Genomic DNA, 70,323 nt, shown 5'->3' on the forward strand with positions numbered 1-70,323 from the left:
GTTGTTTCAAATGCATTTAGATCATGGTGGAAAGAATTTTGTGGCTCCTTCCATATCAGAAGAAAGATGGAGAGTTATTTTGCTAAGCCACTTTTAAAGCCATGTAGTGTTGTTAGTGTACCACCAAAACAACTTTTAGCTCCAGTGGGTCAGTTTTACTGACATATACAGACATGATACCACAATACAATCAGATTAAAATAAAACTGGTGTGACAGTTTTTAATTAGGGAGAATTTCTCGGGTGAGAATGGGACATGCTCTGCCAAACAGAATTATTATAGTTTTATACAGTGTCTGAAGTTTCCACACATATTTTTATTTTCACTTCAAGTTTAGTGTAAGTCTCCAGGGTGGTTTACCAGTTTCAGTTTAGGTATTATTATTAGAAAATGTGCGTATTACTTTCAGACTTCATTTGAATTCGACTGTCTGTCTATATATCTATATTGTAGTGGTTACATTCTGCACAATAGTACAGTAATATAATGCAACAAGCCCATGACTCTCACTTCAATTCAGTTTTATTTATATAATAAAACTACCCCCTTTGAACATGACTTTGTGACAATGGGAAGGAAAAACACCCTTTTACCAGGATGAAACCTCAGACAGAACCAGGCTCTGAGAAGGGCGGCCATCTGCCATGATAATGTCAATGACAGAGGCATAACTGTCTTTTTAAGCATATTACCCCAAACCCTACGACATAAAAAGAAAGAAAGAAATTTCCCATATATGTTTTTATTATTATTATTATTATTATTATTGTGGAGGTAAGCATCAACGACACAGAGCTCTCAGTTCACACTCCTTCTTTATTTGTCTCCAACATCAACTGCACATATCGCGCCACAAAACAGAAGAACACACTTCCTCAACACTGGGTGTGAGTGGAGCCCTCTAGTGGTCCACCACACATGCCCCCCCCGAACACCCAGCAGAACTAGTCCAGGACCCGGGGCCTAAGCAAACGGCCGGAACGGCTGAACCGGGGGGGTGGGGAACTGACAGAGGGCAACCCAGCCCGGAAGCGAGGCTGGCACTGGCGGTCAGAAAAAGCTGCAGACGACTCGGACTCCGGTGATTGTGGATCACTCCTGGGGGAAAAAACAGAATCCATCAGCCCGGTGGCAGGTGGGCGGCCGCGACGAGGGGCCTGGGCCGGGACCACCTGATCCTCTTGCATAACATGTGCAGGCTTAAGTCTGTCAACAGAGACCACCTCCTGCCGACCGCCAAAGTCCAAAATGAAATGTTTGTTGCCTGGTTTAAGAACCCTGTACGGCCCGTCATATGGTGGACGCAGCGGAGTCCTATGGGCATCGTGCCTGACGAAAACGAAACGAGCAGAGTCCAACGAACTCGGAACAAAAGTGTCAGGCAGGCAGTGGTGCACGGGACCAGGAACAGGAAACGAGCCTTTCGGGGGGCGAAAAGGCAACAAAGAGGGATCAAAACATGGGGGAGGGCTCTCAGGCAAGAATTCCCCGGGGACCCGGAGGGGCTGGCCGAGGACCAGTTCAGCCGGGGAAACCCCGAGGTCTTCTTTAACCGCGCTACGCAATCCCAGCAAAACCCACGGAAGACGGTCGACCCAGTCGCCACCTGTTAAGGAAGCCCGGAGCGCGGCCTTAAGAGACCGGTGAAACCGTTCGCACATCCCGTTAGCTTGCGGGTGGTATGCTGTGGTGCGGTGGACTTTGACCCCCAGGCCGTCAGCCATAGCAGACCAAAGCTCAGAAACAAACTGTGGGCCCCTGTCTGAGGTAATGTCAGCAGGGGGACCGAAACGGGAAACCCACGTCGACAAAAACGCTCTGGCCACCGTCGCCGCTGTCGTGGACGCCAGTGGCACCACCTCCGGCCACCTGGTTGTGCGGTCCACCACAGTCAAAAGGTGCGTGAAACCCTGTGACTGTGGCAAGGGACCAACCAGGTCCACATGAACGTGATCGAAACGCCGACCGGGGATACGGAAAGGTTCGAGGGGTGCCTGCGTGTGCCGGTGGATTTTTGAGCGTTGGCATGGGACACAAACCGCCGCCCATTCTTTCACCGTCTTGCGAAGGCCCGGCCAAACGAACCTGGCACTGACCAGCTTGACCGAGGCCCGGACGCCGGGATGAGAGAGGGCATGCACCGAGTCAAAAACACGACGACGCCACGAAAGGGGAACCACCGGGCGGGGGCGGCCGGTAGAAACGTCGCAAAGAAGGCGCGGACCGCCGTCCCACACCGGGGTGTCCTCCAGCACGAGGCCCGTTTTCATTGACTGAAGCGCCAGGATGTCCGGGTCAGCATACTGCTCGGCGGCCATGGCAGCGTAGTCGACGCCGACATACACTGGAGAAACCAACACACGTGACAGACAGTCAGCGACGTGATTGGACTTACCAGCCACGTGCTGAATGTCTGTGGTAAACTCCGAAATGGCCGCCAACTGGCGCTGCTGGCGTGCGCTCCATGGGTCAGAGACCTTGGACATCGCAAACGTCAAAGGTTTGTGGTCAACGTACGCAGTAAAGTTGCGACCCTCGAGGAAAAAACGAAAATGCCGTGCCGCGAGGTGCAGGGCTAGCAACTCCCTGTCAAAAACACTGTACTTGCGTTCGGCATCCCGGAGCGTACGACTGAAAAAGGCGAGCGGTTGCCAGAGACCTGAAACCCGCTGTTCCAACACCCCACCCACTGCCACGTCGGACGCGTCGGTGGTCAACGCGATCTCCGCCGACGGGAGCGGGTGTGCCAGCAGGGCGGCGTCAGCCAGCGCAGACTTGGCTGCGGAAAACGCATGGATGCGTTCCGGCAGCCAGTCAACCGGATCTTTGGCTGTTTTACCTTTTAAGGCAGCATAGAGTGGCTGTAGCAGGTGGGCAGCTCTGGGGAGAAAGCGGTTGTAAAAATTTATCATCCCCAAGAACTCCTGCAATGCTTTAACCGACGTGGGGCGTGGAAAAGCTGAAACGGCCTGGACTCTGTCGGGCAACGGAACCACACCTTCAGCGGAAATGCGGTGCCCGAGGAAATCCAGAACAGGCAACCCAAACTGGCACTTGGAAGGGTTGATGATCAGGCCGTGCGCTGCCAAACGCTGGAAAACCTGGCGCAGATGGGACTCGTGCTGGCTCGCTGAGCAGCTGGCCACCAATATATCGTCCAGATAAACAAAAACGAACGGCAGCCCACGCAAAACTGAGTCCATCAGCCGCTGAAAGGTCTGGGCGGCACCTTTCAGGCCAAACGGCATGCGCAAAAACTCGAACAAGCCGAAGGGGGTAATGACAGCGGTCTTAGGGACGTCTTCGGCGCGCACGGGAACCTGGTGATACCCCCGCACCAAGTCAATTTTAGAGAAAATCGACGTTCCGGCGAGGTTGGCAGAAAAATCCTGAATGTGGGGGATGGGGTAACGGTCATTCTCCGTGGCATTATTTAAACGGCGGAAATCTCCGCACGGCCGCCACCGACCGTCTGATTTGGGCACCATGTGAAGCGGAGAGGCCCATGCACTGTTCGAACGCTGTACAATGCCAAGGCGCTCCATGGCTGCAAACTCTTCCCGAGCGACGGACAGTTTCGCGGGGTCGAGGCGGCGCGCGCGCGCGAACACCGGAGGCCCGACCGTGGGAATATAATGCTCAACCCCATGCTTCGTTACCGCGCCAGAGAAATCAGGGACAGACTGCGATGGAAACTCTGAAAGCAAACGCTGAAAAGCATCCCCGGAGGTCACTACATTAGCCCGAATTAGGGGTTCGGCGGCCCGTGTAAAACATGGCAGCGAAGAAAACGAAAGAGCATCAATTAAACATCTGTTAGCAACATCGACAAGCAGTCCGTGAGCGCACAGAAAATCAGCACCTAAAATAGGTACAGAGCTAGCGGCAACAACAAAGTTCCACTGGAAATCCCGGCCATGAAAACAAACAGTCACCAACCTTTCCCCAAACGTTTTGATGGGAGAGCCATTAGCTGCCATGAGCTGCGGCCCACAGTTCGCTGCTAGTCCGTCGGCAGCGGTAGGGGGAAGGAGGCTCTTCTGGGAGCCGGAGTCCACGAGAAAACGTCTCCCGGAGCGCGAGTCCTCTATGAAGAGCAGCCTCTCTGTATTGCCAGCGGTCGCGGCTGCTACGGCGCGCTGGCGGGTCCGTTTCCCTGGGCCGTGAAAGCGCAAGGCGGCAGGCAGCGACGCGCTCTGTCGCCAAATCGCTGATGGTAGAAACAGATGTTCTTGCCGCCGTGCCGGCGTGTAGCAATCCCTGCCGTCAGCAAGGGGGCGGATGCTCCGGGGGAGGCAGGTGGTGGCGTGGAAGGCGTCGCCGGCGAGTCCGTAGCCACGGCGTGAACGTTGAAAGTGCGGCTAGCCAGGAGAATGCGATCCGCTTCTTCAGCCAGGGAGCGATAATCCTTCGCAGGCAGAAGCGGGGAGTTTGCGAGGACGGCTCTCACGGCGGCCGGTAGCTGGCGGAGGAAGAGGTGGGCGAAGAGGAATCCCCCGTCATCCGGCCCGAGCAACGACAGCATGTTCTCCATGAGCTCGAGCGCGGTACCGCCACCCAAGCCTGACAGGTTGAGGAGCTTTTCGGCTCGTTCAGCGTCGGAGAGGGCATAGCGCCGAAGAAGCAGCTCTTTAAGGGCGGCGTATTTCCCTTGGGCGGGTGGGTCCCGGAGGAGCGGCATCGCGCGGCGGGTGGCCAGCGGGTCGAGTGAGGCCACCACATGGTGATACTTCGTGTCGTCAGCCGAGATGCCGCGAAGGGCGAACTGAGCCTCCACGTGCACGAACCATGACGGGGGGTCATGGAGCCAAAAGTCCGGCAGTTTCAGCGCCACAGCGAACGTAGCTGCAACAGGAGGCGGAGGTCCGGCGGCCGCCGATGCCTCCAAAGCGGAGTCTGCGTTATCTGCGGCCCGTTGCATGCTCGAGTCAGGGGTCACCAATGTGGAGGTAAGCATCAACGACACAGAGCTCTCAGTTCACACTCCTTCTTTATTTGTCTCCAACATCAACTGCACATATCGCGCCACAAAACAGAAGAACACACTTCCTCAACACTGGGTGTGAGTGGAGCCCTCTAGTGGTCCACCACATTATTTTATTTATTATTATCAGCAAACGCCATCATTTTGGATAGTCAACTATTTAAACCCTAAGAAAGACTAGTTTAAAAAGCCTCCTCCCTTATATGACCAAAACTCTTAAAGCCAAAAATATAACATAAAATATATTTTCTTCATGTGTGAAAAATCGATTTGAAGTAATTTTTTGAATACATAGCTTATTAATGTGTGAGATATCCGTGCTTTTATTTCGGAACTCCCACTGAAGCGGGACTTCCGGTCAGGGTGTATCTTTCTCGTTGATTCGTCCCATTCTTCATGTGCTGGAGCCTATCAGAGCTAAGAGGCGGGGCATCAGCCTGCCGCAACGTTTGTGGTTTAACTTCCACAAACAACGATTCTTTCTACCAGACTTCATCACACGTCCTCAATGAGCTACGCGACATTTTATCTGTAAATATTAAATGCTCTTAAAACATACATTGACGCTTTTATTCTGAAACATTTGGCCGAAGGGTTCCAGGTAGGAGTTAAAGTCCAGCTGAAGCTCGTGAATACGGAGAGCGTGGACGGCGCTTCACTGACAGTTTAATCCTGAAGCTCCACGACGTGAACGGAGTGAAGTTCGGAGAACAAAAGCTGAAGAGCGGCCTGCTGGCTCCCATTTATATCGACCTGAGGGCGCTCGTGTCCCACCCCGCGCTCATGAACCAGGTAACCACGTGCTGCCTTCATGACTGCACAACATACTGACTTCAGAACAGCTTAAAGCGACACCTCATTCACTGTCTGAAGGCAAACGTGTCTGTGTAGGCACCTGTGTAATATTAATACTCACGCGGTGTGTTTTACAGTAATTTAGCAGACTTAATGGTGGAGTTTCAGTGAACTCCTCCTTTCACAGAAAATATTGTAAGACAGTTAAAACAAGACTGGACCTGTCAGCAGCTAATCACTCACTCAAGCCTCAATAATCTTTATATGAATCAGCAGCTTTCTGCAGCAGCACGGCTCCTCTTCAGGTCACTCAGGATAAGATCAGGATGAGCAGTTCAAACCATTCAGCCTTAAACAGCTGATCATTCAAATGTATCAGCTTTTAATGAACATTTTATTAAAAGTTCATCAGCAGCAGCACATCACTCTAAACTGTGCTCATTTTTCTCTTCTCTCCTTTATCTTATTTTTTCTTCCAGGTTGTGAGTCTCATCTACGAGCGAGTGCAAGAAGAGGGGCTGAAGGTCCAGAATCTAACGTTACAGCAAAGCTAATAATACGATGGTTACGCTGCACTGATGTCAGCAAGAGCAGCAGCACACAAGAATGACCTCTGACATGTTTTTATTCAAGGTGACGGATGCAGTGGTCCTAATGGACAGAGAGCAAGGTGGTGTGGAGATGTTGGCTTCAAAGGGAATCAAGCTCCATCCCATCATCTCCATATCTCAGCTGCTCCGTGTGCTGCAGGCAGCCGAACGCATCGACGCCCAAACCGCCCAGAGTGTCCACAAGTTCATCCAGGACAACAACACTTTCAGGTACAACTTTACAGAGTTTCCCCCCCAGTGGGGCTCAAGTGTTTACTTGTGTTGCTTCACAATCCAGGAACAAAAAGTCAGTAAAGTCACTCTGTCACCTTCACTCTCTCTCAGCCCCAAGAATGGCAGCGACTCTCCTGCCAGTAAGAAGCTGGAGCTCAGTTATTCAGACAGAGCCGAGTTACCAAGTATGTAGTCTTACAACTTTAATTATCTAAAGTTATTTAAAGTCCAAGCAGAGACTGGTGGTGTTTTCTTTGGGTTCTCATTTTCTGTTCCTTCTTCATTTGTTCCTTCTTGTATCTGCAGACTTTCACCCTCTAGCATCAAAGCTGCTGAAGATTATGGAGGAGAAGCAGTCCAACCTTTGTGTGTCTGCTGATGTAACCAACAGCGAGGAGCTGCTGCAGCTGGCCGAGTCGCTCGGTCCAAAGATCTGCATGCTGAAGACTCATGTAGACATCCTGGAGGTACAGCAGGATCAACTCAAACCTTCAGTCTGTACATGTAACAGACAAGCTGATGGTTTTTTCCATATGTGTTACAGGACTACACATCAGCCTTCATTCAGAAAGTGCAAGCCTTAGCAGAGAAACACGACTTCCTCATCTTTGAAGATCGCAAGTTTGCTGACATCAGGAACACAGTCAAGCATCAGTATGAGGGTGAGACCATTTCACACTTTCTTTTGGTCGTGTAAATTCAAGATGACATAAAATCGTGTTGTTTATATCCAAAGTATTTGAACGCTGTGATCTTCTGTCTTTTCTCCAGGTGGTTTGTACCAGATTTCCTCCTGGTCCCACATAGTAAACGCCCACGCAGTGCCGGGGCCGGGAGTGGTGAAAGGTCTGAGCGCTGTAGGAAAGCCTCTGGGCCGAGGCTGTTTGCTCATAGGTCAGATGAGCTCCCAGGATCACTGGCTGCTGGTGAATACACAAAGGCTGCGGTGAGCACATCTGTGTGGGACTTGTTCTCAGTTTGTTTACATGTGCTTTGTGTTTCAGCTTACAGCTGTTTTGTGTTGCAGAGGAGCACTCGGACTTTGTGATGGGGTTTATCTGTGGCTCCAAGCTCACAGAGAGGCCAGAGTTCATCCACATGACCCCCGGGGTGCAGATGCAGGCTGGAGGTAAATCTGACTGCTTTTGTTGAACTTTTTCCACTTTTATACATAAATTCACACTAGAAGAACTACAAAGTGAGGTGTGCACAGTGTTGATATGAAACCCCCCGAGTGAAGACACATGGATACACAGTGCATGCTTTCAGTGATACATCCTTTGTTGTTGTAACTCGTGGAGCCCCATCCTACACAGTCTGTACAGCTGAAGGTGAAGCCTGCACCGTCTGATCAGGAGATTCAGAGATTTGTGTGAAGTCGTTCTGTTTTTGTAAAGTTCAGGTCAAACTGCACCTCAGACAACCTTGAAGTCTGCCATGACTCATTTCTAACACAGGGTGGTGCTGTAGTACATCAAACTAGTGCTGCCCCTGCTATTGCTAATCTCCCAAAGTCTGCAGCAGTCTCCCCTAGGGGTGGGTTTTGATAATCGATTTATCGATTCTGGCTTGGATAACGTGATATCGATTCATTAAAATCCTGAATCGAGTTTTAAATATAAATTTATTTTGCCCGACACGCCAGAATCTCAGGTGAAACCTCACAAAATTTCAACAACCATCAAACAGCTAAAACAGTAAATGAGAGCAGGTACATGGATTCTGCACAAAGACATAAACACAAAGCGCGGAACCACCGACGGATCAGAATCAGTGAGATGTCGCCTTTCTCACCCGACAACACGGATACGGTTGGTGCTGAAAGCCGACAGCTCGCTGATTCTGATGTTTCGGCGGGTCCTCGCTTTGTGTTCACGCCCTTTTTGCGCTGATCCTAAAGCTGTAGCTGCCATTAAATAGGCTACTAAAACAAATTTAAACTTTTTAAAGTTATACAAAATTCATTTTGTATAACTTTTGAAATCATTTTAACAAAAATGATTTCCCACTCTGAAGAACAGATGTGACTGTTCTCCTCAGTGGTAAAGCAGCTGTCTCCTGTGTGTCTCTGTCTCAGGTGATCATCACAGAATCTGGAAGCCAACCAGACTCCCACCCTATTCAGTGGAACGCCCACTCGTCTGCACACATCACCCAGTACATCCTTAAATGGAGAGTATAAAGTTTTTTTTAGATTTGTTTTCTCTTCCTCCATTATTGAGCAAAACTTAATTTCTTTTTTTCATTTATAATAATTTCCCTCATTGAGCTTCTGGCCGATTTTAAACACTGAAAACAAGGAAAGAATTAAAACATGAACATCTAACTGAAGCTCTAAAGTGCAGATTAAGGCTCGTGCAGTACCTGGGGTGGAGGCCATGGTGCTCGTGGATCCTGAGCAGCCCTGAAAGACAAATCACAAAACACGCCAGTGAACTTACAGAAGAATTGCTTCATTTTAGTCTACGCCCATAAAAGCCGGATTTGATTTCCTAGCAGGCAGCACTTGTTTCTTTTTTAAAGAAGAAAAAAGTGGGAACACAAATCGCCTTTTAACGTGTCACTGTTGTTAGCAACATGTTATCATGCAGCTTGTCTGTAAGGATGTCACATGATTGCCACATTCTTGGTTCTGATGAAATATAAGATACAGTTGTTGAGACCAGGCTAGTTTGAAGTTATTAATGTGATGACAGCTAGACTTTGTTTTTGGTTCATGAAGCTGTCCCACACAGAAATCACACCTTAGGTCATGTGACCCACATAACCCATGCATTGAGTCACACGTCAGCTCAACTGATGGGACTCTTAACGACCTGCATAGAAACCATGTGGGTCAACGATCCATCACCCATGAGAGGTGAAATGTCTTCATGAACCAAAAACCCTGGTTTCCTTCAACAAGCTTGCAGTTTAATATATTTTTCTTTATTTCCCAATTACACTGAATTTAGAAAGTCAACCAGACAAGCACAGGTTAGCAGATTGCACAGCACAGAAGAGCTAGCTCATCAGGCTGAGACTCTGTTTACACCTACAGGCCAGTGGCAACTCTTTCAGTGACGATGTGCACATCCTGGTTTGAGTGGGGAGCCGTTATGTGAAAAGGTGATGACATCTCTCAACGATTGCTCATCATCTGGGGCAATCGTGCCTTTCGTCTTTAATCGGAAGGTTGCCGGTTCGAGCCCCGGCTCTGACAGTCTCGGCCGTTGTGTCCTTGGGCAAGACACTTCACCCGTTGCCTACTGGTGGTGGTCAGAAGGCCCGGTGGCACCAGTGTCCGGCACCCTCGCATCTGTCAGTGCGCCCCAGGGTGGCTGTGGCTACAATGTAGCTGCCATCACCAGTGTGTGAATGTGTGTGTGAATGGGTGGATGACTGAACGTAGTGTAAAGCGCTTTGGGGTCCATAGGGACTAAGTAAAGTGCTATACAAATACAGGCCATCTCATAGTGATGTGATTGGTACTCATGGTACCAGTTTGCATACTGACGATCCTGAAACTGAACTGGTGGCTCATTGTTAGTCAGTGGTGCTGGTTTCAGTTGTTATGCAGCTGTTCTGCACTGTTAAGGTTGTGGTCAGCTGATAGTGAAGAAGTCACCTGGATAAGCAGTGAAACATTTCTCCCATTAAAGATCCTGTGACCAGATGAACAAAACCAACTTTCTGGAATTTTCTAACATGGATTAGTGAAAAACACTTAAGACATAACTTTTCCTCAGGTTTGATTAATAAACATCAGGACAACATACATCACAGAGCTGCAGCTTTTGGCTTTACAATATTTGCATTAATCAATTAATCTTTGTTTCTGCAATCTGAAACAATCTGAAACCTAAACATGTTAAAGATTACAATTATAATTTTAATGCTGGACATTTTTATTTGAAAAATAATGAACTTATTATATAATAATCTATCACTCGATTAATCAAGTAGTTGGGGTAGTTTTAAAAGAACCCACACCAGAATACGTCAGTTTTGTAATGGTCACATGAGATGAGTGAATGTTACCTGTGGCGATGGAGCAGGGGAGGCCATGGAACAGACTGAGTTGATCTTTATTATGGGGATGTGGTCCTGCTCTTCTTTACACTGGGTGTGCAGTCTGTCAGCAACAACAGGGCCAAGAGGGTTCAGCTTTTTCACTGATGTGTGCAGTCCAGGGTCTGGAAGTAAGAAGGACAAAGGTCAACTTACTTTTTAAGTACGACTAGTGGAACATGTCAGCTCCTAACAGGGTTTCATGAGTTGTGCATTTTATTAGCTCACAGCCATGTTCTTATCCATATTTAATTATTTCAGAGGGAGACACATTTCAGACCTTCATCCACAGCTTTCCTCTTCAGTCTTCTGTTTGATGCAGTAGTATTCTCTTTATCGAGCTCACTCTCAGAAGCACCTGCAAAGTTATAATATTTAAGGTGATTACAAAAACAGATATAGATATGCTTCTTTGCTGCAAAAGAAAAGAAATGTCTTGGTACTAAACAAAGTAAGACTGGCTTACGACCACCTCGAGACTCATTTTTAAATAAAACACATCTTAAAACCACTTCCTGTGTGGCTGCAGCTCAAGTTGGACCAAGTTGTTTACTAACTGGAAAGTTGGTATTTATTATTATTTCTCTCTGACTTCAAGTCTATTCAGTGTTAAAGGGTCAGTTTACCGAAGCACAATTTCTCCATAGATTTTAAGGTTTTAGTTGAAATACTAACTAATATGTTTTGTTGATATAAGATTTTGAGAAATATTTTAAGGGACAAAAAACCCCAAACATTTGCTTTTGGCTGTCCGTGGTGTTCCTGCTTGGTTATCACTCATTGTAACTGACCACTGAAAGCATTGTGTAACCTTTTCATCTAATTCATACTGAAGATAATGATGATTAAATGATCTGCTCACTCATCAACATGTGTTCTTGATCCAAACGATGCTCCTTGATTTTATGCCGCTCTGACTCGTAAGTGTTTGATGCCTCGATGGTTACTGATAAGTCAGAATTTGTCAAATTGCCGTCCACCTTGTTCTTCTCATCACAGTTGTCAGATATTGTAAGTCTGTCTGAATCTGCTCCTGGTTCCTGCAGAGAGTCGATAGTCCTCTGATTCATAATGGAGTCCACTTCTTCGTAGAACTTCATGAGGCATCTCGGGTCAGCTTCGTCAGTCTTGCCCCTTTGAAGGCACCTGTAGAGATACTTGAGGTTCCTGTACTTAGTGTGGCACTGTTTCCAGTCACGGTCGATGCCTTGCTGCAGTAACCTGCTCGAGATCTGGACAAAGATGTCCCTCTTTCTGGTTGAGCTCTCCAGCTTCCTGCGTATACGCTCATCGGACCAGACTTGGATCAGGGCTCGCACCTCTTGGTCGCTCCAGTTTCGACCAGCGTCCGACACTGTGACCACTTGGTCAGAGCTGGAGTCTGTGTGTGCTCGATGGGCATCTGGAATAAAAGAACAGATATGGAAGGAAAAGTTTACGTATGCAGCTAAACTCCACAGGTGGCAGATTTTCTTTTCTTTGTTGGCAAACCTGAACTTCTCTCTCTCTTTATTTCCATTTCTCCGTCCATGTTGCAATCGTCACTGTTGTCATCTTAAATAAGAAAAAATAAGAAAATTATGTTCATGGAGTCTTGAACCTAAAACAACTGCTTGCAAACTTGATGCTTACCATCATCCATGTCGATGACCACCTCACTCTCAGAGCCTGTTATCTGCCCCGTGTGGCCTGCTGGTGTTTGTAGCCTCCCTGCTTCTAGTCTCTTCTGCATCTCCATGCTCCCATTTTCCAGTCCTTTGTCCAGTAAAACAGCTTCCACTTCATCAAAAAACTTCATGTACTTCCCCAGGCTTCCTGCACTGCTGCCTCCTGCAGCGTGTGCACTTTTAGCAATCTTATAGTCATATTTCAAATTCTTGTATTTTGTACGGCATTGTCTCCAGTCGCGTATCACCCCATATTTTCTTTGCATCTGCTGAGCCATCTCTTGGAATATGGATTTGTTGCGCAGCGTGCTTTTCAAACGTTCCCGAACGTTGCGGTCGGCCCAGACGCACAGCAGCGCTCTTACTTCATCATCTGTCCAGTGGCGGATTCCCTCTTCAGCCACATTCGTAGAGTCAGAAACAGCTGAATGAAACTGAATCTTTATTCCTGTGCAAACATGAAGACATTGTCATTTTTGGCTAAATGGTGATTAAAAAAAATACACATATGTGGACATCACATTTTAGGTTATTTAGACCAAAATACTCAATTTTGCTCTACAAGGGCCTGATATCCACCTCCCAGGACATTATACTGCTGCTGTTCTCCTCATATGTGGCTCTCATTTTTCTTAGAAACAAAAATCAGGTAAAAAAATTATAATTCTGATATTTCTTTGTTTTTACATTCAACAGGTTCCAATCAGCCCAAATATCACAGAGAAATTACAAATGCATGCCATGGAAGAGTTCAGGTCTTAGGAGGTTCATGTAAGTGTCTGAGTTTTTAGCACAAGCAAGCTTTATCCTTGGATGCTAGTTTTAGTTTTTTCCCAAAGTGAACAAAGACATGTTGTCGTCATTAGTACAGTTGGTGTTGAACACATTTACCTTGCTGGACTGGGTAGATTCTTCTTTGATTATCCACACCTTCTTCCTCCCGTGGCCTTTCCAGCGGCCTTTCTTCCACTCCTGGGCTGTAGTTCACTGACGTGCCTGCATCAGGCTTCTTGCTCTGAAGTTCCATGCTTCTGTATTAGCTGAGACTCCTTCCAGCTGCGCACAACACTGAGCCTCCTCAGACGCTCTGAAATCACCTCAAATGTGCTTCTGCTCTCTACTACGTGCTGTTGTCCACTCTGGTCCCACACTGAGAGTAGAGCCAGCACCTCAGCCTCCCCCACTGCCTCTCCACGGAGCCTTCACCCTCCCCCACCTCACTATCACCTCCTCTTTGTCTCTCTGCTCCTCTCTCCAAGTTTGAGCCGGAAACGCTTTCCCGCCCAGCCTGTCTGCTGCATGGTTCCCTAGGAAACCAGGCAGTTAAGCCTGAAAGCAACGCCTTCATGCTGAAAAGCTGCCTCACCAGTGGCTTAAGCTGTGTGCTGAGGGGCGGGACTAAGTGTAATCTGAGAAGCAGCTTGGTAATGACTGAAACTGCAGCAAGACGACTCTCCATATATGGCAGCCTCACAGCAGGGAAGCAAATCTGCTTTTTTCTTTTGGGGTGACTTTTGTTTCTGCTCCATTTGGCCCTCGTTAAACCAGTTTTGATTTGCCTCAAGGGAACCGTTACTGACTCAGGTTTCATGCAGAGAAGAAACGGAAATCATTCATGCAAAAACACATTTCCCACTAATACATGACAATTTACACTGCTGTTTTTTAAGAGTTGTCAGACACATAATATCCTGTTGAGGCCAAAATTATTAGCCCCCCAGGAATTATGGAACAATTTCCTAAACTTCTTCCCAATTTTATGCAGTATTGATGAAACTTGATATAATCAGAGTCACCGGTGCTATTTAGTAGCTTCTGGTACATTTTGTAATATAAAATACATTTGTAGGCTTGCTTTGTAATGTAGTAAAAAGCTACATGTGAATGTTTGCTTTCAAAACACACCTACAGTAATGAATCACCTTTAAATAACACCTCAATTTAAGTCAATTGGCTTCCTAACAACATCCAATCAGCATAAAAAGACTCAAAGAAACAGGGCACTTGAACACATGACGACTGTTACTCGCCAAAGACAAAGGAAATCAGAATAATAAGTGGAAAGGCTACACTGCCATTTCCAAGCAATTCACAGTTTGCTGTGGAAAATACTTTATTGAAGAGCAATAATTACACCCTGGAAAAGGAAAAGTTCAAAGAAATCACGAAAAACCCCAAATTATCATGAGATTCATGAATACGAGTATATAAATATTTTATTGCATCAAGTCAGATAAGAAAGCTCCATGACACGACTTCCTGTCCACGTGTCTGTGCTGTGAGCCACCGTGAACAAACTGTTTACATGTTTTGATTCCACTTTTTGCTTTTTCTGCTATGATCCAAAAGCTCTGTGTCTTAAAGAAACACACAGAAATACTTAAAGGCTTCAATCATCTGTCCCTTTATTATTTATTTAATCTATATTTAACCAGGAAGATCCCACTGAGATTAAAACATTTTTCAAGGGAGACCTGCAGCAAGTATCTATAGAAATGATGAAAACGTTTTTGCCTCTCAATCAGTTTTAGTAACTCTGGGATTCTCAAATTTGTCCTCGCAGAGTAAAACCAGTCTCCATCTTCCACTATCATCTATTTGCTGTTTTTTTTGTTTCTGTTATCTGTGGGATTAACAACATAACCAGCAGCTGCTCATCTTTTACTGCAAACAGCTCTACAATAAAGCAGGTCACCAGTAGAGAAAGAACTTGACCTCATGGCCAAGTCCAATAACTAAAAGTATTAATTTGCTCACAGATTTTGTTTTTCAAGAGAAAAAAGCAAAGTTAAGTAAAACAAAACACAGACACACTCACATTCTGGTAACTGAGAAATGCACGTACCCATCTGACCCATCAGAGCACGGACACTGGACATATGGGACGTCCTGTGGAGTCTGAAACAGGATGTTGGCAGCAGATCAGTGAATCAGGCTTGTTCTGCTGAGTCTTGGAGCTGCATAGTGTGATTGGCATATGCAGGGTTAGAGGTCTTGATTTTGTTGTTGTTGTTGTTGTTGTATTCCTCAAGCCTTTTCAGACCAGCTGATGGAGTGTCTGAATTGGTCTGGATGGGTGCAGCATGTCAATCTAAGCCTCACCTAATTCAGGGTCAGTGGGTCAAATGTTAAACATAAGATAACTGACTCCATTCATGTCAAATTTATGCTCCATTTTAATATTTTAACCCTTTGATAATGTTTATAGTTTATATCCAGTCAGAGACATTTTTTCACCTGCTGAATTTGTCAGTTTTCTCACCTACAAAAACATTAAGAACAAATAATGAGGCTTTGTTAAATATGGAAGCTGCTTTCTACAACTGGACATAACTGTGGCACAGAAATACTCAGATTACAGCCCTACTGTCAGTGTTTGTGTTTACTTGCATTACTTGTATTGTGTACTGTTTACACAGACTTCTATTTGTGGACTGTAAATCAGTCAATGTTAGGACCTTGGTTAGAAACCTTTGGTTATGTTTAACCCACAACAAAATAAAAGTCATTTAGTGTGCTCCATGAAGTGAGTGCACTGTTACATAAAACGTTATATTTTAGTCTGAGAGCTGTAAATGATAAAGGTGAAGATTCATTATTTTGTGTAATGCCTTCTTATTGATGGACACACAGCTTTGTCTGTGTCTGTATCTTGTGATATCTGGTGATTGTAGACAGAAACACTTCAGGCTCAGCAGTGTTTCTATCTGAAATGCCGTCTCAAGAGTCACATGTCTCTGCTGACTGCAGGTATTTTCAACACCTGGCTGTGGTGGCCTGAGGCAGAGGAGACACTGTGAGAGAGAAAATAGAGACAATAAGGTCAAAAAGACAAAGAAGGAGGCCCTCTGCTGTTGACTCTCCTGCATCTGTCTCAGAGGGGAATCTAGTCAGAGGTGTTAATGCTGTGTTCATACATGTGCCTGCATCCTGTTGTCTCCTGCTGTTTGGGTTACAGACACAGGAAGCTGGAGAAAATCCCACAGTCAGCAAACAATGGACCAGAGTGTGATGTGCTGAGTAACAGTGAGTGGGTTTCTGCTTGAATGATGCACACATTACTAAAACTTCCACAAACAGGCCACTGAACAGACCATCTGTGGTAGGATGATAGAGTGTTGCCATGGTAATGCACAGGGGAGTGGTCAGACAAAGCACTAAAGGTGGACTTCTCCCTGAAAAGATGCATATATGCATTCACACAAAGACTCAGCCTCTCATGACAAAAACACAGACAATAAATCTCCTCCTGTCCTTTACAACAACAACAACATGAAATAATCAGTGAGTTATATTGTTGTTCCACATTGAACAGTATAAGGATGTACCTCAGCATAAATCAGTTCTTATCAAGAAAAGTAAAAGTAACCATTACATTAGAATACAGTAGAACAGAAGCATGTAAAACATCTGAACATGGATGAGTTACTATGTAAATAAAATGCTGCATTACAAAAGTTTGTCTTTGTACAACTTTGTTCAGTCAGAAAGACTTACAGCAGAGCTTGTTGTCTAAGGAGCTTGGACAAAGGTCAAAGGTCACTCTTTGGAGGATGCCCATGTTCACATTTTGGACAGAGAGGACAGATGGTTTGAAAGAGGAGTGAAAGAAGCCATTTACGTCCACTGTGAGCGACCATCTTTGAACAGAGGCGGTGGTTGACGACACCAACTGTCTGCCATCTATAATCCAGTTTTGAGATCCCTTCCCAGACGCCTTAACGCCCACTCACATCCTGGGCCATCTGACCTCAGGAAATCACATGATTGGGTGGGGCCAGGTTTAACAATGAGCTCAACCGAAACCCTGGCTGATTGGGACCCACACCCTTTAGTTTCATTCTCCAAATGTTCTGTAATGTTTCCTGATCTCTGAAGCCACCTTTTGTTGCCATATCTGTTGTTTCAAATGCATTTAGATCATGGTGGAAAGAATTTTGTGGCTCCTTCCATATCAGAAGAAAGATGGAGAGTTATTTTGCTAAGCCACTTTTAAAGCCATGTAGTGTTGTTAGTGTACCACCAAAACAACTTTTAGCTCCAGTGGGTCAGTTTTACTGACATATACAGACATGATACCACAATACAATCAGATTAAAATAAAACTGGTGTGACAGTTTTTAATTAGGGAGAATTTCTCGGGTGAGAATGGGACATGCTCTGCCAAACAGAATTATTATAGTTTTATACAGTGTCTGAAGTTTCCACACATATTTTTATTTTCACTTCAAGTTTAGTGTAAGTCTCCAGGGTGGTTTACCAGTTTCAGTTTAGGTATTATTATTAGAAAATGTGCGTATTACTTTCAGACTTCATTTGAATTCGACTGTCTGTCTATATATCTATATTGTAGTGGTTACATTCTGCACAATAGTACAGTAATATAATGCAACAAGCCCATGACTCTCACTTCAATTCAGTTTTATTTATATAATAAAACTACCCCCTTTGAACATGACTTTGTGACAATGGGAAGGAAAAACACCCTTTTACCAGGATGAAACCTCAGACAGAACCAGGCTCTGAGAAGGGCGGCCATCTGCCATGATAATGTCAATGACAGAGGCATAACTGTCTTTTTAAGCATATTACCCCAAACCCTACGACATAAAAAGAAAGAAAGAAATTTCCCATATATGTTTTTATTATTATTATTATTATTATTATTGTGGAGGTAAGCATCAACGACACAGAGCTCTCAGTTCACACTCCTTCTTTATTTGTCTCCAACATCAACTGCACATATCGCGCCACAAAACAGAAGAACACACTTCCTCAACACTGGGTGTGAGTGGAGCCCTCTAGTGGTCCACCACACATGCCCCCCCCGAACACCCAGCAGAACTAGTCCAGGACCCGGGGCCTAAGCAAACGGCCGGAACGGCTGAACCGGGGGGGTGGGGAACTGACAGAGGGCAACCCAGCCCGGAAGCGAGGCTGGCACTGGCGGTCAGAAAAAGCTGCAGACGACTCGGACTCCGGTGATTGTGGATCACTCCTGGGGGAAAAAACAGAATCCATCAGCCCGGTGGCAGGTGGGCGGCCGCGACGAGGGGCCTGGGCCGGGACCACCTGATCCTCTTGCATAACATGTGCAGGCTTAAGTCTGTCAACAGAGACCACCTCCTGCCGACCGCCAAAGTCCAAAATGAAATGTTTGTTGCCTGGTTTAAGAACCCTGTACGGCCCGTCATATGGTGGACGCAGCGGAGTCCTATGGGCATCGTGCCTGACGAAAACGAAACGAGCAGAGTCCAACGAACTCGGAACAAAAGTGTCAGGCAGGCAGTGGTGCACGGGACCAGGAACAGGAAACGAGCCTTTCGGGGGGCGAAAAGGCAACAAAGAGGGATCAAAACATGGGGGAGGGCTCTCAGGCAAGAATTCCCCGGGGACCCGGAGGGGCTGGCCGAGGACCAGTTCAGCCGGGGAAACCCCGAGGTCTTCTTTAACCGCGCTACGCAATCCCAGCAAAACCCACGGAAGACGGTCGACCCAGTCGCCACCTGTTAAGGAAGCCCGGAGCGCGGCCTTAAGAGACCGGTGAAACCGTTCGCACATCCCGTTAGCTTGCGGGTGGTATGCTGTGGTGCGGTGGACTTTGACCCCCAGGCCGTCAGCCATAGCAGACCAAAGCTCAGAAACAAACTGTGGGCCCCTGTCTGAGGTAATGTCAGCAGGGGGACCGAAACGGGAAACCCACGTCGACAAAAACGCTCTGGCCACCGTCGCCGCTGTCGTGGACGCCAGTGGCACCACCTCCGGCCACCTGGTTGTGCGGTCCACCACAGTCAAAAGGTGCGTGAAACCCTGTGACTGTGGCAAGGGACCAACCAGGTCCACATGAACGTGATCGAAACGCCGACCGGGGATACGGAAAGGTTCGAGGGGTGCCTGCGTGTGCCGGTGGATTTTTGAGCGTTGGCATGGGACACAAACCGCCGCCCATTCTTTCACCGTCTTGCGAAGGCCCGGCCAAACGAACCTGGCACTGACCAGCTTGACCGAGGCCCGGACGCCGGGATGAGAGAGGGCATGCACCGAGTCAAAAACACGACGACGCCACGAAAGGGGAACCACCGGGCGGGGGCGGCCGGTAGAAACGTCGCAAAGAAGGCGCGGACCGCCGTCCCACACCGGGGTGTCCTCCAGCACGAGGCCCGTTTTCATTGACTGAAGCGCCAGGATGTCCGGGTCAGCATACTGCTCGGCGGCCATGGCAGCGTAGTCGACGCCGACATACACTGGAGAAACCAACACACGTGACAGACAGTCAGCGACGTGATTGGACTTACCAGCCACGTGCTGAATGTCTGTGGTAAACTCCGAAATGGCCGCCAACTGGCGCTGCTGGCGTGCGCTCCATGGGTCAGAGACCTTGGACATCGCAAACGTCAAAGGTTTGTGGTCAACGTACGCAGTAAAGTTGCGACCCTCGAGGAAAAAACGAAAATGCCGTGCCGCGAGGTGCAGGGCTAGCAACTCCCTGTCAAAAACACTGTACTTGCGTTCGGCATCCCGGAGCGTACGACTGAAAAAGGCGAGCGGTTGCCAGAGACCTGAAACCCGCTGTTCCAACACCCCACCCACTGCCACGTCGGACGCGTCGGTGGTCAACGCGATCTCCGCCGACGGGAGCGGGTGTGCCAGCAGGGCGGCGTCAGCCAGCGCAGACTTGGCTGCGGAAAACGCATGGATGCGTTCCGGCAGCCAGTCAACCGGATCTTTGGCTGTTTTACCTTTTAAGGCAGCATAGAGTGGCTGTAGCAGGTGGGCAGCTCTGGGGAGAAAGCGGTTGTAAAAATTTATCATCCCCAAGAACTCCTGCAATGCTTTAACCGACGTGGGGCGTGGAAAAGCTGAAACGGCCTGGACTCTGTCGGGCAACGGAACCACACCTTCAGCGGAAATGCGGTGCCCGAGGAAATCCAGAACAGGCAACCCAAACTGGCACTTGGAAGGGTTGATGATCAGGCCGTGCGCTGCCAAACGCTGGAAAACCTGGCGCAGATGGGACTCGTGCTGGCTCGCTGAGCAGCTGGCCACCAATATATCGTCCAGATAAACAAAAACGAACGGCAGCCCACGCAAAACTGAGTCCATCAGCCGCTGAAAGGTCTGGGCGGCACCTTTCAGGCCAAACGGCATGCGCAAAAACTCGAACAAGCCGAAGGGGGTAATGACAGCGGTCTTAGGGACGTCTTCGGCGCGCACGGGAACCTGGTGATACCCCCGCACCAAGTCAATTTTAGAGAAAATCGACGTTCCGGCGAGGTTGGCAGAAAAATCCTGAATGTGGGGGATGGGGTAACGGTCATTCTCCGTGGCATTATTTAAACGGCGGAAATCTCCGCACGGCCGCCACCGACCGTCTGATTTGGGCACCATGTGAAGCGGAGAGGCCCATGCACTGTTCGAACGCTGTACAATGCCAAGGCGCTCCATGGCTGCAAACTCTTCCCGAGCGACGGACAGTTTCGCGGGGTCGAGGCGGCGCGCGCGCGCGAACACCGGAGGCCCGACCGTGGGAATATAATGCTCAACCCCATGCTTCGTTACCGCGCCAGAGAAATCAGGGACAGACTGCGATGGAAACTCTGAAAGCAAACGCTGAAAAGCATCCCCGGAGGTCACTACATTAGCCCGAATTAGGGGTTCGGCGGCCCGTGTAAAACATGGCAGCGAAGAAAACGAAAGAGCATCAATTAAACATCTGTTAGCAACATCGACAAGCAGTCCGTGAGCGCACAGAAAATCAGCACCTAAAATAGGTACAGAGCTAGCGGCAACAACAAAGTTCCACTGGAAATCCCGGCCATGAAAACAAACAGTCACCAACCTTTCCCCAAACGTTTTGATGGGAGAGCCATTAGCTGCCATGAGCTGCGGCCCACAGTTCGCTGCTAGTCCGTCGGCAGCGGTAGGGGGAAGGAGGCTCTTCTGGGAGCCGGAGTCCACGAGAAAACGTCTCCCGGAGCGCGAGTCCTCTATGAAGAGCAGCCTCTCTGTATTGCCAGCGGTCGCGGCTGCTACGGCGCGCTGGCGGGTCCGTTTCCCTGGGCCGTGAAAGCGCAAGGCGGCAGGCAGCGACGCGCTCTGTCGCCAAATCGCTGATGGTAGAAACAGATGTTCTTGCCGCCGTGCCGGCGTGTAGCAATCCCTGCCGTCAGCAAGGGGGCGGATGCTCCGGGGGAGGCAGGTGGTGGCGTGGAAGGCGTCGCCGGCGAGTCCGTAGCCACGGCGTGAACGTTGAAAGTGCGGCTAGCCAGGAGAATGCGATCCGCTTCTTCAGCCAGGGAGCGATAATCCTTCGCAGGCAGAAGCGGGGAGTTTGCGAGGACGGCTCTCACGGCGGCCGGTAGCTGGCGGAGGAAGAGGTGGGCGAAGAGGAATCCCCCGTCATCCGGCCCGAGCAACGACAGCATGTTCTCCATGAGCTCGAGCGCGGTACCGCCACCCAAGCCTGACAGGTTGAGGAGCTTTTCGGCTCGTTCAGCGTCGGAGAGGGCATAGCGCCGAAGAAGCAGCTCTTTAAGGGCGGCGTATTTCCCTTGGGCGGGTGGGTCCCGGAGGAGCGGCATCGCGCGGCGGGTGGCCAGCGGGTCGAGTGAGGCCACCACATGGTGATACTTCGTGTCGTCAGCCGAGATGCCGCGAAGGGCGAACTGAGCCTCCACGTGCACGAACCATGACGGGGGGTCATGGAGCCAAAAGTCCGGCAGTTTCAGCGCCACAGCGAACGTAGCTGCAACAGGAGGCGGAGGTCCGGCGGCCGCCGATGCCTCCAAAGCGGAGTCTGCGTTATCTGCGGCCCGTTGCATGCTCGAGTCAGGGGTCACCAATGTGGAGGTAAGCATCAACGACACAGAGCTCTCAGTTCACACTCCTTCTTTATTTGTCTCCAACATCAACTGCACATATCGCGCCACAAAACAGAAGAACACACTTCCTCAACACTGGGTGTGAGTGGAGCCCTCTAGTGGTCCACCACATTATTTTATTTATTATTATCAGCAAACGCCATCATTTTGGATAGTCAACTATTTAAACCCTAAGAAAGACTAGTTTAAAAAGCCTCCTCCCTTATATGACCAAAACTCTTAAAGCCAAAAATATAACATAAAATATATTTTCTTCATGTGTGAAAAATCGATTTGAAGTAATTTTTTGAATACATAGCTTATTAATGTGTGAGATATCCGTGCTTTTATTTCGGAACTCCCACTGAAGCGGGACTTCCGGTCAGGGTGTATCTTTCTCGTTGATTCGTCCCATTCTTCATGTGCTGGAGCCTATCAGAGCTAAGAGGCGGGGCATCAGCCTGCCGCAACGTTTGTGGTTTAACTTCCACAAACAACGATTCTTTCTACCAGACTTCATCACACGTCCTCAATGAGCTACGCGACATTTTATCTGTAAATATTAAATGCTCTTAAAACATACATTGACGCTTTTATTCTGAAACATTTGGCCGAAGGGTTCCAGGTAGGAGTTAAAGTCCAGCTGAAGCTCGTGAATACGGAGAGCGTGGACGGCGCTTCACTGACAGTTTAATCCTGAAGCTCCACGACGTGAACGGAGTGAAGTTCGGAGAACAAAAGCTGAAGAGCGGCCTGCTGGCTCCCATTTATATCGACCTGAGGGCGCTCGTGTCCCACCCCGCGCTCATGAACCAGGTAACCACGTGCTGCCTTCATGACTGCACAACATACTGACTTCAGAACAGCTTAAAGCGACACCTCATTCACTGTCTGAAGGCAAACGTGTCTGTGTAGGCACCTGTGTAATATTAATACTCACGCGGTGTGTTTTACAGTAATTTAGCAGACTTAATGGTGGAGTTTCAGTGAACTCCTCCTTTCACAGAAAATATTGTAAGACAGTTAAAACAAGACTGGACCTGTCAGCAGCTAATCACTCACTCAAGCCTCAATAATCTTTATATGAATCAGCAGCTTTCTGCAGCAGCACGGCTCCTCTTCAGGTCACTCAGGATAAGATCAGGATGAGCAGTTCAAACCATTCAGCCTTAAACAGCTGATCATTCAAATGTATCAGCTTTTAATGAACATTTTATTAAAAGTTCATCAGCAGCAGCACATCACTCTAAACTGTGCTCATTTTTCTCTTCTCTCCTTTATCTTATTTTTTCTTCCAGGTTGTGAGTCTCATCTACGAGCGAGTGCAAGAAGAGGGGCTGAAGGTCCAGAATCTAACGTTACAGCAAAGCTAATAATACGATGGTTACGCTGCACTGATGTCAGCAAGAGCAGCAGCACACAAGAATGACCTCTGACATGTTTTTATTCAAGGTGACGGATGCAGTGGTCCTAATGGACAGAGAGCAAGGTGGTGTGGAGATGTTGGCTTCAAAGGGAATCAAGCTCCATCCCATCATCTCCATATCTCAGCTGCTCCGTGTGCTGCAGGCAGCCGAACGCATCGACGCCCAAACCGCCCAGAGTGTCCACAAGTTCATCCAGGACAACAACACTTTCAGGTACAACTTTACAGAGTTTCCCCCCCAGTGGGGCTCAAGTGTTTACTTGTGTTGCTTCACAATCCAGGAACAAAAAGTCAGTAAAGTCACTCTGTCACCTTCACTCTCTCTCAGCCCCAAGAATGGCAGCGACTCTCCTGCCAGTAAGAAGCTGGAGCTCAGTTATTCAGACAGAGCCGAGTTACCAAGTATGTAGTCTTACAACTTTAATTATCTAAAGTTATTTAAAGTCCAAGCAGAGACTGGTGGTGTTTTCTTTGGGTTCTCATTTTCTGTTCCTTCTTCATTTGTTCCTTCTTGTATCTGCAGACTTTCACCCTCTAGCATCAAAGCTGCTGAAGATTATGGAGGAGAAGCAGTCCAACCTTTGTGTGTCTGCTGATGTAACCAACAGCGAGGAGCTGCTGCAGCTGGCCGAGTCGCTCGGTCCAAAGATCTGCATGCTGAAGACTCATGTAGACATCCTGGAGGTACAGCAGGATCAACTCAAACCTTCAGTCTGTACATGTAACAGACAAGCTGATGGTTTTTTCCATATGTGTTACAGGACTACACATCAGCCTTCATTCAGAAAGTGCAAGCCTTAGCAGAGAAACACGACTTCCTCATCTTTGAAGATCGCAAGTTTGCTGACATCAGGAACACAGTCAAGCATCAGTATGAGGGTGAGACCATTTCACACTTTCTTTTGGTCGTGTAAATTCAAGATGACATAAAATCGTGTTGTTTATATCCAAAGTATTTGAACGCTGTGATCTTCTGTCTTTTCTCCAGGTGGTTTGTACCAGATTTCCTCCTGGTCCCACATAGTAAACGCCCACGCAGTGCCGGGGCCGGGAGTGGTGAAAGGTCTGAGCGCTGTAGGAAAGCCTCTGGGCCGAGGCTGTTTGCTCATAGGTCAGATGAGCTCCCAGGATCACTGGCTGCTGGTGAATACACAAAGGCTGCGGTGAGCACATCTGTGTGGGACTTGTTCTCAGTTTGTTTACATGTGCTTTGTGTTTCAGCTTACAGCTGTTTTGTGTTGCAGAGGAGCACTCGGACTTTGTGATGGGGTTTATCTGTGGCTCCAAGCTCACAGAGAGGCCAGAGTTCATCCACATGACCCCCGGGGTGCAGATGCAGGCTGGAGGTAAATCTGACTGCTTTTGTTGAACTTTTTCCACTTTTATACATAAATTCACACTAGAAGAACTACAAAGTGAGGTGTGCACAGTGTTGATATGAAACCCCCCGAGTGAAGACACATGGATACACAGTGCATGCTTTCAGTGATACATCCTTTGTTGTTGTAACTCGTGGAGCCCCATCCTACACAGTCTGTACAGCTGAAGGTGAAGCCTGCACCGTCTGATCAGGAGATTCAGAGATTTGTGTGAAGTCGTTCTGTTTTTGTAAAGTTCAGGTCAAACTGCACCTCAGACAACCTTGAAGTCTGCCATGACTCATTTCTAACACAGGGTGGTGCTGTAGTACATCAAACTAGTGCTGCCCCTGCTATTGCTAATCTCCCAAAGTCTGCAGCAGTCTCCCCTAGGGGTGGGTTTTGATAATCGATTTATCGATTCTGGCTTGGATAACGTGATATCGATTCATTAAAATCCTGAATCGAGTTTTAAATATAAATTTATTTTGCCCGACACGCCAGAATCTCAGGTGAAACCTCACAAAATTTCAACAACCATCAAACAGCTAAAACAGTAAATGAGAGCAGGTACATGGATTCTGCACAAAGACATAAACACAAAGCGCGGAACCACCGACGGATCAGAATCAGTGAGATGTCGCCTTTCTCACCCGACAACACGGATACGGTTGGTGCTGAAAGCCGACAGCTCGCTGATTCTGATGTTTCGGCGGGTCCTCGCTTTGTGTTCACGCCCTTTTTGCGCTGATCCTAAAGCTGTAGCTGCCATTAAATAGGCTACTAAAACAAATTTAAACTTTTTAAAGTTATACAAAATTCATTTTGTATAACTTTTGAAATCATTTTAACAAAAATGATTTCCCACTCTGAAGAACAGATGTGACTGTTCTCCTCAGTGGTAAAGCAGCTGTCTCCTGTGTGTCTCTGTCTCAGGTGATCATCACAGAATCTGGAAGCCAACCAGACTCCCACCCTATTCAGTGGAACGCCCACTCGTCTGCACACATCACCCAGTACATCCTTAAATGGAGAGTATAAAGTTTTTTTTAGATTTGTTTTCTCTTCCTCCATTATTGAGCAAAACTTAATTTCTTTTTTTCATTTATAATAATTTCAGCCTGTAAACTGAGCCTCAGCCAATTATCTCACAGCCTGAAGAGAGAGGTGGCAGTTTCTGGCCATCTAAACTCACCGACATGGGTCAGCTGATCAGTGTGCTGCATTTTGGACACAAACAGGTCCACATTTTGACTTCACCACCACTTATGGATCGTGTAAGTTTAGAGAGGCTGGAGTCACCTCAGCACTGTGTCACTGATGGGTTTGAAGGAGCGTGTATGAGACTGTCCTGAGTAACTAATCTCTGACTTTCTCTGTTTGTCCTGTAGTGGCTACAACACGAGGTCAGACCAACCCTCTTCCACCTGTGGTTGACATCTCAGAGTCTGTGACCGATATGACCTCCAGCAGCTTTGTCATCTCCTGGGTTTCTGCCTCGGACACAGTTTCAGGTTTCAGAGTGGAGTACGGGCTCATTGAGCAGGGACACAGCACTGGATAGCCTGTTGTTCTTGGTAGGGGCAGATACAGACATTTACAAGTTCAGTTCAAAAAATATTGTGTGTTGAAATTTTGCCTGATTACAAATTCTCCTGCTCATCACAGGTTTGTTTCTGTCAGATGTGTCCTGCACAGCTACCTCTGTGAACATTAGTGAGCTTCTCCCTGGTACACTGTTAATGTCTGTGAGGTTACTGAGGGAGGCGAGGACAACCTCACTCTTACTACCTGACAAACAACAGGTGTGAACACTCATACTTTATATTCTGACTCCATTTCTGGTGTTTTTCCCGTCATCTTAATTTTAAAAATAAGTGGAGCCAGACTGAAATACAGTTTGTGTCATGCATCAACATCACACACACAGTGGTTCTAACTTGTTTGTTTCATAGCACCTGATGATCCCAAGGAAGGAAGTGGGAGATCCATCCATCATGATCAGCTGGGAAAAACCACTGGCTCCCATCACTGGTAAGCTATGCTAACATTTTCAGTCGCTGGCTTCTGAACTCATCGGCCTGCACACGGGTAACTGTGTGGTCGTCCTCTGTGAAGGTGATGTGGTCGACACTCCATCAGTAGAAGGTGAAATCACAGAGCTGAATCTCCCTGATGCAGCAACGTCTGTCACTCTGAGTGACTTTTGACCAAACCTGTAAACCATCAACACGAATGAACCTGCTTCAGCTGCTGCTCCTTGCTCCCCACAGCCTCCACTGATGGATGTGTCAGCTCACCTGTACTGTAGCCGTGGGGAGAGCGAGGGAGAGATGAAGCTGAGAACCAGTAGTCTAAGGAGCCTGGAAAGAAAAGCGTCTGGACTTCTTTAAGTTGCTTGAAGACGTTTCACCTCTCATCCGAGAAGCTTCTTCAGTTCTAAGGGTCAAATGGTGGAGAGTCCCAGATTTAAACCCAGTGGGAGTTTCCCACCCAAAGAGGGACAGTTCATAAAGAACCAGATCATAAAGTCCTCTGTGTGCCCAGCACGTCTGTCTGACCATCTTCATCAGCTGCTACATGTTGCTTCCATCTCCCTCCTCCCTGGATCTGTCTTCTCTCTGTCTCTTTCATTCTTTCCTGTGGGATCGTTGCCCACTCTCTCTCTGACTGTGATGCCATCTCTCTCCCTGACTTCTCTCACAAAATAACACGCAGCACATTTTGAATTCTGCTGCTTCAGAGGAAATGTCACAGTTGGAGATATTCAGGCTGACTTTTCCACAAGTTCAGTGTTTCACAATAAAAGCCTGGTTACAGCCTTGATTCTACTCTGCTGTGGACACGGACAGCTGGACACTCCACGGCTGAGGAGTCCTCCCTGTTAGGGAGAAGCAGCATGTTTGTGATAGAAGGACACATGAACGGCACATCCAGTTCATCTCCAGCCCTGTCAGCAGTTCCAGCTGTAGTGCTGTTACAATAATAGTCATCACTTCTAGTTTCACAGCAGGAAACTGGGAACATTCAGCGTCTCAAAGATTGACCTGTTAGCACCTGCAGACATTGTTGAGCTGGGTCTGCTGATCTTGTGGAGGTCTTCATTTCTCCACTATTTGGATAAGCTTCAGCAGGATCCACAGTCAGAGTCAAAGTGGAGTTCTAGCATGGACGTAACGCTTCAAGAAGCTTCAGACAGACAGTGTTCTCCAAAAGTTCTGCTCTAAAAGGAAACTTTGAGCTGGCTCTGTAATTGTTGTAGTCAGAAGGATGGAGGCTGGATCTTTGATGAGTGCTTGCACACAGGCTGTCTTTAAGTATTCTGGGACACAGCCAGAGGACAGACAAGTGTTCATTATTGGAAGCAGCCGAGAGGCAGGGACATCCCAAACTTCACTCAGGAACTTTGGAGGAATCATATCTACACAGCTTGATGAGCGTTTCAGTTGTGCCACAGTCCTTCAAAGCTCCTCCACAGAGACTGGCAGAAAAGAAGATCAGATATTGTGGCTGGGGTCGGGGACATCAAGAAAAGAATCAGGAGCTGCTGTTTTGGATTTCCTCTCATTCATTTGATCCTTCAGAAAGTTTAGAAAGTGAAGACGTTCCTCACTCGATGCCGTAATCTGATGAAAACTTGCAGGATTTCAAAGACGCTCCACTGAGCTCCAAAGAGCTCTGGGCTGTGCTTATTAGAATGAATTAAAGGAGAGAAATAGCCGGCCCTCGCCTCGTTCACCTGTTCATTGAAAGCAGTCGTTCATGCTTTCATTTCTTGATGACGGAGCTGAAGATTCACCTTCTTCCGTCTCCTTTCTGCCCTCCGGCATTGTCTTTTCAGACTGTGAATGTCTTTGTGAATCCAGGGCAGCGAGCGAACACCACGTTTAGTCCTGATCTTAAAAGGTGCAGTTGAATCTAAATTGGATGTACAAAGGAGGTTCAGATCATTCAGAGTGTTTGTGTGTGTGAGGGAGGAGGAACACCAGTGGTGGTAGGAAACACTGATGAACATGTTTCTCCTGTTTCCTCATGAAAAGAGCGTCAGCGTACTGACACAGCTTCTTGGAAAAATGATCTCAAACAGAATCCATAAATGATCAGATAGAAACACATCAGCTCACAGCATGGAGTTCATACTGAAGCCCACAGTTATATGCAGACCAACAACACGCTGTTTGAAACTAATGAATTTACTGTACTGAGGAACTCTGTACATCATCTATCCGATCTTTAAGTGATGACGTATGAATCCTGCTTCCAGGTCCAAACTGCTTTTTTAAGGCTGTTGTGTTTTTCATGATTTCGTGATTTGTATCTGGTTCTGTTGAATCTGAACATGCCATGGTCTCCAGGATCTGTAGGATGTGTTGTTGTGGGTTGCTGTCTTCACCCCTCTCTCACCAGGGTGGAGCTCGACCTTGTTCCCTGCCTCTGGCCTTGCCTACAATGGAGACCTGTGGCCATATTCTTCATACCATATTCACCCGCTGGCTTCTCATCATGCGTGATGTCCTCCTCACACTACTTAAGACTGTGGGAGAGTTTGCTTCTTCACTGGATCGTTGTGCTAACTACCGTGAGTGTAGCTGCTGCTCTCCTAGTAATTCCTTGTGGTTTCTCCTGACGACCTTCTCCTCTCCTTGCACAAAGCGTCCCTTCAACAGCCAAACCCATCTGCTCTCTGATTGGATTGTTAAATTTGTGATTGACAGGACATTGACCAATCAGCTGAAAGGAAGAAAAATCAGGTCAAAGTTCGTCCTTGCAAGCTGAAACTCACACACAGCCAGGAAACTTGAGCACAGTTTTACAGTTGTTTTTTTTTTTTTTTTGCTTTGTGTCTGTAAACAGACCTTAACAATAACAATTTGTAACTTGTGTAAATATTTTTTTATGTGTTTGAGTTCAGTTTAAGAGCTTTAAAATACTGATCATAAGAACATAAGATGGAGTGTTTGTCTCCTTTCATGTTTACTATTTTATGTATGTTTGTCAGACTTAAATGTTTCAGATCAAACACATTAAATATTGTACAAAGAAAACACCAAATGCAGTTTCTAAATGAACGTGTTTGTTATTAAGGGAACAAATCCAAAGCTTTACCGTCCAGATCTGAAACATTTACATGTGACAAACATAAAAACCTGTGACTCTCAAATTTAGGTTTAAAATCATTGAACAGTGCATCAGTTTAATCCTCTGTTTTGGAAACAAGTTAAACTGCATTTCCTATAAAATAAACTAATGATGCTGTGAGGCGACAGTGCTGACCATCATGCTGCCACAGTTAATAGTTCACTTTATCATTACTGTAAAAACTTCATCATGAAGCATGTTTTTATGATGAGCTACATTCCTCTGAACGTTTGGCTTGACTGTTTATTCCCATCCTTGTTCTTAATGCTTTGAACAGCACAGCACTATGAACTGTGGGTAATCCCTCAGGTCCACAGAGATAAGGACTCAAAGTGTGATTGATTGATAACATGACAGCAGGACGGCCCTGAGCCCTCAGAGGCCTCAAACCCATTAACTGCAGATGTTTGTCACACATATGATTCCATGAAGGGACAAATGATTGAAGCCTGCATGTATTTCTGTGCATTTCTTTAAGAGACACAGAACTTTTGGATCATAGCAGAAAAAGCAAAAAGTGGAATCAAAACATGAAAACAAATTGTTCATGTGGTGGCCGTAGCTCAGGCGGTAGAGCAGGATTGGAAGGTTGGTGGTTCAGTTCCTGGCTTCCCCGTAGTCTGAATGCCAAATATCCTTGGGCAAAGATACTAACCCCGTGTTGCTCTCAGATGCATCCATCAGAGTGTGAATGTCAGATAGGCACAAACAGCTTAGAAGAAGTGAATGGATGTGATTCGGTGAATGGATTAGTTGTATAAAGCCCCAAATTGCTCTCCGATGCATCCATCGGAGTGTGAATGTGTGTGAATGTCAGTTAGAAAGCACCTAGGAAAAATGTGCTTGTGCGAATGGGTGTGAATGGGTGAATGCACAAGTTGTATAAAGCGCTTTGAGTGCTCAGAGTAGAAAAGCGCTTTATAAGAACCAGTCCATTTACCATGGTGGCTCACAGCACACACACATGGACATGGGGTCATGACATGGAGCTTTCTTTCTGACTTGATGCAATAAAATGATTCTGCTCAAACATTTATATACTTTATATATTCATGAATCCTGTGATCATTTGGGGGTTTTCATGATTTCTTTGAACTTTTGTTTTTCCAGGGTGTAATTATTGCACTTCATACGTCTTTAATGATGGATTTTTCTTTTCAAAAAAGTGTGGAAATCTCACTCATAAATTGTATTATATTTTTATCCTATTGTATATTTTATTCTACTGTATATAGTATTTTATTTTATTCTATTCTGTACAGTTGTGTACAATATTTATTCTTATTATATTCTAATTTTTGCTTCAGAACTTTTGCACTGTCCACTTCCTGCTGTGACAAAACAAATTTCCCACATGTGGGACTAATAAAGGTTATCTTATCTTATCTTAAATATAGTCAAAACTTCCTGTCTATGTTAGTCTCAGATTGGAAGAGAAGTTGCTGAGAAAGGCGAAAAAAGACAGATGGCAACACAGATTTCTTAAATTATGAGTAAAATCCATTTAATATAGCTAATATTTTCAGCCTCCAATGTTCTTAAGAGATATAAATATTATAAAAAGATATTCATTTTTTATCTTTTTAAATAACTTAAGACACAAATTCTTTTGAGAGCACAAAGCACTTAATAGTCGAACGAATCCTTCGACTGGATGATGGCAGAGAAAAGGACATTAATGAAACTTCTGGACATTATGAACAACTCTGGGCATCCTCTGCACACGGCCATAAACAACCAGAGGAGTCTGTTCAGTGACAGGTTGCTTCTCCCAAAGTCCAGGACCAACAGACATAAAAACTCCTTTATCCCACACGCCATCAAACTCCTTGCTGGAGGGGAGAGGGAGGGGAAGCAGGAGGACATAGGATGGTGGGAACAACTGAGCTGTAGTGATTTTCACTGTGCAATAGGCTCACAATACATCTCATCAATGAGTATGAGAGCACTATTTATCCTTTGTATCCCTATTATATATTCTGTATTTATATGTGTGTATATGTGTACATAAGCTAGATCCATCCATCCTCGGACAGTAGAGGGCAGAGTGCCTTGGGACTGAGTTGTGTGCGTCGCTGCCGTCAGCTTGCCATTCTGCTAAGACCGACCAGGCGAGCAGTGTGTTTCCTGTTTTCATTATCTCTCCTGTTTTACACATCAGAAATGTGCCCAAATGTATGGAAACGCACAGCTGGACACTGCGATATTTAGTCTTTCATAATTTAAGACATGTTTATGATGTGCACTGTATTACACTGTATTTACTTGAGCTATTCCAGCTCTGCCAAACTTAATAGCTTTGCTGCATGCCTGAGTAATGGTGGACGCTATTGTCTTTCAGCAGTTACACTCGCTTCTGTATGACATGAAACTGCGATCCAATTATGTTTACAGTTCCTGTATACTTCTGTAACATCATCTTCATTGCAAGTGTTTGTTGTTGTTGTTATTTGTGTGTGTGTGTGTGTGTGTGTGTAGCGTGTCTGTAAAATGCCAGCCTGAGGTCACTCATAAAATTGCTGTTTTAATGCTGTTAGAACCAAACTTGTCTGAAAACATACAAAGCAAGAAAGCTAATAGGAGACAACACAAATGTTAGCAGGTACAGTAAAAGTGAAGGGAGAGTTGTTCTTTTGTAATAGTCACCGACATGACAATGTGGATTATTCTCCTTATTTGTTTTTTTATGTGAAACGGGTGAATTCATCCATTTGGTTCATTTATTTTAACTTCATGTTTTGTTTATGCCAATACTGTTGATTGACAGTAAAATATACTGAATATTGTGCAGTGTAAAGGTGCACTCAGTTGTGGTGAAACGAAGTGACAAAAAAGGTGAAGCAGACATGTTTGTTTTTATGTGAATAAATTCTTGCAAGACTGACCAGGTGAACAGCCGCGTGCTTCCTGTGTTCATTGTCGTCTTCATGCCCGCTATAGCAGGGCGTGTAACAGATTTCTGGGGGCTCGTCCAGGATCAGCAGAGGTTGAAGAGCACGCCCTGCTGATCCAGTTATTGTTGGACCCAAAGTGATGGTGTTGCTAAAGAGTGTGAGACTGCTAACACCACCGAGCTGCAACAAAACTCGTGTCAGACAACAAAGGAAGAAGACTTAGCTGATATAACACTACAATGAAGTGCAACATTGACCCCACCATCCCTGCCACTGCAACCCTAACAGCTTTACTGTTTGGGCTATTGTGTATAAATATCCTGGACAGCCCACATGAAGAAGTGGAAGAATTATTTTTTTCAAGGCTTGGGAAATTCAACACTACATTTACAGTCTATAAGAAGCCATGTGAGTCAGAAACCAAAGTAACCAAAGCAGTAAGACATGGAGCAGAATAAAAATTAAACAAACTTAAGAAAATCTAAATTAAGCCTCAGGGTCCTTCCTTTAGGCCCCTTTCCTGTAGTTCTCCACACACACTGTGTACTTACTGGTAGTGTGTGGGTTTTTACAGGGTAGTGTTGCTGGAATCTTGTGCAACACTGAACTACAACTGTTGCGTTCCTGAACATTTGGACACATGTTGCTAAATTCTTCTAGAGACAAAATGTTTCTATACTGTCCATAAATGCTTGTTAGGCCTTGTTGCTAAAGCCAATATAAAGTAAGTCAAACAAGCAAAAATGTTGCTAAGTTTACAATGACGTAAAACAGATGATGGACAAACCAAACCAACCGTGAGGCAAATTAAAACCATACAGGAACTTTGTGTATAGGGAATAAACTGTTTCTTTTTCATATATCTAAGTAGCAGTGACATGTTGCAGTTGTGCTTTATTAAATTACATAAAGAAGGAGGAGATAAACGTGGGGCAAGCACAGGCAACCATGTTCTTTAATAGTTGATCATGTTTTATTTACTGCTCATTCATGTGGTCTTGCTCTGTAGTTAGGGTTAAGTTAGGCTCAGAAGAAAACAAAGCTGGAGTGTTTCAGTGTGACTCAGATTGGACTTCCTTCTGCATCACGTCTCCTGAACCAACTCAGAGCTCCATTAAACGTCTCACTAAAGTTTGAAAAGGCCTCGAATCACATTAAAAATCTGCTGCCATTACTAGTAAAACTGGGTGTTACAGCAGAACTCTGTAACTCTGATCTCTAGTTTTTCTGCTTTCAACACAAAATGTTATTTGTTGGCTTGCTTGACTCCATCCTCTGACCCATATAGTACGCAGGCAGGAAGTGAGGCTGTAGAAAGAAAGAAAGAAAGAAAAACATCCAACTCTTTTCTTTACAATCCTCATTATAAATTGATTTTTTTCTCTGTTTTTGTTCCCACCGAGCTTCTGGTGTAAATATGTCATGAACACAGGATGGAGAAAGAGGAGCAGCAGGTAGAGTGTAGAGCAGAACAAAGGTCTGAATAAAGATAAAGAGAGTTTCCTTAATATTTGAACTATCACGTGTCTCCTCATGGTTTATGATATAAGTTTGGTAATTCTCATTAGACAAATTCATCATAAATGCAGACTTAAAGGTCTCAGCATGTCTGCATGTGACAGCAGGACAGCCCTGATCCCTCACAGTGTGAACACATCGCTCACACTGGAACTGAGCCAGAAGAGCTTTCTCATGAAAACTGGGCAACTTTCTGGACAACTCTTTCATTTCCTCATCACGTTTATGCAATAATGTTGCTCAACTGATGTTTTTAAAAGCAACATTATATAACACTGAAAAACGTAAAACTTTTAGTCCACCATCATTTTTCTTTTTTGGATCACAAGATTTAAAAAAATATATTTTGTTAATTTTTCCAAATCAAACTTTATCTGCCAATAAGGAAACACAAACAGACAGGCCTTTTTCAAAAATCCCTTGAACTAAAGATCTCTCATTAACTACACAACACATTTTTTCAGGGACAAAATTTTAAAAGGTGTGTAGTTTTTTTAAAATGTAATTTTCGCAAACATTTACTCCCAAATATAAGTTTCTCTATAACAGATATGCCAACAACTTGTGAGAGCTCAGAGTCTTTAAAGGAGGGGAAACTGATTTAGTCAGATTCGTTACAAACAGATGCTCAGACCATCACAACCTGAGGACGTAAATTACTACGTAACGTTTGTTTGTCCAGAGATTTTCAGATCAGCGCAACCATTGGTTGGCTCGGGTCCAGCCAGCCTGACGTCACTTCTCTCTCGCTCTCTCTGACTCTGAAGTTTGGAGTTGAGAAATGTCTGCTGTCGGTGTCACACTCGGCTCAACTTTGCTGTTTTTCAGCGTCTTCACGGTCGTCTCTGCAGGTGAGATTTGCTGTTAGATGATGCTCTTCTGAGAAAACGAGGAGTAGACGAAGGCGAAACGAGGGTGGGTGGAGTTAACATCTGTAATCCAGCTGTGACAGAGACAAAGAAGTGTAATGTGTGTGTCAGTGTGATGTGTTGTAGTGTCAGGAGTCAGTATACAGCTACAAAGCTTTTTGTTCAGTGTATATAAACAGCTGTAGCTCCATAAAGGCAGCATGCAGAGACTCACAGTGTCTTATAATGAGAGGCTGCTTTCTCTCACACATGTTTACGTTTTACGAGCACGTGTTGTTGTTCTGTGGAAGCAGAAGTTGGCGAGGTTCACAGTTCACGATGCTACGCCTTTAAAGGGAAATGTATTCCAGGCTGTGGGGAGGATGTGCGGGAGGGCCCCTTCCTGTATGTGTTCGGAACTCTTTGCCAATATTGTAGACAATATTAAACTTAATCAACATATCGGCCTCCTCTGTAGTGATGGGATTTACGGCTCTTTCTAGAAAACCGGCTCTTTCGGCTCACATCCGGCTCTTCAGGTTGTTTTGTTGCTTTTAATTAATTAATTATTAACAACAATATAAAATTATGCACAAAAGGAATTACTAATGTAAAAAAAACCCCGTGGTTTTATTTATATATGTTTATATATGGGGGAACACTTACGAAACATATTTGGATTCAATATTTAAATTGCAAAAAAGAGCTATTAGAATAATAAATAAAGTTGGATATAGGGAGTCCACCAACCAGTTTTTTGTAGGATCATCTATGTTAAAATTCATGGACATTATATATTCTAAAACTTTAGAAATGATATATCGTGTGATGAAAAAGAATGTTCCAATTTGTATTTTAAGTATGTTTCAACTAAGAGATGGAAAATATGATTTGAGGGGGTCTTATAAGTTTGAAATACCTAAAGTGAGAACCAATGTTAAGTATAGATGTGTGTCAGTTTTGGGAGTGAAATTGTGGAATGGACTTAATGATGAACTGAAGATGTGTTTTTCTTTGTCATTCTTCAGGAGGATTTTAAAAATTTGTATTATACAAGGTTATAGAAATTTGGTTTGTTAAAAATTTTTTGTGATGGTTTAAAAAAAATAATTTTGATTTATCATTGTTTTCTTTTCAAACTGTTATACAACTTATTTATCAATGCTATTTATTTTCTTGGTTAAGGATTTGATTATTTCTATGGGGGTAAGGGATAGGATAAGTATAAGCCACAAGGCTTCAGCCTATTCCTTTTTCGGTTACTATTTGAGTACTTTTATGTAAAATTATAATTTGTTGTGTTGTTGTTGACTGAAATAAATTTCAATTCAATTCATATATAAATATATGCGGTGGCCCATAGAGACAAAGCACGTACAAACTCCAAAACACATTTCTAGCGTTAACTGAACTTCCCAAACAGAGCTACCTAGATCACTTAAATTACACAATTGAAAGCATATTTGTGTTGTTTGTGTATTTATACACAAGCACTCATATATATTCAAATAATTTAAAAAAAAGAAAAATGTTCATTTACCTCTTACTACCACACACCAAATCCGGTTGTTGGTACTTGCTGGCTTGTGTAGCCAATAGGTAACAAAAGCTCAACACTGAGCCTAGTAACAATAAGCGAGCACTTCTGTTGTCTTTTTGTACGTGTTTTGAAGTTTGTACCTGCTTTGTCTCTAGGGGCCACCGTAAATATACTTTTATTTATTCACTCCACATAAAATGTAATAAATAAATCATATAATACAAAAACCAACTATTCACATTTCAACGTTTAACTATTTAAATTTTCAGGGTTTTCCTTTTAAACAAATTTAAAGTGAAACAACACAAAACACTGCAAACCACAACACAACTAAATATAAATTAAAATATGAAAACAAAAAGAAGATGTACATTCTCTGTCAAATAAACTTTCTGAATCCTTTATCATCCGCAACTGAAAATAGTTGTGGATGATTACTATACCTTTCTAATGTGACGTTGTTGTCCCTGGCTCTTTCTCTCTCTCTCTCCCTCCCGCTCTGTTCCTGTGCTGCTGTGAGTGTGAGTGTACTGTGAGTGTAACCCCTCTCCCCTCTTCCCAGCGCAAAGCACAAGGCTCGCCTGTGGAGTGAAGCAGAAAAAAAGTGGGAGAGAGAGAGAGGGTGAGAGAAAGAAAAAAAAACCCTGTCTCGCGTCGTTCACTTCAAAGATCCGGCTCTAAAGAGCTGTTTTGTTCGCGACCTACTACTACCACTACTCCTCTGACGACCTGCTGTTGCTGCCTGCAGCTGAAAGGCAGTGGGGAGAGGGGACACTTGGGCAGTGCATTTATCACGGCTTATGGTGTGTTTTCTGGATACACTGTGCTTTTTCAGCGTTCAGAGGTTGATGGCTCCGTGTCAGAGCACTGGCTATGAATTTTAGACGGACCAGGCCTAGGCTACTCACTAGGGCTGAGTATCATCACTGATTTCTATAATCCATTCGATTCTGATTCACGAGGTTTTGATGCGATTCATTTTTGCCTCCGACAGTCAGAAATATAATAATTCTGATCATATATCAGTACTGACACTTGTGAGACTTCATCGGAATTGTGAACATCACAGCAGATGCCTTTGTGTCAAAGTAACTGAGAATAAAACACAGAAAAACATGAAGGAGATTTTCCTGGCCTGACTTTTTATAGCAGATAACCTTAAAAATATTCTGCACTTTTACATATTTTTGAAACGTTTAAATTTCTTCAGTACTGAATAGCAGATATTAGGCTTTCTTGTCCAGGGTCATTTAAGTAGGAAAAAAAAGACAGCGGCCAAGAGCGGTGTACACAACAGAAGACTGGTGGGTAATAAGCAAATGAATAATGCAGAAAATCAGAGAGATGGGAAACTGTTCTTGAAGTGCGTCACTTGACAGCGCTCTCCTTACTATGGATCTGGTGAGGTAACTGTTGGATCTGTGTTTCCACAGGCCTGGCTAGTTTAGAGACTTATTCCTCATGAAGAACGGAAAACAAGACTGAACATCTTCAACCGGCTTTTTCACTCGCTAACGAGGGAAGTTTGGGTCAGAACCAGCTCGTGGAGCTCACGCTCCTCACCTGACTCCAGCCCAAATCCTTCAAAGAGCAGCCGTAGCCTTTTTATTGACGTGACAGTTACAGTACGCATCACAGCAAAAGCACCTCCCCTCGTAACCCCCCTTGGTTACAAAGACACGGCACTATGTTTGTGTACGTGTGTGCACCTGTATGCATGTGCAAGAATGTGTGTGTGTGTGTGTGTGTGTGTGAGATCTCCTGCTCACCAAAAGGATCATAAAAGTAGGTGATAAATCCTCCCCCAGCACAGAGTGGCTGGAGAGGTAATCAGGATCATGATCCCACTGCTTGAACCAAGACTTTACAAATTTAAGAAACACAATGACAACATTTAACAATCTCCAACAGTAACAATAAGCTAGCTAGTTAAAAGTTAGCATAAGATACCTTGGTGATGCACTCTTATCAGAAGCGAACCACTTTCTTAGCACAGAAAGCCCAATGTTAACCATGATCCCAAATGCTGCTTCATAGTACAGAACACTGATGGAGGTTAAGATGTTAAAATTACTTAAAGTAAACAACATATTTAAAATAATGCTGCTCATAATTGTATGTTGACCTTTAACCTCTCTGCTCTGTGTTGTTTTTTTCTTTCAGTCCAGATAAACATCACAACCCAGTCTGGACATGACGTCACTCTGACATGTCGAGTTACAAATAACATCACAGCTGTAGAGTGGAGCAGAGCTAACCTGGGACAAAAAAATGTCTTTTTGTACCAGGATGGGGGTTTTGTTCCAAACAACCAGCATCCATCATATAAGAACCGAGTGGCTCTGCGGGACAGAGGGATGAAGGGTGGAGACGTGTCTCTGATTCTGAAGAAAGCGACCACTGCTGACTCTGGAACATACAAGTGTCGTGTCTTTTTGAGAGAAACACGCTCGTGGAAGTTCACCATCATCAACCTGAGAGTTGATCCTCCAGGTGAGTGAGTAGAGTTGAGTGTGTGTGTGATCAGAGGTGAAGCTGCTTCCTGGTTCTTGAAGTTTGTTTGTTGTATGGATGAGCTGGTGGATGTCAGAGGTTGACAGCACATGATTTTGTTCTGTGGAAGCTAACAGCTTGTAGTTTCTGACACTTTGTGAATATAGCATGAGGCAAAAATTCACCCACAGATGGTAAATGGACTGGTTCTTATATAGTGCTTTTCTACTCATCTGAGCCCTCAAAGCAGATGGTCCTTAGTGACCTGCGTCCTGTTCTAGGAAGTGATATCAACATCCAGGGTATGCTGAATTTATTCAAACTGACATTGGACATCAGGATAATCAGTCAGGGGATGAAAAGACATTGATTAAATGCTAACTATGTGCTGTTTAACATTAAATACAAAACCTGAATTCAAACTTTGTCTTCGTCAAAATCTAATATGAGTTCGACAAGCAAAGTGCAGGTACTTTGCTTTCGATCAGATATTAACGCTTATAGAACAACTGTTGTAAAATGTCTTTGCTTCTAACAGAAGATAAAAATAGAAAATCACAAGATAAAGTTGAATCTAAAATGTGACATTATTTATTATTTATTACTGATGCTCATCAGGGAAAGACATTAGACCCAATCACAAACAAAACAAAAAAAAAATTAGACCCTCCCGTTCTTTGCGCGCAGAGGACTGAGGGATCATCCAGGAATAGTTATGCTATTTATTTTCTGGAGAACTGAACGGTCCATAGATGTTCGAAACCTAATGATCTCTAATCTGGATCTTAATCTGATCCAGAGCAGGTTGTGTTCACAGCATAAGTTAACTAGTTAAATGTTAGCATGAGTTACCGTGGCAGTGCACTGTTGTAAGAGGCAAACCACCTTCTGTCATGGTCCTTGTAGCTGTCGCACTGAAATGTAATTATTATGTGATTGCAATGTTCAAAATTTGGTGTTTAATCTGGATTTGTGTTGTGTTGTCGCCACCTACTGGTGGACCTGAGTGTGGTGCTTTGTGGTGCGCATGCTTTGGGGTGATGCTCAATTAAGCACATGTCACCAGAGACTGAAGGCTCCAGTCAGAAAGAGAATGTTGGTTTGTGTAAAAGGTGGAAATATGGAAGATATGGACTATAATCGCTCATGAATGTTCAGTAGAAAGGCGCACACGGTATGTTGGTGCATTTACTTTGTGTGGATGTTTTATTTGAGTTGTAATTTTTGTTCTGCTGATGTTATATCCGTGTTTTTCATTGATCATTTCACCATAGTGTTTGCTGGTGAAAATAAAATAAAATACTGGCTAAACATCAGCTGGAGCATGGCCCTTTATTCTATTTCGAACATGAAAAACCTTCAGGAGCAGTTAGAGTCCTGAGTCTGAGGACTATTATTCTATGTTCTTGTTCATTCTGTCATGTCTTTTTGTAGGTTTGCTGTGTGTTAGAGTTTGGTTTTATGCCGGCCTGTTTTCCCTCTGTCTGTCCATGGTGTCACTGTGTCTGCTCGTGAGTCTGTTAAGTTCAGCGTCTTGTCTGGTCCTCTGTGTCTGTTAGTTTCCTGTTTTATTCTGAAAGTCCTTGTCTTATGCGAGTGTGTTCAGGTTACGTTCCCCTGCCTCGTCAGCTTTGATTTCTCCCAGGTGTGTTCCCCTCCTGTCTCCCATCCCTTGATCACTGTGTGTCTGCCTGTGCTCGTCATCACGTGTGTTACTCCGTGTCTCTGTGTCCAGCCTTCTCCATCTGCCATCTCTGTGTATGTCCCACTGTACTTATGTTTTCACGTTTGTTTGTTAGTCTTTTCCCAGTTTATGTTTATGTTCAGTTCTGCCCTCGCCTTGGTTATTGTTCACTGTAAATAAAACTCACTCGCACCTCTGCCACTGTCTGTTATTTGGATCCTCCTTCTCACTTCTGACAAACATTGGACCCAAGCGCTACGGTGCCTCCTGAGGATGCACCCATGTCCCATTTTCAGGCTGTGTCCAGCCGGTACCACATGACCACCAGACACTCACCCTCGGGTGCCCTCCCCGGGCCTGGCTCTGGTGCAGAGTGCTATCCCAAGCAGGGGGAACCCTTGGGGGGAACCTTCTAAAAGGTGTCCTATAAATGTCTCTTTGTTTGGTTCCTCACTGAGGACCAGTTTCCCATAGGAAACCCCATCATGGAGCAAAAGGTCCAAGACAACATAGCCCCTGGGATCCCAGGAACACACAGTCTCCTTTACCACCATAAGGTGGCAACTCACGGAGGAGAAATAAACAACAATTAAACAAAAGGTCAATAATTCTGCTCATAATTGTATGATGATCGTTAACCTCTCTGCTCTGTGTTGTTTCTTCTTTTAGTCCAGATAAACATCAAAGCTGTGTCTGGACAGGACGTCACTCTGACATGTCGAGTTACCAATAACATCACAGCTGTGGAGTGGAGCAGAGCGGGCCTGGGACAAAAAAATGTCTATTTGTACCAGGATGGGGGTTTTGTTCCAAACAACCAGCATCCATCATACAAGAACCGAGTGGCTCTGCGGGACAGAGGGATGAAGGATGGAGATGCCTCTTTGATTGTGAAGAAAGTGACCACTGCTGACACTGGAACATACAAGTGTCGTGTTAAAATAGCAGAAACAGGCTCATGGAAATACGTCACCATCAATCTGAATGTTTCTCCAGGTGAGTGAGTCAGATAAAAATTATTTTTCTGTAAATCTGGCATGAAGTTTGTGTTTCATTCATTGGCTTTAGTAAGGTACAGCTTTCTGTATTCTCCCAGCAGATAATCTATTTGACACTGAAAACATGCTGTAAAACAAAAACGTTACCTATGCTCACGCACACACCACAAACCACTGAGCTTTCATCACATATGAGTTAAGGCAATTCCTGCAACACTTCCATTTTTTCATTTGAGAACAAAGATTGAATATTAAAACTAAATTCAAACACAGGCCTGTTCCATATGCATACAGTGGCTTGCAAAAGTTTTCGGCCCCCTTGAACTTTTCCACATTTACAGCCACAAACATAAATCAGTTTTATTCGAATTCCACGTGAAAGACCAACACAAAGTGGTGTACACGTGAGAAGTGGAAGGAAAATCATACATGATTCCAAACATTTTTTACAAATAAATAACTGAAAAATGGGGTGTGGCTAATTTAGCACATGTTTTTATCCTGTGGAACCTGATTGATGTTTCAATCTGGATCTGAGCAGGTTCAAAGCATAGCGAAAGTTACCATGGACTGGATGTTATAAGACGCGAACCACCTTCCCAGCACAAATAACCCAGTGCTAACCCTGAACCCAAATGCTGCTTTATAGTACAGGCCTCTGCTGGACTTTAAGACGTTAACATGGGAACTAAACATGTCAAACGAAATAAAATACATTTTTAAAGTAAATTATTCTGCTTATAATTGCATGTTGACCTTTAACCTCTCTGCTCTGTGTTGTTTCCTCTTTCAGACCAGATGAACATCACAGCCGAGTCTGGGCAGGACGTCACTCTGCCATGTCAAATTACCAATAAGATCTCAGCTGTAGTTTGGAGCAGAGCTGACCTGGAACCAAAAAATGTCTTTTTGTACCAGGATGGGCGTTTTGTTCCAAACAACCAGCATCCATCATATAAGAACCGAGTGGCTCTGCGAGACAGACAGATGAAGGGTGGAGACGTGTCTTTGATTCTGAAGAAAGTGACCACTGTTGACTCTGGAACATACAAGTGTCTTTTTGAAATAGAAGAAACACGTTCATGGAAAAACATCACCATCAACCTCAGTGTTCCTCTAGGTGAGTGAGCAAGGTAACTGTAAACTTCTGTAAATCATTCAGTAGTCCCGGCAGAGAATCTATATCTCACTGAAAACATGCAGATAAAAATCAGCCAAAGTTTCGGGTGAGCTTAAATCTAACCCCACTCTGATTATTATGTTTCAGGATACATGACCTGCCATTTCATCTGCTTACCTGTATCTTTACTTGTTTCTCTTCCTCTTTTTTCCATTTTTTTCTGAACTGAGCACCTGATGGCTTTGAACTTTTCTTGCCCATCTTCCCCTCCTCCCTGTGCCGCAAGCAGCAGGCACACCTCGCAAACAGAGGACGCCCTTACTCCCAGCAAACGGGCGATAGAAAACCGATTGGTGCCTATGCCATCCCCAAAATCCGCTGGCATGATGTTGGGGAAACATGAGTCCAGCATGAGTCTCAGCAACGTTTTTTTGCCGCCCCTACCACGATGCCTCCCTGGGCAACCGCCCATGTCGCCTATATCAAAAACTGCTACTGGGTCCAGTGGATAGCCAACAACACAGAGACAGTATATCCCATCCTTCTTACATACCATTATGGTGGGCGAGGCCCAGTTGCTGTGGATTTCAGAGGTCCACTAGCTGTTGTGTTTAGCATGAGGCTACACTGATGATCTGGTGGATGCTAGGAGTTTACATGAATTAAAGAGAAAATGGCAAAAAACTTCAATTCATCTCCTTCTGTTTAACTAAGCCAAGGTTATTGGGCCTGGAGTGTATCACAGATACTGAGTTAGTAGCAGGTGAAGCCTGGACAGGGTGCCCGTCTGCAGGGCTAATACAGAAAGAGTAGATCATGGATTTGAACCAAGGACTTTTCTGAGAGGCAAAAGTGATAACTACCACACCACCACAATGCCCTAAAACTCAGATGTAAACGTAAATAAACAACTAACATCTCTCTGCTCTGTTCTGTTTTCTCTTTCAGACCACAAAATCATCCCAGCTGAGTCTGGACAGAAAGTCACTCTGACATGTCGAGCTCCAAACAACAGTAAACGTGTAAAATGGAGCAGGGCTGACCTCAGAGATAAATATGTCCTTTTGTACCAGGACGGGCATTTAAATCCAGACAACCAGCATCCATCTTTTAAGAGCCGTCTGACTTTGCAGGACAGACAGATGAAGAATGGAGACGTGTCTTTGATTCTGAAGGATGCGAACACGGCTGACAGTGGAACATACATGTGCCGTGTCTTCATGGAGGAAACACGCTCATGGAAATTGCTCATTAACAACTATCTGATTGTCGTTCCTCCAGGTGAGTGAGTAGAGTTGAGTGTGTGTGTGATCAGAGGTGAAGCTGCTTCCTGGTTGTTGATGTTTGTTGTTGTATGGATGAGCTGGTGGATGATAAAGTTGTGGCGTCTGTAAGAAAAATGTCCACATGATGACTGATGGATGAGAGAGGTCCCATTTTTGTTGTTGTGCACAAATCATTGAACAACACAAACACTTAGAGCTCCTTTCAGTGCTGCCTGTTTTGTTACTGCACACATTTCTGATGGTCCTACAGTCCAACGTAGCAAACATCTCCCTGAAGCCTCTTCCTTAGAGACCAAAGGTTGGATCAGAGCAGCTGAAAGGACACATCTATGAATGCTAGCTAACATCTTGTATTTCTGACACTTTGCATGTTTAGCATGAGGCTAAAATTCCCCCTCAGTGGGTCACTGGTGACCTGCTGGATGTTCAGAGGTTCATTAAATCCAACATGACTAAAAACTCAACTCATGGCAAATGAATTAGCTTTAATTTTGATTTAATTTTGCACTAGTAAAAACTCAAATGTCAAAGGAAATAAACAAAATATTTAAAGTCAATCATTCTGATCATAAATGTACTTTGACCTTTAACCTCTCTGCTCTGTGTTGTTTTCTCTTTCAGGTCAGAAAATGAACATCAAAGCTGAGTCTGGGCAAAATGTCACTCTGCCATGTCAAAGTTCAAACATCAACATCACAGGTGTAAAATGGATGAGATCTCGTATGGAAGGTGAATATGTTCTTTCGTACCAGAACGGGAATTTTGAACGAGACAACCAGGATCGGTCTTTTAAGAACCGCGTGGATTTCCTGGACATACAGATGACGGATGGAAACATGTCTATGATTGTGAACGATCTGACGCCTGCTGACAGTGGAACATACATGTGCGGTGTCTTTATGGAAGAAACACGCTCATGGAAATACATCAGCTACGTACGTCTGAGTGTTACTGATCGTTCAGGTGAGTGAGTAGAGTTGAGTGTGCGTGTGATCAGAGGTGAAGCTGCTTCCTGGTTGTTGATGTGTGTTTGTTGTATGGATGAGCTGGTGGATGTCAGAGGTAGACAGATGTTTCTCCAGCTGTTGTCTTTGTGGCTGGTAGTCTAGAGTTGTAGAGCAGCATTGTTTGGGTAAGGTTAGAGCAGAAACAAAGACATTTATGAATCAGTCTGTCTGGGGGAAATTTAAATGGTATTTTCCCCCATAAATATAAATCCTCTTATCAGCTCTGGCAGTATTGAAATACTTCAAATGCACAGTGTTGTCATTCTTTATTCACACGTTTTTCTTGGAACTTGACAAAGAAATAGATTCTGTTCTTCACTCGTTGCCTACCTGACACCTCACAGCTGTTTCTCACCTGCAGGTGCGACAGGAGGATCTGTTGCACTGATCATCGGCGTTTCTGCTGTTGTTTTAGTTGTTGGATTTTTGATCTACAAAAGAAAACGCCGTTCTAACACTCATGATGATCCAGAGGATGAACAGCCTCTTTCCCCCCAAGAGCTGGCCTGTGACTGATGTCACGATGAGTCAGGACTCTGCTGAACACCCAGCAGACGACTGTAGACATCTAACATCTCTGATGAGTAATGTTCAGACTGTTTGGGTTGAAAAAGTATAAATTGTTTATAAATAATTAAATAAAGCTGTTTTATTATTTGAATATATACACAATGCAAATGTGCTCGAGTTGGCACTCTGTGTTTGAGGATCATGAGCTTCTTCTGCTAAGACTGGGCTGAAGTACCGAAGAGTGGACGCAGAGCGCTTGAGAGTCTTTGCTGCATGTACATATGCACTGATAATAGTTTTAGTTTAAGTCTCTGGTTAAAGAGTGTGAATAAGATGAACTGAGCCTTAGAATAAGCTGAAGGATAACATTAGATAATCAAGGCTATGCAGGATGTGTTTTTGTGTCCATGTGTTTCTAGACAGACTGGGGTTCGGCCTTGTGTACTTGTGATTTCAACTGTCAAAGGCAATGAAATCTTTTTAGATGACACATATTTCTCAAACTGGACTTGGAGCTTCAGGTTCAGCTGTTTGTAAGAACTTGTGGACCAAACAAACTGATCCTCATGCAGCGATCAGCTTTTTTTTAGTAAACAAACAGAACAGCTGCCACTGCTGTGTGCGTCGCACTCTAGACAAGTCACCGATCCTGGATCCAGCAAAACAGCCCCAGACCATCACCTGGTTGATGCCACACACTGTGGAAACATCCGTTCATCTACTCAACGTCGTACAAAGATCCTGCATGAACTAAAGATTTACAATTTTGATTCATCAGTCCAAATACCTTCTTTCATTCAGTAGTCTAATGTTTCATGGTCCAGGCAATCCAGTGTTTTATTCTGACATGTGGCTTTCTTGCTGCAACTCATCCTGTCAATCCTGCAGCTCAAAGTCTTCTCTTCAAACTTTAAACTGAGGCTTCCTATGACCGTGATTAAGCTGTGCTCTTCTTGGCAATTTCTCTGTATGAACATACTCTACACTTTTAAGTGTTATGATGGTCTGTCTCTCTTCCATTGTTAATTGCCCTTTTCTCACCATTTCTATAGCAACACACTACTTTCTGCAGTACTGTTCACCTGATGCTCATGGGTGTGGTACCACAGTGTGTTCCAGCACTTTTATGCAGACAGAGGGGGTTGGAAGAAATGCAGAAAAGATGGAACACCTGTAGGAGTTTGTAGCACCAGCTTTCAAGGCTTGATTAACCTCCATTAATGCAGAACAGCTTTAAATTTCAACCCATTTTTGTTCCCTGAAAAAGGCCTTTTGTATAATTCTGAAATGTACATTTTTTTTCAGTTTTGGGTAACCTTACCTTTTTTGTTGTGGAAGTTCAACACTTGCCTTTGTACCATTTCAAGCTAGTTATTGAACTTTAACTGCATTAAATAAGTGGAAATCGAAGGATGTTTCTAAAGCTTTTGACCTGTAGTGTAGCTGATGTGTAGATATTTCTCTCTGATCCTGAACTGTGAAGCTTTCCTTAATTTAACTCATGCTGCAAGCAGTAAATACTGCAAAGTTCCTCACCTACACCCTGTGTCATCTTCAACTTCACCTTGTTAATAAATATTTACACACAATTAATACTGGATTGTGTTACTGTGATTATCCTAAGTCAGACGGCACAGTTAACATGCAGAGATCTACATGTAAGAGAAAGTTTATGTACTATGTGATGGTGCATGAGGAGTAGATGTGATGTGGTTTCTGAAAAAGCATCAGTACAAGATAAATACAGTTAATATTACTTGTCTCCAGTCTTTTTATTACTCTGTGTAAGCATGCACAAAATGGTGTGTTTAAAGATTAAAAACAATTCTTAACTGCAACACAAGATGGCAGTCCAACACAAAGAATAACAGCATCTTCATTCAGGCTGTCAGACCCCTCTGTATACCAGAGACACAGGTCTGTGTCTCAGAGGGCACCAGTGACAGCAGCACTTTTACCATCACAGAGCAGGAAAGCTTTCAGTAGAAAGCTTAGGCAGCAGGACCAGATGCAATCAGGTCGGGTCCTGAGAGCCTGCTTTGACCAGCTAGCACTGGGAGATCTTCAACCTCTCTTTGGCCCAAGCAGTGGTTCCCACGTGCTTCAAAGAGTCCATCATTGTCCCTGTAAATAACAGTCCGCTTCATTCAATGATTCCCACAGTGCCCAGTAGCACTGACTTTAATGGTGACGAAGTGTTTAGAGAGACTGGTAAGAGATCATGTCGCTGCTTCACTTCCTGTCACCATTGACCCACTTCAGTTTGCACACCACACTAATCGTTCCACAGACGACGCCATATCTCACCTGCTCCACACATCCCAGAGCCACCGAGACACTGGCAGAGGGGATCAAGAGTGACATGCCTCTGCTGACTGCAGGTATTTTCAACACCGCTCTGTGGTGGAACTCATGGAGAAAGAAACCTCGACGTGATGTCTGACGTCGCTGGATGATCTCCTCCACAGCAGAACAAAGGTCCAAATAAAGATAATGAGAGTTTCTCCTCACGTGTCTCCTCATGGTTTATGATACAAATCTGCTAATTCTCATTAGACATGTTAATCAGAAAAGCAAACTTAACGGCCTTAGCATGTCTGTCATCAGTCTCTGTGTGAGAGCAGGACAGCCCCGATCCCTCACAGGCGGGAAACCATCTCTCACACTGGAACTGAGTTAAAGGAGCTTTCTCATGAATACTGGGCGACTTTCCGGCCAGCTCTTTAATTTCATCATCACATTTATGCAATAATTTAGCTCAACTGATCAGATTAAAAGTGTGTTGTTTTTTTAAATAACAGTAATTTTGTAATACTGAAAGAGTAAAACCTTTAGTCCACCATCATGTTTTGACTTATAAGAGTTTCAAATCATTTCTTTTGTTAATTTTTCTATATCGTATCAAATCAAAGTATATCAGACTTTAACTGTCAGTAACAGAACAAACAGATCAGCCTCACCAAAGTCCATTTAAGGACAGATCTCTCTCATCAACCACACTTACCTTTTTATTATTTTGGTTTCAGGGACAAATTCTTGAAATGTTGTCAGATTTTTTAAAATTTTAATTTCTCAAACATTTACTCCTAAATATGGATGTTTCTTTCTAACAGGGATGCCAGTAGTCATTTTCAGCCCTAAAACTAAGTCCTGCATACAAACAGCTGCTGCGCACAAACTATCACATATGAAACCCGAGTAAGTAAATTAGTATGTACGGTTTATATGCTAAGAGCCTTTCAGACCACAGTGCGCAGCCATTCGAGGGCTCCAGCCAGCCTAACGTCTCTCTCTCTCTGACTCTGAAGGGTGGAGTCAGAAATGTCTGCTGCAAGTGTCTCACTCGGCTCAACTTTGCTGTTTTTCAGCGTCTTCGTGTTCGTCTCTGCAGGTGAGATTTACTGTTAGAAATAGAGATGGCACGATACCACTTTTTTATGTCCGATAGCGATACCGATATCATAAATTTGGATATCTGCCGATACCGATATGAATCCGATATAGTGTGTTTTTTAATCAATAAAACTGTTTTTTAAATATCTTGCTGCATTTTGTATAAGTTCATACTCAAGTTTAAATAAACAACAACACTAAAGCTATTCTGTTATACCTGTATGTAAAAAATACACTGCACCCAAAATATTTCATAGTTCAGCAACACTGATCAATCTAATAAACTTAAACCTACTGCATCCTTCCTATTCTGGTATTTTAAACAGTACTTAGCAGAAATATTAAGCAACCTAACTAATAGGGTTGCAAACTCCCAGCAAAAAAAAAAAAAGGGAACCACCCCCCACCCTCCACCTCATGATGCTTAATCGACGTAATCAACTTTAATTTGATGCAGTGTGAAAAAAAAATGCACAGAAATAAATTATTTTTCAAGAATAATTAAATAGATTCAACATCTTTCTTCTACAGAATTGCAGACTGCACAGATGGTACCTTCCCAAAGGAAAAAGTACTATAGCTTACTAGGGTATATTAGACTTAACAGTTACTATATACAGTAATGGACTTCTATACATTTTACATCAGATTAAAGCTTTGGGTGTAAGATTCAGATAATTATTTATTAAAAGCTAGACATTTTAAATGAGAATAAGAAAGAAAAGTATGTCTTTGTGCCCCCTTTTCCCTGTTAATGCCCTATCGGCCCCCCTGGTTAAACTTTGCTAGATCCGCCCCTGCACAGTTACCAGCCGTCAGCTGCGTAGAAAAGGATCCTGGTGTAGAAAGTAATATTAAATAAATTCTAACGACAGCTTATCAAGCTTAAACGTGCTGCTGTTGTTCAGCCGCTGGTTTCCTCTTTCTGGTGCAAAGTGGGCCAAAAACAAAGAAGAGAGACGGACTCGCGACAGAAAAGCCGATCAGCTGATCATTAAGCAGTTTCATGAAGTAGCGGCAGGAGAGGGAGAGAGAGAGAAGAGGCAGTCGCTCCATATATCGGTGGTTAAGCTTAACGCAGGTACGCTTTACAAACATTCAGAGATGAACTTACACACTTGCTTTACTTCTCTCTGGGATAACTTCCTCGGAGATGAAACGCTGGTTTGCTAGCCAGGCTACAAATACACACAGCCGCTCTATCACGTGAGCACACTGCTCCGACGTGCTACGGTTATGAGCCGAGTTACGCCGTGTCACAAGTTTTGTGAGGTGCTTTTTTGATATTTAATGGATCGGATTACATTTTTTATTTTTCACCGATATCCGATCCAGCAATTTACGTCAGTATCGGACCAATACCGATACTTAATATCGGATCAGTCCATCTCTAGTTAGAAACCAACATAATGAAAACGAGGAGTAAAGTAGACTGTCTGTGTGTGGAGGAGACACAAGGCTGGGTGGAGTTTGTGTGGAGTTAACATCTGTAGTCCAGCTGTGACAGACACAAAGAAGTGTAACGTGTGTGTCAGTGTGATGTGTTGTAGTGTCAGGAGTCAGTATACAGCTACAAAGCTTTTTGTTCAGTGGATACAAACAGCTGTAGCTCCATAAAGGCAGCATGCAGAGACTCACAGTGTCTTATAATGAGAGGCTGCTTTCTCTCACACATTATGTTCACTTATTATCAGCACATGTTGTTGTTCTGTGGAAGCTAACATCTTGTAGTTTCTGACACTTTGCATGTTTAGCATGAGGCTAAAATTCCCCCTCATGACCTTCGCCTTGTTCTGGGAAGTCATATCAACAACAGGGCTTGTCTGAATTTATTTACTCTGATAGTGGAAAAATCAGGATAATCAGTCAGGTGATGAAAAAATGTTGATTGAATGCTGTGCTGTTTAAGACAAAAAACAAAAACTTAAACTTAAACAAAAAAACTTAAACAAAAACTTAAAAATGTAAACTTATACATGTGCAAATTTAACATAAGCTCCACAAGTGAAGTGCAGGTACCTTGTTTTCAACCAGATATTTTTTTTATACATCATGATCTCTAATCTGGATTTAATCTGATCTGGAGAAGGTTCACAGCATAAGTTACATTAGCATAAATTACCAGGTCAATGCACTGGATGTTACAAGACGTGAACCAACTTCCTAGCACAGAAAACCCTGAACCCAAGTGCTGCTTTATAGTACAGGCCTCTGCTGGGCATTAAGACCATAACATTCATTAAATCCATCCAAATGTTAAAAGACATAAACAAATATTTAAAGTAAATAATTCTGCTTATAATTGTATGTTGACCTTTAACCTCTCTGCTCTGTGTTGTTTCCTCTTTCAGACCAGATGAACATCACAGCCGAGTCTGGACAGGACGTCACTCTGACATGTCAAATTACAAATAAGATCACAGCTGTAGTTTGGAGCAGAGCTGACCTGGAACCAAAAAATGTCTTTTTGTACCAGGATGGGCGTTTTGTTCCAAACAACCAGCATCCATTATATAAGAACCGAGTGGCTCTGCGGGACAGAGGGATGAAGGATGGAGACGCATCTTTGATTGTGAAGAAAGTGACCACTGTTGACTCTGGAACATACAAGTGTCTTTTTGAAATAGCAGAAACACGTTCATGGAAAAACATCACCATCAATCTGAGAATTCCTCCAGGTGAGTGAGTAACTCTGATTTTTCTGTAAATCATTTAGAAAACTTCATTCAGTGGTTTTTAGTAATGTACAGCTTCCTGTATCCCCCAGCAGAGAATCTATATGTCACTGAAAACATGCTGGAAAGTGAAAATGTTACACTTCATTTAAACTTAATGAAATTAGCTCCTTTAAAGTGTAACATATGTGCAAGAATAAACATTGTAAGTGCTTCACAGTGGAACAGATATTATAATGGTAATCACTGTATAGCAGCCAGGAATAAGACTCACTGATTCCTAGCTTTCAGGAGGAAACAAATACAAACCAAAGATTGTACATAAGCACTGCCCTTTTTCCCCAAAACATAACAAGTGTTCAACACTGAGTAGTTGTGCCTGCTGGTCCACATGGTGTAGCTTGCCCTGGTGTGTTTTAGTATGAATCACATACAGTATCTCTGTATTTGTGGCCCAGACATGACACCTCACACCTGTTTCTCACCTGCAGATCGATCAGGACCGGGTGGAACTGGATCTGTTGGAGTGATAGTTGGCCTGATAGTTGCAGGTGTGGCTGTTGCTGCTGGTTTATCGTTCTGCAGAAAACAAAAGCCACAGAGTCCGGATTCCTTCCAGCCTCCCGATGATCAGGACTAGACTGTCTGCTAAACTCTAAACTGAGTCTTCAGCTGGTGCTCTAAACTCTCAGTGCTGACACCAAACATGATGAAATACAGATAATCACTGTCATGCTGGGCATCATCATCATCACACTTGATAGCAGAACAGCGACTCAGATGATATAAATAGACAAAGTTTAAGTTTATACTTTTGTTTCCTTTGATAATAGTTAATCATGCTTAATTCCTATCATGTATTCTCAAGATTAAATCTGATCAACATGATGACGAATGAGAAAACGCGCTTAACATCCTAACATCACCAGTCATCCTGTTGGACCTCAGCTCTGTATTTCAATATTATATTAAACAACACTTCCTGACTTTTCTACTCTGTGTGTCCTGTTGAATGTTTGCAGGCTAACTGTGGCTCAGAGGTTGAGCCGGTTGTGGTTTGATCCCTGAGTGTTCCAGTCTGCACTCTGAAGTCTTTGAGAAAGATACAAACATCAAGCTGCTCCACACAGAAAACACTTGGGTGTGGAAATGGGTGAATGTGTCTCACTATATAAGAACCAGCAAAATTAGATCTTTCATAATCACAGTTTTATACTTTTTTAAATCAAAACAGATCATTTAGGTTCTCCCAAACAGAAAATACTGAATGTATTTATTGTTTTTTGTAGACAGTTACCTGCAGTGGGTTTCAATGGTAATGAATGGAGTTCAGCTGATTCAACAATGAGACACTCCTGATGTGTTTTAGTATGAATCACATACAGTATCTGTGTTTCCTTCATGTGTACTGACTTGAGCGTCACGTCTGTGCCACAGAACATTTGGCCGTGCTGTAACTGAGCTGTAAAGATCCAAACCAGCCCTGCAACACATTTTTTCAGGAAATGCAACTTGTAGTAAATTGCAAGCTGCCAATCATAGCAAACTGTTTTTGTACGATTTAAAAAATGTCAAAGTAATGTAATTTTTTACTGTCGTTTTGAGAAAAATAGGAGATGTGGAAAAAGATTCTCACTATGTTCCAAAACCCAGAGGATGTGGCCTTTTGCGGTCTATGTGGGCCATGTTCTCCGAAGACTGAGAAGGCCGGAAGTGCAAGGCTGTGAAATGGAGCGGTCTAGCCTTCAGATTTGTGTCACCAGCTGTCTCGATGGAGTTTAATAAACTCAGCCGTCTGCTCCTCGCTTGCTAAAATATAACAGGACACTGGAGTAAATTCTCTACCGTCTCACACTTTTGTTTAAACTGTAAATGTAGAACACAATATATACTATTTTGGTAACCATAAATTTCACAGTAAATATATATATATATATACATATCTATATCTTCTTCGCCCGCTTTAACCAAGAAAACAGGGACATCATCACCCATCCTGCCATTACAGAGAGGGACGACGCTCCCATCCAGCTGGAGCAGCACCAGGTCAGAGCCACACTGCGCAGAGTCAACGCGAGGAAAGCAGCTGGTCCTGACGGTGTAGCTGGTAGAGTGCTTAAAGCATGTGCAGGCCAACTAGCAGAGGTTTTCACCACCATCTTCAACCTCTCACTGCTACAGTCTGTAGTACCATCCTGCCTTAAGTCAGCCACCATTGTTCCAGTGCCCAAGAAGAACACAGTGAGCTGCTTGAATGACTATCGTCCAGTTGCTTTAACACCCATAATTGCCAAATGTTTCGAACAGCTCATCATGTCCCACATTAAAGCTGCCATCCCTGCAAACCTCGATCCACACCAGTTTGCATACAGGGCAAACAGGTCGACAGAGGACGCCATAATAACAGCTCTTCACACAGCCCTCACACACCTGGACTGTAGTAACACCTATGTGAGAATGCTATTTGTGGACTTCAGCTCTGCCTTCAATACAGTTCAACCCCACAAACTGGTTATTAAACTAAGCAACTTAGGACTCAGCAGCTCACTGTGCAGCTGGATACTGGACTTCCTGAGCAACAGACCCCAGAACGTAAGAATGGGAGAGCACACCTCCTCCACCCTCATTCTGAATGTGGGTGTCCCACAGGGGTGTGTCCTCAGTCCCCTCTTATACTCACTTTTCACCCATGACTGTTCACCAATCCACACCAGTAACACCATTATAAAATTTGCTGATGGCATCACTGTCATAGGACTGATCGACAACAACAATGATTCAGCCTACAGAGAGGAGGTTCAGCATCTGAAGCAATGGTGTGACGACAACAACCTGCATCTGAACACAGCCAAGACCAAGGAGATGGTAATCGACTTCAGAAGAACAAAGCGATCTGAGCACTCTACCCTCTACATTGACGGGAAGGAGGTAGAAAGGGTAGAAAGCTCTAAGTTTCTTGGAGTCCACATCTCGGCCGACCTTACCTGGTCCACAAACATCTCCCACCAGGTAGGGAAAGCACAACAAAGGCTGTACTTCCTCAGGAAACTACGTCAGGCTCAATTACCCCAAAGACTGCTAGTAAACTTCTACCGCTCCACCATTGAGAGCCTTCTGACTTGCTGCTGCACACTCTGGTTCAACTGCTGCACTGCGGAGGACAAGAGGAAACTGCAGCGGGTGGTGAGGGCAGCAGAGCGGGCAATCGGCACTTCACTAACTCCCCTCAGAGACATCTATACTGGCAGACTTCAGCAGAAAGCCAGCATCATCATTAAAGACCCCTCGCACCCTGGACACTCACTTTTTTCCCCCCCTTCCCTCTGGTAAACGCTACAGGTCCATCAGGTCGAAGACAAACAGACTCAACAGAAGTTTTTACCCACAGGCTGTCAAACATGCCCTACCTCCACCCTGATTGGAGGATAACTGCACTGCCAACACTCATGGACATTACACCTTATTTATAAATCGTATTTCTGTTTATACTTCAATGCAAACAACACCCTTACCACTTTATACTGTATTTATTATAACATTATTCAGTATAGTTCCAACAGCACCCCCCACTCAATGTGCAATATCATTCCCCCCCCACACACACACACACACTCAATGTGCAATATCACTGATCACACTGCACCTCTCAATGCACCTGCTAGTTAGATGGTATGTATGTGTATGTATATAGATGTAAGCGTGTATGTGGAAATATGTGTGTGTATGTAGGTACGGACGAATATATGTATATATACATATATGTATGTATGTGCGTGTATGTTTGCAGGTGTATGTATAACTTGTACATATCCTTGTTGTGTAAATGTAAATTTGTCATTGTGTAAATACTTACGCTATTGTGTACTTCACACACATGGAGAGATGCCAAACTGCCTTTCACTGTTCTTGTAACGGTGACAATAAAAAGCTATTCTATTCTATTCTATCTATCTATCTATCTATCTATCTATCTATCTATCTATCTATCTATCTATCTATCTATCTATCTATCTATCTATCTATCTATCTATCTATCTATCTATCTATCTATCTATCTATCTATCTATCTATATATATATAGACACAAAGTCTCCTTCAAAGAGCTGAGAGCTGCTGGGACTCACAGTCAGACGAGCTGTGAGGGTTAAAATGAAAAACTGATGATCTGTTATCATTCTGTCTTCAAGTGTCACTCAAAGATTCAGAGAATGCAGGGAAATCTCTGCATACCAGGATAAAGCTGCAAAACAGGTCTGAGTGTCACTTGTGATGCAGGCTCTTGGGCAACACTGTATTAAAAACAGATCTGGCTGTGTGGTGAAAATTGCTGCACGCTAATCAGAATGAAATTCTGAATAAATAGCATTCTAAATAATTTGTGATGGAAATGAAATGCTGATGTCCTGACAAGGAACTCCACAGAAAGGGAGGTAAAGTTTAAACTGTGAATTTCTGAGCAAGCACACACAAACACACAGAGTTCTGCTCTGAAACACTTCCATCACTCTGACTTCACCTTTCTCAGAAACCAGTCAGAGTGATCAGCTGACGGTATCCACCCACCCACACATACAACTTCACCTGGTAAAAATCTCATTTACTTTCACTTCATTTGTTAACTTGTGGTCTAGTTAGGTTTTAGTCTCAATTGCACCCTTTGGTCATCTGTGGGAAATGTCTGTAGCTTCTGCGTCTCTCTGCTGGACTTTACTGTCTGTCTGCCTTCTGCTCATCTCTGCAGGTGAGATTAAACTTGTTTTAGATCATACAGACAAATGATATTGAGACTATTGTAAAGAACAGATAGAACTGTTTTTTTCTAACCAACAGATCAGGGTTTGTTCAACAGAGACAACTAAAACTCCTAGCCTGGAGTTCTGCTGGAGGTTTCTTCCTGTTAAAAGGAAATTTTTCCTTCCCCCTGTTGCCGGGTGCTTGCTCATAGGGGGTCTTGACTGTTGGGGTTTCCCTGTATTATTAAAGGGTCTTTACCTTACAAGATAAAGCACCTTGATGTGACTGTTGTTGGGAGTTGGTGCTATATAGTTACAATTAAATGAAATTGAACTGAACTGAATTAAAATAGATCCACCTTCAAGCCAAAGAAAACTGGAAATCAAGTTCAACACAGTCCATCAATTCTAGCAGAGCTCAGTGGTCTCTGTCTCACTGGCTGCTGTTGCAGTGATTTTAACCTCTCTGCTCTGTGTTGTTTCCTCTTTCAGACCAGAAAAACATCACAGCTGAGTCTGGACAGGACGTCACTCTGACATGTCGAGCTCCAAACAACAACATCACAGTTTTAGAGTGGAGCAGAGCTGACTTGGGAAATAAAAATGTGCTTTTGTACCATCTAGAGCAGTTTGATCCAGCGAGCCAGCATCCATCTTTTAAGAACCGGGTGGATCTGCAGGACAGACAGATGAAGGATGGAGACGTATCTTTGATTCTGAAGGATGTGACGATTAATGATGCTGGAAGATATGGGTGTCGTGTCATCACAAGAGGAACAGGACGTAATCTGGGTGTCACCATCATCCACCTTCATGTTGATCCTCCAGGTGAGTGAGTAGAGTTGAGTGTGTGTGTGATCAGAGGTGAAGCTACTTCCTGGTTGTTGATGTTTGTTTCTAAAGATGTCGTTGATGAGACTTTGTAGAAAGCAGCTGGTCTGAGTGATGTGATCAGAGTGCAGTAGATAATGTCTGACAGCAGTTTGAAGAGGAAATGGATTCTGTTCTGTTCTTCACTCATCACCTACCTGACAGCTGACACCTCACACCTGTTTCTCACCTGCAGGTCAGACAGGAGGACAAGAGACGGATGAAGACAACAAAGATGGAGGAAAGGAAGACAAAGAGAAGGAGGAGGATGGATCTGTTGGACTGATCGTCGGTCTGACAGTTCCTGCTGTGCTTCTTGTTGTTGTTGCTGTTGTTGTTGGTTTCTTTAAGTGCCGAAAAAAGAAACTGAATCCTGCTGATCCACATGAATTAGAGCATCTTCAGCCTGAATGTGAGTCAGATGAACAAACACAAAGATAAATAAATGATGGTGAACATCCAGCAGACGGCTGTAGAAAGCTGGATGTTCAGAGTCTGATGTTATTTCTCTGATGATCATCATGTTCAGACTCAGACCAACAGTGTGTGTCTGTGCTGTCTGTCAGTGACTCTGAACTACAGTTTCTTCATCTTCAGGCTGTTCATGAGATTTACTGACACAAAGTCAAACTGTGTTACAAACACACATGAATTTCTGAGCTCTGATCTCAGAGTCAGTGAGTGTTTTTGTTTATAATCTTTCCTTATTCTGGGAGTTTGAATCACAAAAATTAGAGATCAGTGTATAATTCCAAATACTGTGTGTGATGATGTGAGTGTAGATGAAGTTGTATGGATTACAGACTGTTAACAAACATGTTCAGGATCCATGGATCATCTACAGCTGAATGATGTTTGGGGAAATTTGCGTTGTTGAAGTGCATTTCAAATCAAGTAGAGCTTTTTTTTTATGTTGGTCTAAAATATGAACTTTAAGTGATTTTTGTTGTAACTTTTTGTAACAGCCCTCTCTTTAGTTGACATTAATCTTTTTAAGCCAACAAGTTTGCATAATCTTTCATTAAATCCAGTTCATCAAATCTGCATTTAAAAATTATTATAGGATTGTATATAAACATTAAGATTGATGTAGTTGCAGACTCAGATATTTCTCCCCATCTGATACTAAACCATAAACCTTCCAAAGCACTTTTGTTTAACTTTTTTCAGGAAAACTAACTAACGCAAATAATGCAATGTGATTGGACGTAATGTAAAGCTCTTAACCATGTGTACTTTTTTTGTTTTAGCTTTTTGTTGTTAATAAGATTTACATATAAAATTGACTGTTTGTTTGTTTTTTTATTTCAGTTATTTTGTGATATTTGGAGGTTTAGTAGTTTTTATTATTATTGAATAATAATGTACTCATCCTGGACAGGGAGGAACGCTGGTTTGAGCGCGGAGTCAAGGAGGCCATTTACGTGAAAAGGGAAAGACCATCTCTGAATCGAGGAGGGGGCCTAAGGGTACATCTTTCGCCATCTTACAACGCTGTGATTGCAGCCATTCCCCAACTCTCTGTGAATGTACCATACACAAGGCCCTCATGCCCCTTGATCAGTGTACAGTTTACAAGGTTGGGGAAACCTGCAGTCAGCTGAAGAAGTCACTTGGTTGAGTGACGAAACATATGTCCAGATAAACAGAATCAACTATTTTGGATTTACTTACCTGGATGATTTCACATGCATCAAGAGAAAGACACAGCCAGAACATTATACACTGCCTTTGCAGAAGAAAGACACTTTTTCCAGATATATGGATTTGTGTAGCAAAGAAAAAATGGATAAATAACTCTTAACATGTTTTATATTTTAGCTTCCTGAAAGTAGCCACCCTTTGCTTAATTAACAGCACTGCAAACCCTTGGCCTTCTCTCAATGAGCTTCATGATGTAGTCACCTGAAATGGTTTTCACTTCACAGGTATGTCTTGTCAGGGTTCATTCGGGGTGGAGGGACCAGCCCAGTCAGGGGCCAGCAAATAGGTCAGGTGACTCACCGGCAGGGTGGGGTACAGTCCACGACGACTGTGGTCATCTGATTTGACCTTTTCTACGTTCTTTGCCTCTCTTTATCTTAAGGATAAAGAGAGGTAAATCTTCTCTTTTCTTATCTTCAGGCCACTTGGAGACACGTTCTGATCAAACCATCACCAGTTTCACATCTGCACAGCTGTTTTATATGTAAGATACAGGGCGTGGCTGGGCTAGTCGGAGTGTCTTAAAGAAGTATCCACTTGCCATGACTAAGGGGTGTCATTCCCCCCGTTCATATGGAATATGTAACAAAGTGGAGAGATAGTCTCTCACTCAGAGAACCAAGGTTAGCCACACGTTTTGTGTTTAGCTTTTCCCAGTTTAGCTTTTCCCAGTATCCCAGTCTCCCCTCACCTTTAGTTTGTTTTATAGTTCAGCTTAAAATAAACTTGTTTTTGTTTGCTTTATCCCATCTCCATTGTCTATATTTGGGTCCACACTCACTCTTCACTCTCTACTGTCTGCCTCTCACCTATATTGCTCCTGCAATAAGGAAAGAGAAATAAATCTGTGGGTTATTGGTAAATGTACTATGATTCTGTCAATAACTGCACAAGCATGTGATGCAATACAAACAACACACTGGATCAGTGACGGTGTTAATATCAAAGAGGCACTTACATCTATGCAGCTGCTTTTTTCTGTCCTGTGTGGTGAAGTGGAAGTGAACTCTGGGGTCCTATCTCCACCTGCCTGCACCAACAACAAAGTATAATCTAGGTTTTATACTTCTTTGAAGTTTGCTTGAATATTGCAAATACTTTTATAATTAGAAGTTAATATTGATTGAAAAAACATTTAATTAAATGCTTTATGAATATAATCTCTTTGGAGCATTTTTTTTATTCTGGAATAAGCATGTTCTGCATTCCTCTGACCATTCGGTTTGTTTGATCCTCCCATACTTTGTTTGCTACTCATTTCAATAGTAAATAAAAAAACAAAACAAATAATAACCAAACCTGCATTTAACATCATGATGCTATGGACTGTGGGTAATTTCCTCAGGTAAAGTCAACAGAGATGAAGACTTAAAGAAAGTTTGCATAAAGGACTGAAAATGTTTGTCAGTGAGCCGTCAGGCTCTTGATAATTTGACAACAGGTTGGCCCTGAGCCCTGATAGTCTGCCACAGCTAAGCCTCCATTTAGTCCTCTCAAAATACTCAGAAAGGCTTTCATTTTCATTTCACAAGAAACCATTCCCTCAGTTTTACATGCCACTGATTCACCCTATTTATGCAGTTTGTTTTCCTGACTGAGTACAGTTCAGACAAAAGCAGCAGCATCTGGTTCAACAAGCCACCAGTTTTATTTTCTTCTACGCTAAGTGCAGAGTTCTGTCTTCACCTTCACCTACTGGAGAGAGTCTGAAGAGGTTAAAGCAAGATGTGTATAAAACTGAGCCTGAACCTGGGTGCTTTACTGAAAGCCTGTTAAATGAGCTCTAACAGTCTTTGTGTGCTGATGCTGTTACCTTTAGAAAAGGTCATCACATCATTACAGCTTCTGGGAAACTGAGATTTTCTAATATTTAACACTGTAAGAGAGTCTATTTTTTGCTAAAACTAGTTTTTCCATAACTTTACAAAGGTGGCAGCAACAGATGTGTGTGGATCAACAACGGATAATATGGAGTGCGACCATGTAGCGTTTAAAGCGTGGAAGTACTTACAGTACTTTGAGTTTAATTCAGTAAAAAGTGACAAAAACATTAGCGTCCGCTGTACTCTCTGTGTGGGAAGAAAACATCTTTCTGCAGCGAAAAATTAAACTTTAAGTCTGAGCAAGTACCTTCGATGAAAAAGGGATTGGCCAGCTCTTGGATTTACGTAAGCATCTTGCGTGTATTTAACACAAGTGGCTCATGCTTTAAAGTTAAGTGTAACTATATAGTGTAGAAACTACATGATATGCAGACAGGGTAGATTAAATTGTTCATATCATGTTCAAGTGAAGTAAGTCAATAAAATAGCAATGTTAAATCCCACGACAATGCACGGGTTTCAGTCTCGCGCTCTTTGGATCGTGGTTTCAGAAAGACATCCATCTCAGTCAAGTCGAGCAGCCGCCTCTACTTTTTTTTGGTATCGGATCAATACCAAAATATGCAGTATCGCACACCACTAGTTGTTACATTAAAAAAAGTCTAACTTGTAATTTGAACACAATAATTTCATGTTTCTATGAGCGTAATTAAATCATGTAGGATCTGTACGAAATTCAACAACTTGTTGAGATGACATGATACAATCTAGTAGGAGTGGTTAGTTGCTGAACTCATGAAATTCACAAGATCGCACAAGATTTCAAACTGCAGGAAAATCACTGGAGTTATAAGAGGCAGACAACTACACACACACCACATGCATGCTATTGCTATTTATTGTGGATTAACCTGTCAGGAAATCCGAGCTTTCCTGTATTTCCTAGATTGTTGGCATAGTGGTTAGTGCTGTTGCTTCACAGTAAGAAGGTCTTGGGTTCAATTCCACATTCTGGCTAGTTTGCAGTGGTATCTCTCTCAGTATTCTGGTTTCCTCCCACAGTTAAAAGTCATGCAGTTATTAGAGTTAGGGTTAACTGGTGATTCTCAATTACGAGTGAATGTGAGTGCAAATGGTTGCTTGTTTGTATGTGATAGACTGGTGAGCTGTCCAGGGTGTACCCTGCCTCGTAACCTATCACTTCAGGGTTATGCCCCCCCCCACCCGCAACCAGGATAAAGATAGGAGGATGGTAGTTGTTGTAGACAGTTCTTATGGTAACCAGGATCTACACTTTGTTGAACATTATTTAATATGAAGACAACATGTAGTATTTAAGTGACCAAGTAGTATTGGGGTAAAAGTTATTGAATAATGTTGAAATAAAATGACAAAATTGTGAAGGATTAAAATATTCCAAGAGCTCAACTTACTTCATCTAAACATGTTTCAATCGCGTTTTATGAACACAAAGTGCACAGGTTTATTTAATATGAATAAGTTGTGTTGATTTAACTCATTTGTTTAAGTTTCTGCCAAAGCAAAACATTTGTGTGCAACCAAATGTCCACTATTGAATCAAGTAAATTCAACATGGCCTTTTTTTTCAGTGTAGCACGCCGCCACGGGAATGTGAATTTCACAGAGAAACCCCCGGATCCTCCCACTGACATGACCACTGCGGCACCAGGCAAACCTCCACCCACCCCACTCCTGCTAAACAGGTAAAAAATAGACTTTTTCATTTGATAACATATTATATGATTGCAGAAAAAATAGAATTGGGCTGAAAGATCTGCTATTGCATTATTACCTATTCAGGTTGTGTATCATATTTTTAAAAAGTAAGTAACTAATTACTTTTGAAAATGAGTAATCAGTAAATTAATATGATTACTTTTTCCAGAAATAGTCAGTAATTAGTAACTAATTACTTTTTTAAAGTAACTTGACCATCACTGCTAATAACATCCGAAGCAGGTGTAATAAGTCAGTTGCGTTGTTTTACAGAGGAAACGGAACTCTGCAGCAATCTTTACATATGATTTGTCCTTGGTTAACATATTTTTTACCAAATCCAAACATGTCTTCATCATAGTGTTATTCATCCCGACTAGATTAGGAACCTTCAAACTGCAAAAGGGGACTCTTAAAATGACCGATAATAGTAATTTGCTGTCATAGCAAATGCAGCAGGCTGAACTAAATGCAGGAAGATCAGATTCAGTGAGTGAAGCTGAACAGGACACTATTCACAAAATCCTGAAGCAGGGAAAGTCCTTCAGTAAAGTGATGTGTTGTAACTGCTGTTTGTTTTTATAGTGTACTTTGGCTTTATGTAATCGAATGTTGTAAAATTTGACAATAGGAGCCCTGATAGCTGTTCTGAGTCTGAGTGAGGTGAAAAAAGTGAGGTGAAAAATTCCAGGTTGCTTTCAGTCACAAAGTTGCAGACAAAATGTAGGAGTGTTTGAGGACCAGATTTTAAGTCTGACTCATTTCCAGTGTCACTCTCAAAGTCCTGAGGCTGGCAGGCTTTCAGTTTCATTGCATAAGAAACAGTTCCATCAATTTTACAAGCAAGGCAAGGCAAGTTTATTTATATAGCACAATTCAACAACAAGGTGAGTCAAGCAGATAATTCACACGGCACATCCTGTTTCCTGACTGACTACAGCTCATACAAAAGCAGCAGCATCTGGTTCAATAAGCCACCAGTTTTATTTTCTTTCAAACAAATTCCAAAGCAGCCAAACATCCTGTGCACTGTGTCACAGAGTGGATCAGAAATAAAGACTCAGAGTTCTGTCTTCACCTTCACCTACTGGAGAAAGTCTGAAGAGGTTAAAGCAACATGTGTATAAAAATGAGCCTGACCCTGAGTGCTTTACTGACAGCCTGTTATACGAGCTCTAACGGTGTTTGTGTGCTGATGCTGTTACCTGTAGATAAAGTGGACATCATTGTAGACCCAGAAGCTTTTTAAATGAATTTAACACTAAAATGCTTTCTAGAAAAACCCATATCCTGGATTTATGGCAGCTATTTAATGAGAGATTTAATGATTGATTGAAATATTTGATGACCTCAGGTCAGAATGCAGCTGTGGTTGTTTTTGAACAAAAGTATTCATGATGAAGTTTTGTAGTTGTTTTAAATCTGCCATCACATTAAAATGAGGTTTAAAAAGATGTCACAATATTCAATCATTCAGTCAGGAATTAAGTGCAGTATTATAAGAAAGGCACCTCAGCGTCAGCCATATGAATGTAGTTTTGTTTAATATACTGGGATTTTCATTATTAGAGATATTTTGTTATATTCTGTAACTTTGTAACACATTGTTTTATTTATTTTAGTTTAGTCAGTTACTGTTCTTACTGACTTGGAACAACTGTGATAATAATAGTTTCCTCTGAGATTATTAAAGTATCTTATTCGGCTCAAAGGCAGAAAACAGAGGAGACAAGGGGGACAAATCAGAAAAATGAGAATATTTTGAACAGATGAGGAGAAGAGCTGAGGAGAGGACTCAGGGATCAAGGATGCCAAATAAGAAAGTATGAAGGAAGAAACAAGCAGAGTTTCTTTGACTGTCTGCTCTCCTGATAACTGATGATGGAGGAGAAGACATGAAAAACAAATCAGGCTGAATTTTGTGTTCACTCACATAAACAACAAACTCATAAACATGTGACCCAGATGTTATATTCTGTTCTCATTCATGACAGACTCCAGAATATCTATTTCCTACCGAATGGGTTAGTAAGGTTTTCACCACTCCCCTGCTCCAAGTGGAATGGCGGTCAAAAGGCTGAACTCTGACAAGGTCCCCTAGCTTCAAAGAGTCCATGTCTCTTGCTGATTGGTCATAGCACCCTTTTTGGCGCAGGGCTGAAATGACTTTTGGCCTTAGCAGGCTCGTCCTGGTTGGCAAAAGCGTCCGTGTCCTCCTGCTGAGCAGCCTCTGAGCTGGGCTGGTCTCCAGGCCTTGTGATGGTGTGTTGCGATGGTCCAGAATCGCAAGATACGGGTCCTGCCCCGCCATTTTTGCCTTTAGCAGCAGCCTCTTTGCTGTCTTCACTGCTGATTCAGCCTTCCCATTACTCTGAGGGTAACCTGGTGAAGATGTTTTGTGCTGGAAATCCCACAGTCGACTAAATCTCACAAACTCACCAGACGTATACTGTGGTTCATTATCTGAAACAACAATGTCTAGGATGCCCTGACTGGCAAAGTGAGCCTTTAACTTTCTAATCACTGTGGTGGACTTAGTGTCCGGGAGAGAGTCAATTTCCCAGAAGTTTGAATAGTAGTCCACTGTGATAAGTTAGTCCTTGTTATCGAACATAAACAGGTCTGTGCCCACCTTCGCCCATGGTCTAGTCGGGATCTCATGTGGGACCAAAGTCTCTTTCTGCTGTCTGTAGTCAACTGACCTGCAGATGTCACACTTAGTCACGTAAGTCTTAATTTGTGTGTTCATGCCTGGCCAATACACACACTCTCTGGCTCTCCTTAGACAACCTTCTACACCTAAGTGTGTCGAGTGTAGTCTGGCTATGATCTGCTGTCTCATGGTAGTCGGGAAAACAACACGCTCACCTCTAAACGCAAGTCCATCCTGACTACTCAGTTCATCCTGAAATGAGAAGTATGGTCTGATGTCAAGGATGTCTCCTGGGCACCTCGTGGGTGAGGCGTTCCGGGCATGTCCCGCCGGGAGGAGGCCCCAGGGCAGACCCAGGCCAGCCGAGAGATTAGATCTCTCGGCTGGCCTGGGAACGCCTTGGTGTTCCCCCGGATAAGCTGGAGGTAAATAATTATAAATATTTATAATTAGGTGAGGGAGGTCTGGGCTGCTGCCCCCACAACCTGGCCCCGGATAAAGCGGAAGAAGATGGATGGATGGATTAATGGTCTGATGTCACTGTCAGTGTCTCTTTTGTCAGTCGGTCAACCTCTGTGCATTGTATCAATGAGGATCTGTAGTGCTTTGTCCTCTCGTGTAGCAGTCCTTATGCTGTTTAGTCTGTCAGGTGAGATGGGTGCATGAGTGACCATGTTAATGCTCTCTATTTCCTCCTCTATGGAGCCCTGTGGTGAGCACTCTGGAAGATATGCCCTACTCAACTTGTCTGCTAATACTTTTGCTGTAACAAAACAAATTTCCCACCTGTGGGACTAATAAAGGCCATCTTATCTTATCTTATCTTATCTTATCTTATCTTATCTTATCTTAATAACATCTTTGCCTGGCACATGCATCCAGTGTCATGTTTTCCTCACCCAGCAGTCTCTCCCTCAAACTCGGGTTGTTAAGTCCACATACAATCCTGTCACGAATCAGTGAGTCCCTTATTACTCCAAAATTGCACGTTTTGGTCAGCCTCGCTACAGCAGAGCAGCTGCTAACAAAAGTTTAACCTTTTAACTTCCACCAGGTCGCCAGTGATGTGGGGAGGGGTATGGTGAAGTTTTATTTGTCAAACAATCATTTCAGAAATTAGAAGATTTAAAATTTTACTGTATTTTTGGTCCATGCATGTGCTTTGTCTTTTTCTAAATTTAAGGCTCCCTCTTGTAACAACAGTACACCATGGCTCCTGTATATTAAACTAGTGAGTTCACAGAGACAATTTGATGTGCTACCACTGTAATTGTCTAAAGTTAGTGTAATGACAACTCTAGTGGCATTGCAATGTTGATGTGGAGATGTCCACTAAACAGATATGCCTTTAGTCTACGGTACAGTACAGAAATAGTTGTTGAATTAAACTATGTGTGGGGGAAAAGAGTGTGGTATGTAGCTCTGAGTAACAAACAACAGATATGACTGTTTAGATTTTTTTATTATTTAAGTTACTTAAGGATACTGGAGCTCAAGTGAATGTCATATCAGAAGCAGAGTTCAAGAAAATCAGACCTAGACCTAAAATGCATGCAACGAAGGTGAAAGTGAGTGGATACTCTGGTGCAGAAATACCTGTGAAAGGAAAATGCATGGTTAAAGTGACACACAAACACAAGGAGCACACGCTAACATTCATTGTGGTGCCGAAGAATCTTGGTGTTTGCTGGCTCATTCGGATCAACAGCTCTGGATAATGTGTCAGCTGTGTACATCACGTTAAGCGTGTAATGTTGCAGCCGGATCATCATTTTTTGGATTCTCAGCGGACAGTCTTCATAACAACATAAAGAAATAAGACAGCTGCGAACCATTTCCATTCTGAAAAACAAATGAATATTTTAACTTGTTACTTCTAGGCTGGATTATTTTTAATTCGGTTTTATCAGGTTGTTCTAAAAGCCTTCAGTTGGTCCAAATGGTGCAGTGAGGCTACTGACAGGCTGTAGAAATAGAGACAATAATTCTCCCCTATTAGCTTACCCTAACGGGCTCACTGGCAGTCCAAAATTTAATTCAGAATCTGCAATCTATGTGATTTCAGTTTAATGGTATATATCTGATCAGACTTCATGGACAATGCTGATTTTCTAATTTACATCCACAATGTTGTTTTTTACAGTTGCCATTCACTTGGCTCCTAGTACTGCCATGTCCTTGGATGTTCCCCACTACACTGTTTATACATTCATAAACGAATCTAATAAAACATATATGAATAGATTAGAGGCATCTGTGTGCTGTACCTCGACCCTTTCAGAGACCCACTCAAAATTCCTCTTCACCATCTGCATTGCCTCTGGGGTCACTTCCTTCAGCTCTCTGTACACCTACAAAGGGGAAAAGAAAAGTTTGAGGCTTGTGTCTTTTTTTCATATCAGCATGAAAATAAATCAAAGTCAGTCCATCACCTGTTTGTCTTTTTGCTGGCTCCCATCTCCAGCTGGCCAAAGCCTCCATGAATCGTTGTCAATCACGTCAGCGAGCACAATCTCTCCACTTTTCACACTGACGCCAAATTCAATCTATAAGCAAAGAAAAAGTCCTTAGTTGTAGTTCTGCTGCAGCTACAGGAGAAAAGTGATCGCACCAAGATGTGACATTAACCAGCAGGGGGCGCTGCTGCACAGCTACCTTCATGTCCACCAGGGTGCAGTTCTGAGTGGCCCAGACCTTCTCCACTATCTCAAAAATGGCCACAGTGCTGCGACTCATTATGTCCAGCTCACACTGACCAATAGTGAGCCCAGCCACACACAGTTTGGCCTCCAGCAGCTGCTCCTCTGACCACTGAGGATCATTGTTGGCATCATCCTAAAAACACAATCAGTGATGAGTTTGCTGCAACACTCAGACTGAAAACACACGGAGAGAATCACTGCACGCCTGCAAGACTCACTTTAAAGAACATCTCCATCTTTAGAGGAGAAAAGCGGTAGCCCTCTTTGACTCCTGGATTCCTCTTGAGGAAAGATCCAGTCACCACTCTGCGACACACCCACTCAATGGGTATCATCTGGCAGTGCGCTGCGATGAACGCCGTGTCCGAGTGCTGCTTAACAAAGGCCGTCTTAATGCCTGAGGAGAGAAGGGTGGATATCAGAGCAACCTCAAACTCACAGACAAATTACAACATCTGAGACCATATGAGATTAAAAGCTATATATTGTTGGCTATAATATTATTTAATTTGTATACTTTGGCACACAAAGTTACCATGATTTATACCTATAATCAATCAGAGTCAAGTGGGCGGGATGTGATTGGAAGTTCAGCCATCCGGAAGGGCTCAGAGGAGAGCAGCTGCTCCTCCACGTCGAAAGAAGCCAGATGAGGTTGTTCGGGCATCTGACAAGGATGCCTCCTGCCTTTTTCATCACTGCTGAATCAACTGTCCAGTTGTCTAAGGCAGCCATAACCCATGACCGGAGCCCGACACTCGTATTAGATGAGTCTGTGGCGTCCAGGCCTGACTTCACCTTTTGGGATCTAGGCATGCAGAACTTCTCAAATTTTCGACCCTTGTCAAACACATGGTTAATTTAACACTTTAGAGACACTAATGTTCCAAGGACAGTGAGAAGAAGAAGATGTGTTATCGCATAAATGTTCCCTCCAAGCAGAGCTCCCTAACAGATGTCTTCACATGTCACTGCTCCCTTACCACAAGCCAGGTTTCACCATTTTAATTATGCTACACTGAAAAATAGACACATGTGGTGAGACTGGCCCTGGTAGTAGTGAAGTAATGCCTTAAAAAACTGTCATTGATGTAGCTATACACGCGGTCAAGAATGTTTTCTCCTCATGTAGGGAGCAGGCATGATGATTTGGGGGGCACAGTCTTTAGAGTTGCTTGGGTGAACCAGCTATTACAAACATTGCATTAGGATGGACACTCTGTTGCCTGCTAATGGCAGTTAGCCCAGGGCTGCAGTGATGTTAGCTTGAGGAGAAGATGTAAACTGTAGTCCTTTTGTTGTATAATTTTACATACCTCTACTATTTATTTCCTGTTTGCATTCCTTAAGAGCATCCTCCCTTATGCTGAGACCATTTCTGGTTGAACTGCATTACCATTACTATGATAAGCAAATGAAAATCTACCCGGGGGGAAAACATGAGTGAGTAAATCTGTTAAGTCAAGCGTGAAGAAAGTTAATCTGTTTTTTTTAACCATGGAACACTTAGCAAGTGTGTACCAATTTTTCATATTTTAGACTGACAAGCCCGATTACTTTTTTTGCTTTAAAGGACAAATATAAATGGTTTCAGAAAAAATAAGAAAATGAGCTTTGTGGCATTCACAATGTACTGCTGACTGAACACTGAAAGAATCTGCTCTGCCTAGATTTTACCATGTGTGCTTCACATTAACATCCACCTCATCCATTGGGACCTGGCAGGAAAATTCGAATTGTTCCTGAAAGATGAGTATTTATGTTATTAAAGTAGGTTAATTCATCAGTCTAAATTGCCCATAGGTGTGAACTCAGGAGTGAATGTGAGCGCGAATGGTTGTCTGTCTCTCTGTGTTAGCCCTGGCGACCTGTCCAGGTTGCACCCTGCCTCTCCCCCCATGACAGCTGGGATAGGCTCCCGCGACCCTAAAAGGGATAAGCGGAACAAATGGATGGATGGAAAGTCAAGATTACAAGTATGTATGTTATTCTTGTATTCTTGTCATAAAGCAGCTATTCTACTGTAATCCC

General features: G+C 43.6%; 5 protein-coding genes and 2 long non-coding RNA genes across 9 annotated transcripts in view; 4 read left to right on the plus strand and 3 right to left on the minus strand.

Annotated features, from left to right (window-relative positions):
* The first annotated feature begins 5,424 nt into the window (after positions 1-5,424).
* On the plus strand, positions 5,425-8,777 carry LOC134624797 (uridine 5'-monophosphate synthase-like). Its single transcript, XM_063469858.1, has 9 exons — positions 5,425-5,777; positions 6,260-6,304; positions 6,414-6,601; positions 6,716-6,789; positions 6,911-7,071; positions 7,149-7,266; positions 7,376-7,550; positions 7,632-7,733; positions 8,682-8,777. Exons 1-9 carry the CDS (start codon positions 5,769-5,771, stop codon positions 8,683-8,685), a joined length of 876 nt encoding a protein of 291 aa, XP_063325928.1. The 5' UTR covers positions 5,425-5,768; the 3' UTR covers positions 8,686-8,777.
* A 69-nt stretch (positions 8,778-8,846) lies between these two features.
* On the minus strand, positions 8,847-13,463 carry LOC134623911 (uncharacterized). The gene is made up of 8 exons (XM_063468915.1): positions 13,213-13,463; positions 12,287-12,769; positions 12,104-12,208; positions 11,517-12,056; positions 10,935-11,012; positions 10,625-10,779; positions 8,969-9,008; positions 8,847-8,893 (listed from the first exon to the last, which is right to left on the minus strand). The coding sequence occupies exons 1-8, from the start codon at positions 13,346-13,348 to the stop codon at positions 8,847-8,849; spliced, it is 1,584 nt and encodes a 527-aa protein (XP_063324985.1). The 5' UTR covers positions 13,349-13,463.
* A 9,181-nt stretch (positions 13,464-22,644) lies between these two features.
* Positions 22,645-25,997, plus strand: LOC134624800 (uridine 5'-monophosphate synthase-like). Its single transcript, XM_063469863.2, has 9 exons — positions 22,645-22,997; positions 23,480-23,524; positions 23,634-23,821; positions 23,936-24,009; positions 24,131-24,291; positions 24,369-24,486; positions 24,596-24,770; positions 24,852-24,953; positions 25,902-25,997. The coding sequence occupies exons 1-9, from the start codon at positions 22,989-22,991 to the stop codon at positions 25,903-25,905; spliced, it is 876 nt and encodes a 291-aa protein (XP_063325933.1). The 5' UTR covers positions 22,645-22,988; the 3' UTR covers positions 25,906-25,997.
* Positions 25,992-32,987, plus strand: LOC135932745 (uncharacterized). 3 transcript variants are annotated; one of them, XR_010573627.1, is made up of 5 exons: positions 25,992-26,242; positions 26,357-26,542; positions 26,634-26,770; positions 26,921-26,999; positions 27,084-32,987. It is a non-coding gene; the product is annotated as an uncharacterized LOC135932745 (long non-coding RNA). The 3 variants fall into 3 exon arrangements; XR_010573628.1 differs by having other exon boundaries at positions 27,239-32,987; XR_010573629.1 differs by having other exon boundaries at positions 26,649-26,770.
* A 2,280-nt stretch (positions 32,988-35,267) lies between these two features.
* Positions 35,268-47,735, plus strand: LOC134618382 (butyrophilin-like protein 2). Its single transcript, XM_063463754.1, has 7 exons — positions 35,268-35,367; positions 39,068-39,397; positions 41,751-42,077; positions 42,873-43,199; positions 44,148-44,480; positions 45,107-45,448; positions 45,854-47,735. Exons 1-7 carry the CDS (start codon positions 35,298-35,300, stop codon positions 46,006-46,008), a joined length of 1,884 nt encoding a protein of 627 aa, XP_063319824.1. The 5' UTR covers positions 35,268-35,297; the 3' UTR covers positions 46,009-47,735.
* Positions 47,736-67,850: 20,115 nt separating this feature from the next.
* Positions 67,851-68,282, minus strand: LOC134618398 (uncharacterized). The gene is made up of 3 exons (XR_010091905.1): positions 68,246-68,282; positions 68,023-68,136; positions 67,851-67,941 (listed from the first exon to the last, which is right to left on the minus strand). It is a non-coding gene; the product is annotated as an uncharacterized LOC134618398 (long non-coding RNA).
* Positions 68,283-70,075: 1,793 nt separating this feature from the next.
* LOC134623913 (low affinity immunoglobulin gamma Fc region receptor II-like) overlaps positions 70,076-70,323 on the minus strand; it is an 11,151-nt gene continuing 10,903 nt past the window's right edge. The window contains exon 7 of the mRNA XM_065470233.1: positions 70,076-70,218. Within this exon, the coding sequence (XP_065326305.1) occupies positions 70,076-70,218 (143 nt within the window). The remainder of the gene's footprint in view (positions 70,219-70,323) is intronic.

This window comes from Pelmatolapia mariae, linkage group LG3_W (assembly GCF_036321145.2).
Source record: "Pelmatolapia mariae isolate MD_Pm_ZW linkage group LG3_W, Pm_UMD_F_2, whole genome shotgun sequence".
Taxonomy (NCBI): Eukaryota; Metazoa; Chordata; class Actinopteri; order Cichliformes; family Cichlidae; genus Pelmatolapia; species Pelmatolapia mariae.

What these genes read in the sequence shown, in the direction of transcription:
- LOC134624797 (XM_063469858.1), top strand. An exon ending in AGACAGAGCCGAGTTACCAA is followed by an intron (nt 6,790 to 6,910) that starts GTATGTAGTCTT and finishes TTGTATCTGCAG; the next exon opens with ACTTTCACCCTCTAGCATCA. An exon ending in AGTCAAGCATCAGTATGAGG is followed by an intron (nt 7,267 to 7,375) that starts GTGAGACCATTT and finishes TCTTTTCTCCAG; the next exon opens with GTGGTTTGTACCAGATTTCC.
- LOC134623911 (XM_063468915.1), bottom strand. Translation starts at nt 13,348, where the DNA reads ATGGAACTTCAGAGCAAGAAGCCTGATGCAGGCACGTCAGTGAACTAC. An exon ending in AATCTACCCAGTCCAGCAAG is followed by an intron (nt 12,770 to 13,212) that starts GTAAATGTGTTC and finishes ATGTTTGCACAG; the next exon opens with GAATAAAGATTCAGTTTCAT. An exon ending in ATCTGCCACCTGTGGAGTTT is followed by an intron (nt 12,057 to 12,103) that starts AGCTGCATACGT and finishes CTTTTATTCCAG; the next exon opens with ATGCCCATCGAGCACACACA.
- LOC134618382 (XM_063463754.1), top strand. Translation starts at nt 35,298, where the DNA reads ATGTCTGCTGTCGGTGTCACACTCGGCTCAACTTTGCTGTTTTTCAGC. An exon ending in CCTGAGAGTTGATCCTCCAG is followed by an intron (nt 39,398 to 41,750) that starts GTGAGTGAGTAG and finishes TTCTTCTTTTAG; the next exon opens with TCCAGATAAACATCAAAGCT. An exon ending in GAGTGTTACTGATCGTTCAG is followed by an intron (nt 45,449 to 45,853) that starts GTGAGTGAGTAG and finishes TCTCACCTGCAG; the next exon opens with GTGCGACAGGAGGATCTGTT.
- LOC134624800 (XM_063469863.2), top strand. An exon ending in CAGGACAACAACACTTTCAG is followed by an intron (nt 23,822 to 23,935) that starts GTACAACTTTAC and finishes ACTCTCTCTCAG; the next exon opens with CCCCAAGAATGGCAGCGACT. An exon ending in AGACAGAGCCGAGTTACCAA is followed by an intron (nt 24,010 to 24,130) that starts GTATGTAGTCTT and finishes TTGTATCTGCAG; the next exon opens with ACTTTCACCCTCTAGCATCA.